The sequence below is a fragment of the Poromitra crassiceps genome (genome assembly GCF_964638095.1).
Source record: "Poromitra crassiceps genome assembly, chromosome: 2".
NCBI lineage: Eukaryota > Metazoa > Chordata > Actinopteri > Beryciformes > Melamphaidae > Poromitra > Poromitra crassiceps.
Genome location: NC_139624.1, coordinates 24118369 through 24190457, shown reverse-complemented (window position 1 = coordinate 24190457; position 72089 = coordinate 24118369). Strand labels below are relative to the sequence as shown.

The window sequence follows — 72089 nt, the reverse complement described above, 5'->3', positions numbered from 1 at the left end:
TATATACTGTATATATATATATATATGTTAGTATGTTGGTATTATATGTTAGTATGTTGGTATCATATGTTAGTATGTTGGTATTATACGCTTCTGCAAACGAGGGTTACGTTGAATGTCAACGTTTGTGAACCAAAAGTATGTTTCATCAGCATCAGTGTTATCAGCGTTTTGTGAGTCATTAAGGGTGATGTGGTCTGGGTGGATGGAGGGCGTAAACACGTCGGACGGCCCCAGAATGTTCAAGATCTACATTTCCACCATCATTTGATGGTCTGTGGACAGACTATGTCAAAAGGCTGTAGCTTGAACCAGATTGTTAATAAACCCACACAGGGAAACAATATCCTGACCTAGACCTTTTGATCACTAACATATTAGCCCCTCTTTAAGCTTAGCACGTACTCCAGGAAGGCAGCACGAGGCGGAGCTACACAGACCAGGCACGCACTCCGCGCTGGGGCCGAGGTGTTCATGCTCAGAGTGCTGTTCAGAGCACCGCTGTTTACATAGTATAGTGAACGGCCCATGAAAAGAGAAGGGGCTGGGATCTAAGCGCAGAGACAGGTGTAGGCATGGCCCAGGCGTCTCCGTGGGTTATAGTGGGACTTTCCATGCCTACCCCATTCACTTCAATACATTCAGGTGGCGTCTTGTCATAGATGCATGTTCAATGGGCCAGCGTGGGGTAAATCATCTCCGTACTTTGCAGGCAGCAGAGTTAGCATTTAGCTGCTAGCCCAGCCCAGGCAGACAGGATTGGGGATTCATCGTGCATTCCTTTATAACTGGGACTGGTAATCTTACGGTTCAAAGGTCATGAGCTGGGATGGTGACGTCACCAGAGCTGGTATTTCACATTCCAGCCTCAGCAGCCCCTCAAATATCCAAGATGGCTGCGACAACAGTAGTTATAATCGTAGTAAATGTTGTTTATTACCACTTGTGTCTCATTAAATCAGCTGTACACACATCACTGCCTAACTTCTATCTGTGTGGACATGAGGCTGCAGTGTTTGTATGCGCAAAATGCAGCGAAATGCCTTGTTATCAACTGATATTGCTAACAATGGCTAGCTTGGCTAGTAGGGCATTCACAGACTAGTCGACTAGTAAAACCACTAGTCGACACTGTGCTTACTGTAGTAGTCGACTAGTCGTTTTTTTTTTTTTTTTTTTTATCTTTAAGAAAGAACATGAGGTATTTACACGACATGCATGGACTATCATATCCCATATCCCATATCCCCCACAAAGAACATCAAAACACAACAAAACAAAACAAGAAAACTGCATAAGATACACAATAATCCAAGAACAAACAAGACTATTGGACAAACAACCAAACAAAAACAATGCTTCTACAACAGCATGAGTGAATACTGGATTCTGATTGGCTAGCAACAGTGGTAAATAGGTCAACAATCTACAGTTCGGCTCCAACCGCAGTATCACTCCGCTCCCTGTTGAATGAAGAACACCTGTGCTGACTCCGCCCACTGTTAGCCTGTCAGTCTACAAATCTCTAACAAGGAAATGTCCGATTTCGTAGTAACATTTGATTTACTGGGTGGATTGACTTTTGAGCAGTGGTTAGATGAAGATGAAGGTGAAGTGAACAAAGAACGACATGGTGAAATTGGGGAGAGAGAACTGGCTGAGCTTGAGTTGTCACGGAGTGAACCTGGGACTATCAAACAAACAAATTGGGCAATACGATGTTTCCAGACCTGGTGTGCTGAAAAGAATCTGGCACCTGACTTCAAAAACATCTGCAAGGAAGAATTCAACCTGGCACTCAGGAATTTCTACGCCACTGTTAGAACTGTAAAAGGTGAGCCGTACAGTATCAGTGGATATGCTGGTCTGCGAGCGGGTCTTAACCATTTCATTAATGACCCCCCCTTTTCCCGTTCGTGGAGCTTAATCGGTGACAGTGAATTCAGCAGCAGCAATGGTGTTTTCACTGCGATGATGAAGAAACTGCGAAGGGAAGGAAGAGACACCTCCACCCACCACCCATCGATAACAGAGGAAGACTTCCGTATAATTAAGACTTCCATGGCGCTTTCTCCCGATACACCGCAGGGATTAGTCAACAAAGTGTGGTTTGACATACAGCTGCACATGGGGCGCCGCGCAAACGAGGGAAACCGTGGGCTGAAACCCGAGTCATTTGCTGTACGCACAGACGACAACGGTGCGAAGTTCGCAACTCTAACGTTCAACGAACCAACCAAGAACCACAAAGATGTAAACGAGATCAACAAGGAAAGGCTGCGGGGATTTATGTATGAAGAACCCGGAAACCCAATGTGTCCTGTGGCTTCCCTCGAGAAGTACCTGTCGCTGCTGCCACCTAATTTACCTGCATTCTATCTCCATCCATATAAGGATTACACCAACGATAAGTGGTGAGTTCATTGCCTAGTCCACAATTTGTCACCAGTGTTACCAATGTAACGTTAGTAGCGCTTTTGTAGCATTTGATGGCTTATGTTACATTGCATTAACGCAAATATTTATTTTCCCTAGGTATGCAAAAAGACCTATGGGGATCAATCACCTCGCAAACATGCTTCCTTCCATCTGTAAATTGGCTGGAACAAAAGTCTCCTACACCAACCACTGTTTAAGAGCGACTACAATCCAAAAGCTTTCTGACGCGGGACTGGAATCAAAAGAGATCATGTCGGTGATCGGAGATCTCTCTATGTTCCCTGGATACATGACTGAATGAAAACCACACAGAGATCTCTCAAGGTTCCCTGGATACATGACTGAATGAAAACTACATAGAGATCTATCAAGGTTCCCTGGATATATGACTGAATGAAAACTACATGGAGATCTCTCAAGGTTCCCTGGATACATGACTGAATGAAAACTACAGAGATCTATCAAGGTTCCATGGATACATGACTGAATGAAAACTACAGAGATCTATCAAGGTTCCATGGATACATGACTGAATGAAAACCACATAGAGATCTTTCAAGGTTCCCTGGATACATGACTGAATGAAAACCACATAGAGATCTTTCAAGGTTCCCTGGATATATGACTGAATGAAAATTACATGGAGATCTCTTGAGGTTCCCTGGATACATGACTGAATGAAAACCACATGAAGATCTATCAAGGTTCCCTGGATACATGACTGAATGAAAACCACATAGAGATCTCTCAAGGTTCCCTGGATACATTACTGAATGAAAACCACATAGATATCTCTCAAGGTTCCCTGGATACATGACTGAATGAAAACCACATAGATATCTCTCAAGGTTCCCTGGATACATGACTGAATGAAAACCACATAGAGATCTCTCAAGGTTCCTTGGATACATGACTGAATGAAAACCACATAGAGATCTCTCAAAGTTCCCTGGATACATGACTGTATTTAGTTTCTTCATTTGACATGTTTTAAATATAGACGGTTTTCACAGAATTGTCAGTCCTGTCAGTCCTCTCCAATTGTATTAGCAAACACTGCAACAGGAAGTGAGCTGGGGTTCAATTTAGAATGTTTATGTTGTCAAGTTAAAACCGGCTATATGTATTTTAAAGGAGATAGGGGTGGGGAGGGTATCTGGGGGGTGAGACAGCAGTTTGGGGTGTGTTTTTGGGGGTGGGACAGGGGGTGAGACAGGGGTGGGGAGGGAGGGATTTAAGATGGTTCATTTAGCTCCTCCGGCTATATTCCCTCCCCTGGGTCTATTTTACATACTTTTCTCTCAGACACCATAAACAAACAAGAAGCATAATTGGTGATGTGTGTGTGTGTGTGTGTGTGTGTGTGTGTGTGTGTGTGTGTGTGTGTGTGTGTGTGTGTGTGTGTGTGTGTGTGCATGCGTGCACGTGCGGCTACAGTATGTATGTATGTGCGGCTACATGTATTAAAGTGTGGTAGTGTGCGTGTGCGCCTGTACACACATTTACTTGCATTTGTAAAAACTGGCAAGCTGGGTGGACACACACACACACACACACACACACACACACACACACACACACACGCACGCACACACTAAACATAATTTCTCATAACATTCTAATATGGTTCATTTTCAGCTATCAAAACACACATGAAAAGAGTGTTAACGCTGTCAACAAGCGAGCATGGGATGTGGAACCGCCGTTTTCATTCTCAATATGTCAAGGTTGGGGTGTATTCCAGCAGAAAGAGGGAGAGAGAGAGAGGGAAAGAGCGAGAGAGAGAGGGAGAGAGAGAGAGAGAGGGAGAGGGAGAGAGAGAGGGAGAGAGCGGGAGAGAGAGAGAGGGAGAGAGAGAGAGAGAGAGGGAGAGAGCGGGGGAGAGAGAGAGAGAGGCAGGGTTAGAGGGAGAAGGAGTGTGGTTCTCCATCCTCTGCTCTCCAGAGAATCCCATCATGAAACGGCGGAGGCACAAAGAGCTCAGAGCCTTCCACCGAAACCCAGGGACCTTTTTATCCCAAAGCCGGAGCATCGCTGGGGCAACAGCGCCACCCAGCAGGCTGGCACAGGTACTGCAGCTGCGGCTGCGCCAACAGCCAGCCTGTGACCTGGCCTGTTTCTCCCTCGCACACACACACACACGCACACACACTCACACACACACAAAACACAAGGGGGGACATTCAATGATCAAAATATCAAAATGAGCAAAAACAATTCAAGTCAAATCCGTGTGTGTGGGTTTAAGACGACCCCCCCAAAATTCCATCTCCCACCAGAAGCCACCGCACCAGAGAGGTACACTGTAATCAAAGGCCTCCACAAAAAGACTCTTCTGTGTGGGAATCTTATTGGGCGACACCAACCTCCCAGCACAGCACACACACACACACACATGCACACACACACGCACGCACACACCAACACACACACACACACACATGCACAAACACAATCAAACTAATTACAATGTGTCCTTTCGCTTTTGTCCTTTTCACACTGCCTCCTTTTTAATTCCCACCAAGAAGACATCAAAAAGGGGTGTGGGGGGATAGGGTGGGTGGGGTGGGGGGTATGAGGGGGGTATGGGGGTACTGAGGGATTCCCCCCTCCCCAAAGAGACACACAGCAGTGAAATAACACGGCGGCGTGCGCGCGCGCGCGCGTGTATCGCTGTCGACTCTCCGTCCTCATTTAAATAAGCGCCAATGCTGATTTTCTAACAGAAATATTGGTACTAGTGTGTAATAACAATGAAATAAGAGCCTGTGAAAACTCGCAGCCTGCAGCAAGTATTTAAAATATCATTTAAAAAGGGCTGATCTGTCATTCAGAGCGGATATGGTATCAGACAGCATGCTTGTCATTCCCCGGCTATAATCTCCACGCCACGCCGAGAGAAACACACTGTGTGTCTGCTGGCAGCGACGCAGAGAGCCAGGAAGAATAGGAAGGGGGGGGGGGGGGGGGGGGGTGGAACAGGGGGGTTTGGATGGGGGGGGGATTTGACTACTTATTTTTCTTCTTCTCCTCTACGTACAGTTGGTTTTCGTCTGCTATCGGGCGGCAAGATCTACGGCCTATTTTAAGGAATATCACGGATTGAGGAGAGAGAGAGAGAGAGGAGTTTCAGACCGTGGAATGTGGAATGTGGGGAGGAGGGAGAATAAGAAGAACCAGAAAAAAAATCCAAAGCTATGAAATGATCAGATGGAGAGGGAGACGATGGAGCAGCTCGTCCTCACAAGGAAAACAACATCCTTGGGTCGGTTTTCAAGGTGGTGGTTTATTAAAACGGCGATGTTTACGAATGCGACCTCTTGTGGTTGTATGAGTAAGTGCATGCGTGCAGTGTATACAGGAGCTGTAGCCAGGAAGTGGCGGTGACCTCTGGCGGTCTTTAACGTAACGACACAGTGTGACAGTGAAACCGCTCGCTGACGCCGACACGTACTTATTCTGACATTTCAGTATGAGGACGTGTTGGACGTGTTGGCGAGGAGACGGTGACTTCTACAGAGAGGAGAGGAAGATGAAAGAGAGGGAGTTGTGAAATGAAGGAGGGTCTCCTGGACCTGGACACACACACACGCACGCACACGCACACACACACAGACACACACACACACAGACACGTTTGCAACATACACACATTAGGTTTTGGTTAGTGGTGTGGTCTGGACAGGAAAGGGCTGGGGCCGACGCACTCAGCAGGACACGGACCTAGGTCACCACACACGCACACAAGCGCACACACACACACACACACACACACACACACACACACAGTGCCAGGCCATCCTTACCCACCTATCCTGTTGCAGTGGGGGGTCGGAACCAGCCTGGAACCAGCCACACACACGAGCACGAGCACGCGCACGCATGCACACACACACATGTATGTGTATGTTCTCCAGAAGCACACACACTCGTACACTCTGGGCGGAAACTGGCTGTGACATGGCGTCCCGCAGCTCGGGCCGGGGGCTCTGAGGTTGGCCTGAGCCATCTATCATACAGCCAGGACACCGTAACCCAAGACATGAGTGGCAGGGATCACACACACACAAACACACACACACACACACACATGCACAGACACACAGAGACACACAGACATAATGCACACATACACACACACACGCACACACACACACACACACGCACAGAAACACACACAGAAACACACGCACACACACAGACACACACACACACACACACACACACACACGCACAGAAACACACACAGACACACACACACACACACACGCACACACACAGACACACGCACACACACACACACACCGAAGAAGAGATATAGGTTTTGTGACAAATGAAACACACATGGACACACTACAGCTGACCAGACAGCCTCAGTTAGAGCTACACAGTTACATCAATATATGGCAGCCTGGTGAGTCGCCAGAATAAAATGTCGGCATTGTACGTTTCTGCAATCCACGGATTCGTATAATATCATGTTCCCAAACCAAAAATATGTTGATCACGTTTCTACACAGGCCTACTGTACGTGTAGGTCAACGTTATATGCTTCATTGTTGTCTTATTGACCTGTAAGGGGTTGAACCGGGCACATTTCAGAAAACTTAGTAGTTTCGATTTTTCCCCCCCGTTTTTTGTTCTCCCTCAAGATTATCTGGAAGACTTTTTGGCTTGGTTTGAGCCTTAAACGTTATATTTGTATTTATCGAAATGTCTACAGAGAAAATGGATGCGGAACTTAGATAGATAGATAGATAGATAGATAGATTTATTTGATGATCCATTTAAAAAAAAAAAGCCATACATTAAATGTACATGCAATTCTAAAAAAAGGCATCAGGATAACACAAAAAGTAAATAAAAAACTTAACTCCGTTGTGGTCCTTGCTCTTAGACATACAGTACATTCAATATACAGACATAGCACCACACATACTGTAGTTTCATAATACAATCTGGCTATCTAGTACTACAACTAAAATTACTCTATTACAGCATAACAAAAGAAGACTAATTAAAAGTAAACAACACCCCATTTCTGCCTAGTCCCTTACTCAGGAACCCTATCTAGCAGCCACCTCTTAAAGGACGGCTTTACCGTGGGGAATATGAATATATATCAATCTCACGCCCCTAAGGTTTTAGAATCCGTTGAAATTTTTTGAAATTGGAGCTTCACTGCCTGACCTATCAGGCATCTCTCACATTTTTAGGGAAGCCGGATGACGCGTTACGCGTCACCCGGCTTCCCTCCCCGCTTGCGGAACTCGAGCGCCTATGAACTACAAGTCTTGTGAGCCATGGTCCCGCCTCTAGAGGTCCTCCACGCCCCTTCAGAGCTCTCGACGAAAAGCAAAAGGCAGCCATCTTGTTCACCCGCATAGCATACTGTAGCTAGGTTAGCTTTCCATAGGTCCTTGCCAAGAGACCATATCTCTGGAACGGAAGCACCAAAAGACACGGGACTGGCGGCATTGGAAAGCTCGTCAAATTTTACATCTAGTAGTAGGTGAGTTGAAGTAACGAAATCAACGCTGAGCAATGTACCCATTTTTACACATTTTTACAGAAAATAGTTACAACATCAGATGCGCGTAACTCCTACGAAAATGCCTTAAAATGCATGAAAAAAAATTTATGAAGACATCTCCCGACATATATACTACCGTTTACATTTGGTGCAATTTGGAGGCAATTTTATTTTCGATTTATTTCTTCTTCTTTGTATCTTTTATTGTCGAAGCCTTCTTCTTCTTCTTCTTCTTTGAGTTTTATGGCGGTTGGCAAACATATATAGTGCATTACCGCCACCTACTGGAGTTTGATATCAGCCAAATGCCTGAGGGGTGGGCATGAAAACGAAGGCCACGCGAGCCCAGTGCATTGTGGGAAATGTAGTATTTCGGGTCCCCGCACCCGCCCCTCCCCTCCACCACCCCCCCCCCCCTCCACACAGAGTGGATTTCTGGTGATATCTCTGGCGGGAAACAACCAATTTCAAAAATTTCAACGGATTCGAAAACCTTAGGGGCGTGAGATTTAATATATATTCATATTCCCCACGGTAAAGCCGGCCTTTAAGTTGAACTTTAAAGGTGCTTTGACTTGAGGCCTCCTTAATATCCAGTGGGAGCAGATCATTCACTGGGCCCCTGGAAAGCAAAGGAACATTGGCCAATTTTCCGTTTGCACCTAACTGACTGTACAGTAGGTTGGCTGGGCTAGCTCTGGTGCTATGGCTGTGTGCTTCTCCTACTCTGGTGAGGTAGTTTGTGAGGTATATCCATGACTATCTTATGGACCATTGTAACTTACTTCCCGGGAAAATTACGTCACGAAAAGTCATGTGCCTGTTGAGCTCTATAATGACTGGTGTATCGCTGCTGCTCTGTGGGAATAAAGCCCTGGTTCTCATGCCGTCTCCAGCCAGCTGTGAACCTAGCCAAACCAGACGCTTCAAAATGGTTCACAAACCAATAGAGAGGAACGAGTCCGGAAATCATCGATGCTAACACTCCTGGTTCTTCACTGTTTTCGCCTATGGGATTTTTGAATGGGTTTTTGGCGCAATGCTTCTAATAAGGTCTCTGGGCAACGCAAGCTTAATCAAACGCGAACCAGTGTTTAGTAATATCATCTTCACACATGAGGACCACTTTTATGAGTTTTGAAGCTTTTACGTGTCGTTAAAAGGGCGGCTAGCTAGCAAACGGCTGAATGAGACTACACTGTTGAGTCGACGGGGATATTATACGTCAATAACGTCATCACTTCAAAGGACGAACATGGAAATTCTCTTTCCCTCACCTGGTTCAGCCCGTTCGGCCCGGGGTAATCAGTGCACAGCAGCGCACACATCAACAACAGTCCAGGTTGAGTGCTGACGTGACGGGGAAGCCTATGCGACACTGTGTGTAGTTCTGGATTAGCTTAGCACGAGCTTTTTACTTCTAGGGCTCGCATTTATGCTTCAAAACTCATGAAAGTGGTCCTCATGTGTGAAGATTATCTGGCTGAACACTGGTTCGCGTTTGATTAAGCTTGCGTTGCCCAGAGACCTTATTTGAACCATCGCGCCAAAAACCCATTCAAAAATCCCATAGACAGAAACAGTGAAGAACCAGGAAGTCCGGGACTTCCGCGTTCTGACTACAAAAATACGTCATCCCTCCGGCTCTCTATGGGTGATGTCACACTCACTCCATCCATCTGTTTTTACAGTATATGGTCTAAATGCTGTTTCAATGCTTTTTCCACCCTGACAAGAACATCAATACTTGACATTTTCACATACTATACATAAAATACTTCAATCAATTTATCACTGACTAATATAAGACAATAGTGATCCAACCTATATCCAGTTCACGAAAGCTTTGACATTTGTTGTTCTAAACACTTTAGTGTTCAGTACAGTACACTAACCCTTTCCTGGGAAAAATCCTCTGGCACACAGGAAGTGATTTAAATGTGTCAGGAATAATGATCAGAAGAAGTGGGCAGTGTGAGCGGTGATGCCACCATAGAGACACTGCATGAAATAGGCCACGCCCATCACGGGGGAAAAGCTCAGTTCATTTCCACACACCAGCGTCATTTTCCTTGAATTGAACATAGCTAAAAGCTGTTGTGTGGTGGGGCTGCGCAGACAACAAATGTAAAAAATCGCCAGTTAAAGTTTTTTTGTACTCCTCGGCACAGGTGCAAGCAAAACACTAATGAGGGTTTCAAACTTCCATGATTGGAATTTGGAAACCCTCATTAGTGTTTTGATCGCACCTGTGTTTATTCTGCCTTCTCGACACAAAGTGGCCCCCCGGGAAAAGGGTCTATTGCTCAAAAGTGTGTTAAGGTGCGTTCACACCGACCTATTAAAGTTAGTCGCTGGCGTCGAGTTTACATACAAAGTCAATGCAAACGAGCGATTGAGCGTATATTCGCCTGGGAGAATAATCGCTGGGCGTCCGAGCGGCAGAGACAGAGCGATAGGGAGAAAATACGCTCGTCGCTCAAGATGAAATATTCCAACTCGAGCGAAAATACGCTGGCATCAGTCGCTCGCTGTTCAATGCTGATTGGCTGCCGTGTGAGAGCGAGTCAAGGATCACTCTGGCTTGGAACAAACCGCTGGTTTATTGTGTGGCAACAAACCGCATTGACAGCTCATTGACAGGCTGACAGCTGACATGAAGTGAAGTCTGTACTACCGGTATGCCAACCCGATCTCCAAAAAAAACGTAAAATAGGAACGTTTGTGGACAAACGTTGCTATTTTACGATGTCGGCTAAGAAATTGTAAAATGGGAACGTATGCGTCTACAGCGGTGGGCGGGGTTTGGGCATGTTTTATGGAGATTTTCTGTTTCTAACCCCTCCCCCTACTCTAATCCTCACCCTAACCACTCGGAACGTTAATATTTTACGTTTTTCGAGCCGAAATTGTAAAATAGCAACGTTGGTCCACATCGTTGGTATTATACGTTTTTCTAAGAGACTGTGTTGGGTATGCAGCTCGCATTAGGAGCACGCTGATAGGCTTAGCTTGTAAACAATGACGGTGGCTCGTAGTGGACAAACAGCATGACATTGCGTAACGTTATATCCCCCACATGTCCGTCATTTCGTGTGCCTGTTGATGAGCGATTTAAACAGAGCGACAGAGCGATTCCAAAGGGTTGAATCAAGCGACAGAGCGAAAAATAAATATCTCGGTGTGAACACAGCTTTAGCATGCTAATGAGCACGCTAGAAATGAGGGCGGGGAGCGCACGATATTTCTAGTTGCCATAAAACACCAGCTACTGGCAGCTTCACTCCCATATCGGCGTGACTAGTTAGCGGGCCGCTTCACAGCCAGCCGGTCCACCATCAAGCCTTCAGCTTGAGTAAGTGTCCCACTTCATTTGTAAAACACCACCTCTCTCTCTCTCTCTCTCTCTACCTTGAATGATACTGAACGTTACTTCTACCAGCTAAATCTCTTCTCTCTCTCTCTCTCTTTCCACCATTCACGGCTATCTGAAACTCCAGCCTGGCCCCCAGATTGATGGAACGGGTGCCCTCTCATTTGGGGCCCGTGGTGAAAAGTGGCCAGTTTAAGGGCCCACTACTGTATTTTAAACGCTCCAGAGTGTTCAAGAGACTGATGGGCCCCCTAGCTAAAACCCCCATTGGGGGGGAGAGAGAGAGAGAGAGAGGGGGGGGGTATAAATCTGCGTGGCGGCAGGAATCGATGGTTTCTCTCTCCCTCCTCGCTGCTATCTCATCTGCAGAGGGCTGAGGAGAGGCCGGCCGCTTTAAACGATCCTGACCTTGTCCGACATAAATAGTCAGAAAAGTCCGGCGAGCAGATAGCTTTGTGTAGGGCTCGGGGAGGGGGGGGGGGGGGAGGGGGGTGCATTGAGATAAGGGGGGTGGGGGGAGATAATGCCCTGGCATTACTATATCAGAGTCCGTGTCACTGTCTCTCTCTCACACACACACACACACACACACACACACACACACACACACGGACGTAGCCATGGGAAACATCCTCGCTCTCCCTTCCTTCCATCCGTCCTTCCTTGCGGTATCTCTCCCTCTTCTTCTCTCTGATCACAGAGGAAGAAGAAGCAAGCAGATGAGGAGGTATAAACGCCATAGCAGCACACTAGAGGCCATTTTCACAGCAACCGTTTTGAGGTGGTACAGGAGGAAGTAAAACAGGTGTAACCAATGACATTAACGAGGGCCCCCCTGGCACTGGAACACCTAAATGGAATGGTGACGTTCATGAATGGTATTGGTTACACCTGCTTTACCGCCTCAAAATGGACATTGTGGTCGGGGTGGATGGAGGACGTAAACACAAGTCCCCAGTCATGGTCACAGCATTTTCATGTGTACATTTCAACGCTGAGTCACATTTTGTGTTTTTTTTGTTATGTAATTAAGCCTAAAGCAAACCATAACCTAACCTTAATTAACCAAGTTGTTTTATCTGCCTAAACACAACCAAAGTTGTTTTATTCGTGTTTAACGTCAGTGCTGTGAGATCTATTGGTTGTCACAGGCTACCGTAGCCTACCGCTCTTGGCTAACTCATAAAGTAACTAAGAAGTAGACTATTAAAACTGCGTCTTCACTCATCGTCATGACAGTTGGACAGGCAGCAAGGTTTTCAAATGAACTGCTGTATTGTTTCAAATTAACATTGAGGTGTCAATGTGTTATCATTACTACTGTAATTTGCTACTGGTGTGTCAGCTAGAATTAGCTAGACATATTCTCTGTGAAGCCCTCTGGGACATGCTTGTGAATTAGGGCTATACAAATAAACTTGACTTGACTTGACATTGAGGTTGTAGAGTTTGATTGTAGGAGAGGTGTGATGGCGTCCCGGCGTGTTAAGTCTACATTGAAACCCCGAGTCCCATTTAAGGAAAGGGAGGGGAGGCCAGGAGTCAATTGGCTCCGACGAAACCCCCCAATCTCCTCCGCTGTGTGAAGAAGACGTGAATGTTTCAGAGTTCAGAACGAGAGGTCTTTTATACGGCGCCCTCTTCTTCTTTTGAGTGTAATGCGGCTGTACCTGACAGCAGCGCTGCCCGGGGTAAAGGCACCAATCTCTGCCTCCATTGTCACCTGCTGCTCTAATCATTTTCCGCCCGTCATGCCACAATGGAGGAGGGCGATAACGATAACGAGGGGAAGCTAATACAGAGCGGCGGCGCGGGGCCCCCCGAACACAATGTTCGGATGTCTTCACTCGTTCACACACACGCGCACACACACACACACACACACCTTCATACACACACACCTTCGTACTTAATGCAAAAACACACACGCTCGCACACACACACCGGCTTCTTTTTTCCTTACAGTCACTCACACGCACACCAAGATGTGACAGCCATTTCATTGCATGCTGCCAACTGTCAGATCAGCCTTGTGTTTCACAGTGTGTTTCACCTTTACAGGTTCATCATAAGTCATGATAATAGGAGAATAACAGCGTGTGTCTGTGTTATTTCTCCGCTTCATTGAAAGTAGCAGCTTTTCATCATGAGTCTAGTGTTTTTAATTAGAAAGTCGCCGGTTCAAATCCTGGGGGAAACTATTGCCAAATTGTCCTTAAAGACGACCTGAACCCAATGTGACGCGAGGCTGGGAGGCGTATCAGACTGAAACAAATCTTGTCTGAGATGACAGAGGTTTGAGAGCCAGGCCATAGCGTGTCGATGATTTGATTTGACAATTCTGGGGACTGGATTTGGCGTTGGCCAATCCTGGCTTGTTCCGCCCCCAAATCGAGTGGGATTCAGCGTGTTGTGGCGCTACCTGAGTGGGATCCGCAGAGAACCAGGCAGCCAGCTGCTTCCCTGTGGCCCGGAGCGGAGAATCCGATGCATGAGTGCTGCCTGCCCGCCTGGAATCTCCGAGGGGCCTAGGTAAGACCCGCGGACGTTAACGTTATTCCTGCAATGCAAGTTTACATTACATTACATTACATTACGTCATTTGGCAGACGCTTTTATCCAAAGCGACTTACAATAACACATTTTTGTCAGCAATAGAGCAATCAACTATGCAACACAGTCTATGACAACTACAACATCTGAAGGAATAGTGGTAAAGTTAAGTTAGTATTTTTTTTTTAGAGAGAGAAAGAAGTTAGTTCAAGAAGGGCCCAGATGGAGCATGAAAAGGTGTGTCTTTAGTCTTTTCCGAAATATCGGCAGTGATTCAGCCGTCCTGACTGAAGGTGGAAGCTCATTCCACCATTGAGGTGCCAGGGACGAGAAGAGTCGCGATCGGGATGAGTGACTTTTTAGCCCCCGTAGCGAAGGAGGGGCGAGGCGTCCTGCACTAGTGGAGGAGCGAAGGGAGCGGTGAGAGGTTTGGAACCTGACCATAGATTGCAGAGGGTTTAAGGAGGGTTTAACGAGCCAGATTATGTCTTTGCATTCTACATCAAATGAAGACATTACAGTTTGTTTTATTTTGTATGTTACATACGTATTGGCCAAGTTATTAGTTAGTTTATGGGCTAGAAATTCTGCCAGATTACAAGCACTAGGCGGCCATCTTGCCTGCAGAATTTTCTCCTCGAAATGAAGATTGACAGCTGCCATGTCGTGATATGATTGGTTGAAATTGGGTAGAAACTTGATAGTGCATCATTACATCACCATACTGTACATTACAGTTATGAATGAAATGCTGAAAAATTAACTTTTGATGTGAAGAACTAAATAAATTGGATTTTTGTGAATTGTTTTGCATACATTATTAAATAGGTGCACTGAATGGTATGTGGTATGTGAACAAAAAAAACTAAACCCCAAAGCCAAATGTGCATAAAAACCTTGGCCCAGTTGCACAAAGCACCTTACGTTAAGATTTCCCTTAGAGTCTGAGTTAAGGTGTCCATAAAATAGAATCGGCTGCACAAAACATCATTAAATCTTCTCCATAAGGTTAAACATTTGAAGGAAAACATAAGCACAAGATTTAAGGGTGTTGTGTGCAGCCGGTTCTATTTTATGGACACCTTAACTCTGACTCTAAGGGAAAGTCAAGTCAGTTTATTTGTATAGCACATTTCATACACAGAGGCAATTCAAAGTGCTTCACATAAAATGGTTGACAGGAAAAGAAAAGAAAAGAAGAGAATAAAATGGACATTTAAAAGCATCACAACAAAACTTAAAAAAAAAGAGTATAAAAAGTGCATTAAGCAACTTCATTAAGCAGCAGCTTCACATAAAATGGTTGACAGGAAAAGAAAAGAAAAGAAGAGAATGAAATGGACATTTAACACATTCACTGCCAGCCATTTTTTTTTACTGTAGGTAGCTTCTGCCAGAGGGTTTTTCTGAGGATTCTGGCTCATCTTTCAAGACCCGAGGATTCTTTTCTGCTAAGATTTTGTGAACACAAAATATCTCAAAAGAACTAATAGAATGTGTGCTTTCTCTGTCTAAAAGAGTTAGTTTGTAGAGTTAGTAGTTATGTAGGCATTAGCACTTGAATACAGCATGGTTTCAGCGTCTGAAAATTTAAGCTGAGATAAATAGCTTTTTGTGAAATTCGATAGAACAGTCACTTTAACCATTCATTTTTGGCATCAGTAAGACGTCAGACATCTAAACAATAGTTTTGAACAGTAATTTCCTCCATAACAGCAGGAAACCCCCCTCTACTTCAAACTCCTCCCTCCGTGTGTGTTCTTCTTGGCTGCAGCGGGCGTGTCACAAGCGAGTTGCTGCTGCTGCTGCTCCTGTCTGCTGGCGGCCGCTGGGCAAGTCTGGATGGGCTCGCTCGTTTCTTGGGGTTTCGGTTGAGAAACCCCAAGAAACGGGGTTTCTTTTGCGATTCTGGTCTTATTTATGCTGCGTGTTTCAAAGTGTGTTGCACCCATAATCTATTATGCAAATTTGCAATCCCCCACCGCCAGCAATCAGCGCAAAAGCGAAAGCGTTTTCGCCAATCCATTTTACAGTAGAGAATGGTTTCATCGCGCGTTCCCCTGCAGTTTTGGCTCGGCTTTTTCTAGAATGGAGAGCACTGTCGCCACTTAGTGGGTCGGTGGAATGGGTTGTACACGTTCGGTGGCTTCAATATTTATATAAGAGATGTATTTTTGACGTATTAACACGTCATTGGCAGTCAACCGTTGGATTTTTTTTGACGTATCAACACGTCATTGGCAGTGAACGTGTTAAAAGCATCACAACAAAACTTAAAAAAAAAAAAAAGAGTATAGAGTATAGAGTATTAGCTTAACCTAAGGTGCTTTGTGCAACTGGGCCCTGGCATCTAATGGTAAAAGGCATGCTGCAGAAATGGCTATCTGCTATTGATAGTATTCTGTTACATCACCACATGGCCATCTTGGTAGGAAAACAACAGGTGATTGTGATCAATTAACAGGTGATTACAATCAAGTGACACTTGAGCCAATGAGCTGTGTGTATTGTAGCGCCATATTGGTAGGAAAAAGGCTTGTGACATCATCAGAATACTATGAATTGGCTACTCTTTGGTGCTAAGCGATCTTCTCACCCTCTAGAGTACAACTGGGAGGTGACATCACCCTCTAGACTACAACTGGGTGGTGACATCACCCTCTAGACTACAACTGGGTGGTGACATCACCCTCTAGAGTACAACTGGGTGGTGACATCACCCTCTAGAGTACAACTGGGTGGTGACATCACCCTCTAGACCAGTGGTTCCCAACCTGCGGTACGCGTACCGTAGGTGGTACTTGCGACCCCTGCTGGTGGTACTTGGAAGGCTCTGTGAAAAAAAAAAAAAAAAAAGTTTTTGTGCAAAATCCATGGTGGTCATTAGTAGTAGTTTTCAAACATGTGAAAGTGAAATAATAATAATTATTATTAATATTATTGGCAGTGTTTCTCAAGGTAGGTGGTACTTGCGCCCCCCCTGCTGGTGGTACTTGATCCCTGGAATCCCAATGTTTAAATTATGAAGTGGATCAAAACGGGAGGGAATCGTAAAAGAGCTGTAGTAGAGGAGAGCAGCAACGATGAAGCACAAGGAGGTGAAGACAGCAGTCAACCCAGCACAAGTGCAGCTGCTGCAGGTTGCACATAGGCTGCAGGTTGGAATAAATTTGCCTCCTGCGTGAACTGTGCATAGCTGAATACAGGCCCGTAGCTACCATTGAGGACACCGAGGTCATGACCTCGGTCCCCAGATCTATTAATCTGTCATTGATGTTTTAATGCGACAGTTGATCGGAAATGCAACAATTTGCTTCCTCTCTGTGTGCTATAGAAGAGAGATAACTCACAACATTCCGATTTTGCATTGAGGCTAGATTGGGGCTAGACTTTGGGGACAGTTCTATTGAAGTGAATGGGTAAGTAACTCCCCTGTAAGTGATGTTTGTGTAGATGGGCCATTGTATTTAATTGAGCAGTATTCTGCCATGTGACCTGTATGCAGAATATAAATTATATCATATGGGGAGACATTTATTTTTTGTATCATTTTAAAGCAACAGCACAGTAAAGAGGATATTAATCTAACATGATGTATGTAGTTCTTTATAGATCTAGCCTCTTCATTTTGCTCTCAAAGTGCACCAGATTGAAGCATTTTACTTTAAAATGGACAAAATTTTCTATCCGGGGGTGCACAGCCCCCCCTGGTCCCCCCACGCCGCGCTAAAATGACCTCGGTATTTCTCAAACCCTGGCTACGGGCCTGGCTGAATAGACTGTATTTTAACGTCGGTCATATGGTGGTACTTGGAGAGCCAACTACTTTCTCAGGTGGTACTTGGTGTAAAAAGGTTGGGAACCACTGCTCTAGACTACAACTGGGTGGTGACATCACCCTCTAGAGTACAACTGGGTGGTGACATCAGCTCCCCCCCCCCCCCCCCCGCATTTTCTTTTGTTTTTGCTCCAAGTGAAATGTTGGTTGAAATTGGGTAGAAATTTGATAGTACTACCTGACGTTAGCAAACTGCAGATGACTGTTATGAATGAACTCTTGATGAATGAACTTTTGATATGAAAAACTTTGGAAAAACTACAGAAATTGAATTTCTGTGTGTGTTTTTTGGCATACATTCTTAAATAGCTGCCTTGTATAACCAGGGATGTGATCCAAAATAGGGAAAAATAAGAAAAAAGAAAGAAAAGAAAATAATTTCAGCTCGACTTAAAGGTCAACACTTGACACCTGACTTACTTACTTTGTGGCTCTCAGGTGTGAAGACACAACTGTATGGATGTGAAGGGGAGTTACTGGACAGTCAACGTTGCCTTGATTAAAAAAAAAAAAAAGCATTAATAAAAGACAGAAAATTCACACCTCCCCCAAAAAGACTACAGAATTCCCAAATGTACAGAGCCCCCCGGCCCCGCCATCCGTGTGATCCAGGATCATTGGGCCTTGCCTGCCTGCCTGCCTGCCTGCCTGCGAGGGGGAGATGAGAGGCTGCTGCTTTCTGAGTGCGTTTATCAGAGTCTGGCATCGCTGTAATTTCAGTGTTCAGATGCAATCGCTCCCCGCTCCCCTCAGGAGTAAACAATAACAAGCACAAATACAATAAACAAACAAGGCCTGCAGGACATGTACGCACACGCACGCACGCGCAAGCACACACGCACGTGCACACACACACACACACAGATTCACACATGCGCAAAAACAAAGGCTGCACACGTGCAAACACAATCTCAACTCACACTCGTAAACAATAACGCAAATGCAAACTGCAAGCACCTTGTACCACCAATCTTTTTTTCTTCAGTTTTCAGGTTTCAGTTTTAAATCCTAGGATGAGAGGAAGCCTAAACCTCTAATTCTATTTCTGTCTGCCCATGGACTGTCAGAAGAAACAGTTGTATCTATATAGCAAAAGAAGCTGGACTCAGATCAGATAGTAGATTTTGTTATATAAGTGGAGAAATTAACCAGAACTAAACGTTTCCTCACACAAAACCAACACAATACTATGTTATCTTGCTACAGTATTATACTGCTGATTCCTTTGCATCTCGCTTATTTGCAGGCGGCTTCTTGAGGAGTTGAAAGACACCTCATTTGTTATCAAACAGCACCGCCTGGTGGACTTTCAGTGAATGGAGAAGTGTGTGGAGGGTGGAGGAGGAAGGGAAGAAGGCACCCAGCTGAGCTCTGGCTCCAGGACCACTTACTGACCCAACTATCATCACACATCACACACACATCACACATCACACACACACACACACACACACACACACACACACACACACACACACACACACACACACACACACACACACACACACACACACACACACACACACACACACACACACACACACACACACACACACACACACACACACACACACACACACACACTGCTGCCATGCTGGTCCAGTTCTACACAGCCATTGTTGAGTCCATCCACACCTCATCGATCACCATCTGGTTCACCGCCTCCACTGCTAAGGACAGAGGCAGACTGCAGTAGATCAAACATATTGTAGGTGAGAAATACAAGTTCTTCCTTATTGATGCCTGTCTGGAAACTCCCTTTTGTCCTGCCTCCCCCCCTCCACAGGAGGGTGAGAGGTCAGATCTGCTCCCCTCCACAGGGAGGTCAGAGGTCAAGCTCAGCTTCCTTTACAGTTGGAAGGATGTCTCCTCTAACCACTAGTTTATTTCCTGTGGCAGTGTTTCCTAATACAATAGCTGAGAGGAAATAGATTACGCTCCAGGTTTGGACTCCAAACTGTTCCCTAGCAACAGACTTTCCCATGAAACCATCTATAAACTTTTCTCAAGAGGCAGAAATAATGTCATTGGTTGAGTTAAACCTCTGTGGGCGGGGCAAAACAACCATACATTAGACTGAAGCCAAGTGAAAATGGTAAAGGCTATAAGAGAGTACGAAGCAATATTCTAAAACTCTAGTGCTCTTGATACCTGAATCGGAAATGCCAATAAGCCATTACTATTTAAAGTTTTGATTTAGATCTTGACCAGAGTTCCTTATCGTTATTCTCATTTGCCATTTTACTAATCTTCCTTGGCAATCAAGCTTGTCATTTTTGATTTAACAGAGCCGTCCTTATATAGAAAAGTCTACTGTAAATTAACCTATATAAATGGTCAGTCCCGATCTTGGTGCTATTTCACACAAATACATTGGAAACTCAGGTTAAACTGGTATATTGGTTTTCCACTATTGTCTTTTATTAAAAATCAGCTATCTGCCAGTTGATGTCACCCACCTGACATAATGGAGGTTCCTTTGTTCATCAACAGTTGTCAAGAGCGTCACCCTGTAACACCTGTAGTGAAACCTGCACACCTAGAATTTCATTACTATGATTTTCAACATTTGGCTTTCAAGTTTGTGCAGTGTCCCATGATGGTCTGAACGCACTTTCAGAGGCTTTCGGGAGGAGACACTGTACACTTGTAATATTTGAAATTAAATATGAAAACTGTCCAATTTAAAGACTGAATATCAGCACAAATTATCGGTTGATATCAATTGATTCCTACTGAAAACCATGTTGACTATTAAAATTGCTACCAAGAAGTTAACGGTTATTACAAATAAATATAAAGTAGGGATGCACCGATATGAAAATTTTGGCCGATGCCGATAACCGATATTAACATTGCTGTTATGGCCGATAACCGATATTTACCGATGTCGATATGATCTGTATAAAACCTAATTTTTATGATCATCACATTTTGTACATACTGAAAAACACATGTTAACACTGAATTTGAAAAAGTAATGCATTTCTTTATTTCCAAAACTTTTGGAAAAGCCCATAAATCATAGATTTACTGCATTATTTCATCTCAATGTGAAGAATTTGGCTGATAATGATAACCGATATTAACATTGCAACATCGGACCGATACCGATATGTTAAAAAATTACTAACATCGGCCGATACGGATACGATTGCCGATATATCGTGCATCCCTAAGATAAAGAAAACCTGAATCCCATCAGCAAATCTACACATGGTAAAAAAAAGTAAAGCCAATCTACATGGCTGCCATTAATCCTGATAACATTCATTTCATGTCTTATGTGTATCTAAAAACTCTATCCCCTGAATGCTGTAAAAAACAACAACACTGACAATAACATGTCAAGGCGATGACCCTTTGAAAGCAGTTTTATTTCTCCTTTAGCATCAAGCATCACCTGAGGAGGATGAGCTCTGTATGGGTCAAGCATCACCTGAGGAGGATGAGCTCTGTATGGGTCAAGCATCAACATTCATCTGTCATGGTCACAAGAATTGATTGTGAGGCAAAACACATACAAGGGACTTTATGAGAGGGTATAACGTTTCTCTGTAAGAGCTTTATTTTTTCCATATATTTTACAAATAGAACTAGAAGCACAAATCATAAACTCGACGACAGCTGTCTGAAAGTACTTTGAAGAAGTATACCGGAGCTATGGACGATGGAGACGACGATCTGGCCCGTTTATCTGCAGAGGCAAAGAAAAAGCATAGTAAGAAAAACGAAGAAAAAAAAACAGCCACTTCAGACATGAGGACGGCGTCTAACGGGGGGTGAAGACTCAAAGAGATTCTGAAAAGCTAAAGGGTATCAAGTCTATTATTATATCAGAGGATTTAATGGTACACACATCTAGACCCAAACTAGCCCAGAAGGGATCTTAGCGCTGAGGCGACAGTCTACTCTAAAGACGTTACCTCCTCTGTCAAGAAAGACAAGCCTCAGTGCCTGGGTTCACCAGAGGGTGAAAGAGAGGGAGCAGATGAGGTCAGAGGGGAGAATTAGTCATGAAAGAAAAGCTTTTGGAAATTAAAAAAGACATGCATAGGAAAGAGTCTTTCTTTTTCTTTGGGGGGGGGGAGGTGTCTCAAAGATCACAAAAGTTAGCGGAGTGAAGAAAGAATGAAAGACGGGGAGAGGCGTTTAGGAAAATCCACAAAATGAACTACGGAAAACGGGAGGAATGGCAGAATGAAAGAAGAGGTAGAATGAAAGAGGGAGAAAGATGGGAGGAATGGCAGAATGAAAGAAGAGGTAGAATGAAAGAGGGGGAGGAAGACGGGAGGAACGGCAGAATGAAAGAAGAGGTGGAATGGAAAGAGAGAGAGGGAAAGACATTCAAAATGCTTACAGAGCGGCGGCTCCGGAGATGATCTCGATGAGCTCCTTGGTGATGACGGCCTGTCTGGTACGGTTGAATTTGAGGGTCAGCTTGTCGATCATCTCAGCTGGAGGGAAGGGAGAGCAATCCAGTGTGAATCGGTGTTAAATGGAAGGGTGAGAAAAAGGCAAAGAAGTGAATGGGGAAGTGTGTGTGAGACAGGACGTCCTGAGTCTCACAGCCCCTTTATATTGGACAAAAAAAAACCTTGCACTAACATCTTTGTGAAAATCAGCATTCACTCCCAGGTTCAAAGACTCTCCAAAGGTGGAAAGCTGTGAAGGCGACACCTGGGTGGACGCACTCATTTTCCCCTCTTTTCCGGCGCGATGCTGCATCGGTACCCCCGAAAATGGACGACTTAGTGTTTCCCACAGGCTGAAAATTTACTTTCTTTACGGTTAATTTAATTACTTATAAATTGTCTTTACATTGTGTCCAATGGAACCCAACTGGTGGAATATGCAATGAAGTCTCTGCACTGCACTCGTGTGAACTTTGTGATTGTTGAGGAGCATTAGAAGTGTCTGATTGAAAAGTATGCTATTAAAACAAGGATGTAGCTTAGTTGAAATAGACAACACATAGTGTCGCGTAGCCAATGATACTGTGGTGGAGTGAAGACTACATAGGCGGCTACATACAGTAGGCTAATTATATTTGTCTACAGGTGCGTATAGAGCGCTGTCCGGAAGTAGCACTTGGGTTCATCAGAGGAAAAGTCTATGTGGATTTAACATGGGGATTTCGCTTAAATGCATAAAATAAGGTCTGTGGTTAACAAAAGTTTATGAAACTGCTGCCTTTGTTGGGATGCATGCAGAACAGGTGCGCTTCCTCAATTGCCTGCTTGGCTGTGGGTGCTCAGCTACAGAAGATACTTGGAGAAAACAATCACTCCATGAGTGGAAATAGCAGCACTCAAACGAGGAGCACTTTTATGACTTGTGAAACGTAAATGCGTTTTCTTAACGAGATTTTTAGAAAATGCGTCAAAAAGCATAAAAGTGATTGACGTTTGTGAAGATCATCGTGCTGACACAAAGTCCGTACGCAGTATCATAAACTTTTGTTAACCACATACCTTATTTAATGCATTCAAGTGAAATCCCCAGTCTCAAACCTCATAGCCTTTTCCCCCTTAGAACCAACATGATTTCTGGTTAAGCCTACAAAAATACATCATCCCTGCGCCTGCGGTACTCTATGGGTAACCATAGGTGAAATCAATAATGTCTCGATTATGAACTTACACCAAGTGATTCACTCTTCAGTAGGGCTGTCACTTTTTCCAAAAAATAAAGTTTGAACAAACTTTAATTCGTCCGATTATATTAAAAGTTAATTGCCGCTGCCCACAAGGTGCGCTTGTTTAACATCGTCCACGCGTCCCGATTGAGTGGAGTTTTCCTTTTTTATTATTGATTTTTTTTTTTTATTCCAACAGATAATTAACTGCTCAATTTTTTTTGACATGTTCGAAGTAACTTTCAAATTTCTAAGAAAAAGTGACAGCCCTGCTCTTCAGTTATAGAACACTATGTTGTATGCTCAGCTTGCCAAATGCGCTGGCAATGTGTTCAAAATGGACTTATTTCAGTTATTACTTTGGACATTATTTTACCTCAGACATACGGCTAGCTTCTGCTTTGGGTCAACTGGCTCTCCAAAGTTCTTCCTCCTCTTCTTCAGGTGTGATGCTCTGTTCCAGTAGGGACTCAAAAATGTGCCACAGACATCCTGAAGTACAGTAAGTCCGATAGCGGCCGCGGTACAACTTCAGCTCTTATAATAATGATTAACAACTTATATTATTTTACGATGGGTTTCAGAACGGGAGACGGACTGTCAGGTTGAGTACAGAGCTACTGCATCACCAAATGACAGACAGGAGGCATTACAGAGTTTTACATCAATTTCTATCCATTGATTAACCGTTGATGTTGTGCCGGCCATGCAGATATTGTGGCACTGCCACAGTTGATGTATTGGAAACAATGGCAACCTACTGGTTTATTTTTTAAGAATAACAACGTATCTAGGCTACGTGCTCATGGATGAGTGCAGTGCGCAACCTGGTGACAGCCGCTGAAAACAGCTGGAGAACAGCTGCCCAGGGTCGGGAGGCAATGTATAACGAGTCAATAGACCCCTTTCACGGGGTTTCCAACTTCCAATGATTGGAATTGGGAAACCCTCATTAGTGTGTTGCTTGCACCTGTGTTTACCCTGCCTTTTCGGCAGAAAATGGTCCCAGTGAAATAGGTCTATCGCCTACTTTAGCGGCTTTACCCGCATTTAAAGAAAAACTGCATAGGGTTCATTTCGATGTAAAAAGGGTCTTACAGGCGTTCTTGCTGGCGCTGTCCATGGCGGTCATCCTGGCGCTCTGCTCACTGGTGGTAGACTCCTTCATGCCAAAGTAGATGATGTTGACCAGGGCGAACTCCTGGTAGTTCCTCAGCACATCGGCGTCAATGTCGTCGTAGATGCCCATGGTCTCTGTGGGGGGGGGGGGGGGGGGGGCAAACATGCATAATCACTGGCTGGGACGTTCAAGACTCGAAATGTAAATCCCGCTCTCCAAGTCCCACACCTTACCTGAATTGGCGACAATATCGTTGGAGAATACAGGCTGCTTGGTCATCTTGTAGGAGATAACGGATCTGTGTGAGGAGAAAGGGAGGATGTACAGCTGCTGTACCATTTTAAAATCATGTGAAACTGATGACACGAGAAGCAGAGGAAGGCCTTCCACACCTGAATTTGTTGAAGAAGACCTGGCCCTGGTCAAACTCGTAGCCGGAGTTCAGCAGCTCACTGGCGACGATGGAGGCATCAGTGAAGGTGGGGGGCTTGCGGCCGACTTCCTTGCAGTTCAGCATGATGTGCTTTGAGTGGGTCCTGATGAGGAAGAGGCACTCATATTCAGCACTCACACAGGTTCTGCCATTTTGCTTGAATAAAAACATCTTACAGGTTTGCGGCATTGGAACATGTGTGACATCATAAATATTAGTGGCAGATTTCTGTAATCTATACTAGGATGGTCCTTACTTCCAAGACTGGCCATCTATTTCTGAAATTACATTTTTGTCAGTTGGATGCATTCGTAATTTCGTTTCTGCTGTGCCTTGTGTATAGCTTGCATGACAATAAAGTTGAACTTGAACTTAAATGAAAACAGTATATGTTTGTTCAAATTAGGGACGCACAGAATTTGGGCAGATACCGATAACCGATATTAATATTGCCGTTGTGGCTGATAACTGATATTTAGTGATGTCGATATGATCTTTGGTGCATACTGAAAAAACACATGTAAACATTGTGAATTGTAAAAATGTATGTCTTTCTTCATTTCCAAAACATTTAGAAAAGCCCATAAATCATAGATTTACTACAATGTTTCCTCTCAATATGACATTTTTGGCCAATACTGTTATTAACATTGCTGTTATTTTGCTCATCGGACTGACACCGATATATTAAAAAATGTATAACATTGACAGATACCGATATGATGGCCGAAATATTGTGCATCCCTAGCTCAAATGGATTTAAAATCTTCATCGTCTTCCCCCTTTGAATGACTGGGAGGCTGTCTGTGCTTCCGTACCTCTGCAGGATGCCCCTCAGCTTGTCTCCCACATTGACCACCATCACCTCCTTGCCAGCGCTGCTCAGGTTGGCGATCTCAGCTTTGATGGCCTTGGCCACGCCGGAGTGGATGGCGCCGCAGAGACCGCGGTCCGACGACACACCAATGATCAGGTGCTTGGCTTGCTTGTCCTCCGGGGCTTTGATGTCAGCCTTCTCGTACAGGGCTAGACCACAAGGAGACGAGAACGTTTACTGATCCACTGAACCCGGCTGATTCAAACGGAAAAACGCGCTACAACGCCAAAGCCCTCGCCGTATGCGCCGTTTGAGGCAACTCAATAAACTCCATAAATAGCTGAGGCTACACGACCATTAGTGCAGCTCATCAGCAGATTCAAGAAGACGAGAATTTATTCCGGGGCCCATACCACGAATGGAGGATAAACAGATCCAGGATCTGTCCCATTGATCTGGTTCGACTTGAGCAGACAATCGCAATCGAGCTAAACGATACCACGGAGGTGGTTATCAGCTGGGTCTGTCAATTTAGGATTTCCCTATCCAGCTCTGAGCTGACATTAGTAAGCAGATATGCTTGGTTGGGGTGGCTTTTGGTGTTTTGTGGTAAAGGCGGCTCTCCTATTGACTTTGTCCTGCCAGGAAAAAATACTGAGGATCACTCTCCGAGTGAAATCACAAAATGTATTCATTTTTCTGGGGACTCCTCTGCGACCCCCTTGTCAAGCAGACATCAAGTATATACTGTAGGTCTAGCGGCGGTCGGCAATGCTCTAAGTCGAGGCTGACGTTGTAGGATGTTTCCAGCTTCAGGAAAAGCCCCTCTGTCCATCCGCAGATTGACACTGCACCATGACAGTAAAACTGTACTACCTGAGAAGTTCCTCTGACAGCTGTCAAGTTACATGGAGGCAGGCTGTACATACCAGGCCACAAGGTCAGGGTTTGGCAGAGGAAGCCGTGTTGCAGTTTGATTTGGTTCGACATCATAGAAGACACAACTGACACGGTCACGGAATCGTCATAGATGATGACCAAACTATCCCTGATTGCTACTACCTGTGAGCTCCTGAGATTCAGCTAGAGACTGACAGAGCCAGGCTGACCACCTGTGCCTCAATTTGTTCCAACTCCCCTTTCCCCTTGATTTTAGAAACGTGTTTTTTCTTGTTTTTTTCTTTTCTTTTTTAAGACAAGGAAACATTATGGTTCATGTATATTTATAATAGCTGGATGGAGGGCTGTAAAGGATAGTGGGACTATTTGCAGAACTACAGAGAATTACAGAACAGAAGGTAGGAGTAAGACAGGACGAGACAGAGGAGTTTAAAAGATGATTGAGATATATCCAAGGAACAATTTGAGGGTGGATGATAAGGGGATGACATCCCACTTGTTAACAACAGAATCAAAGGTTTGACTCAGGACAGCATGAAAAAGCAGCGTATAATGCACACTGGCAGATATCTATAGCACATAGGAAATGACAACATTAGACAGCTGAAACATGCAGTTGTTTCTTCCAGTCTTATTTGTCCATAGTACATATTTATCCCCAGTGTCCACAGTGTGAGGAGGTGGGGCCCATGAACTACAGTCACTGTGGCAGCCATTTTGGCCAGTGAGGTCCACTGAACAGAACACACTGAATTTGACAAGGCTGCGGAGGAAATGTATTTTTAATAGGAAATAAATACATAATACATACCCACAGCACCGGCGCCATAGACTCTGGCGGGCTTCAGCTGCCTCTCAGCGCGAGCGTACTTGGCAGCAGCCACCATCTTCATGGACTTTGTGATTTTCTGGATGTTCTTGATGGACTTCAACCGAATGGTTACTAGAGGAAGAGACGACATCACAAACATGAACATTGTTGACACCTCGCTTATTAGCAAACATGCACTCCTTGTAAAACAAGTTTAAAGATCATGTATGACTCAGTAGGATACTCTCCAATTCAGCATGCATGCAATACGTCACCAACCAACACTTATTTCAATAACTTTTTATATATGTAGGGGCGGCTGTAGCTCAGGAGGTAGAGCGGGTCGTCCATCAATCACTTTGGATAAGAGAGGTCGGTGGTTTGATACCCGCCTCCTCCAGTCTGCATGTCGAAGTGTCCTTGGGCACTGGGACACTTAACCCCAAATTGCTCCCGATGGTTGTGCCAGCACCCTGTGTGGTAGCTTGCTGCCATCTGTGTATGAATGTGTGTGAATGGGTGAATTCAATGTACTACTCACTGTAAAGCGCTATATAAATGCAGGCCATTTACGATTTAGGAGTTCTTCTGCAGTTATTTCCAATTGTATCTAACCAAAATACACTGTGTTGACCAGTGTGAACCAATTCCCCTAGTTAGTTGAGATTCATTGAAATGATTTTTTTGTATGCCCACTTTTATAGTGGTTCCTAGAAACAAAGTCTTAAGCCATGTTATACAAGGTATGTTAAGCTGTCAACTAGCTAGCCCCATAATGTGACGCCGCTTTATACTGTACTTACTGTACAGTAAAGCGGCGCCACACAGCGTTAGAATCCTCAAATAGGTGGACAAGGCTGTTCAAAAAGCTCTCCTACCCGTACAGCCTGCGCTGAATTTACAGCAGGGTGTGTTTGATCTTACTAACATGGTGCACCGCTGCACGCGGCGAGCAAACAACACATGCAGTCACACGGAGATGGCGGCTGTCAGTGATCAACGCAAATCCAGCGCACCTGGGAAGTAAAACATGTCATGAAATACTCAAACTCCCAAGGTTCCCGTCGGCACTTCTCCTGTCCTCAATATGGCACAGGCTGTGCAAAGACTGCTTCTAAACGGTTGTTTCACGCAAGCAGTATCATTTTAACAGCGCCGGTGTTCCGGCTAAATTACTGGCTTCACTAGGCGGACGATCATATCTTCGGATCTGCAATCGGAGGTCGGATACGGGTAGGAGAGCTTTTTGAACAGCCTTGTCCACCTATTTATTGAGGATTCTAACGCTGTGTGGCGCCGCTTTACTGTACGAGAATATTTCGGAGTACAGTAAGCGGCGTCACGTTATGGGGCTATCAACTAGCAAGACCACATACTTAAGTGTTTTCTTGGGTTTTTGTGATAGTGGTGTGATGGTAGGGTATTGGTGTGATTGTAATTAACCGTGTCGACTAGCTGCACAAAGGTTTCCATTTCATGCATAATAAACTATCTTGATTATTGATTAAACTGACAAAGTCATGAATCTGACTTACGAATAGAGTTTAGTCTACTGATCATAGATGTTGTATGTTGTGTTATTATCTTTTGGCTATCATATTGTGAGACTAAGGAATATCAGTGTGATGGTAAAGGTCAACAAGATGCTGTTATAGAATGTGTAGTGTACAGAAAAGTACTTACTGTCCTTCAAGGTGACCATGTTCCTGACCTGCCCACTGCGAACACAAACAATGCATTTAACTTGGAGCTTTTGCTGCTAGCATTGTCATCGCTGCAAAACAGTTATCGCATATAGAAATATAAGGCTTTATGTTGAAATGCCATTTTACCTCACTACTACGCTGCATGCTTAGCAAACGTCAGCTAGCCACACACACAGAGTAGTGACAGACAGAAAAGGCTTTTTGGTCATTAGTAATTCTACTGGCTGTGTGTTAGATTATGTGGTGAACGGATTTGATCTCGCATTGAAAACACGTTAAACCGGTGCCAGTTCATCACTAACACAATGTCATAACGTTTTTAGGCAAGTTAAATGTCAGTTTAGCTAGCGTTAGCTTTAAGCTAATAGCTTAGCTTAGCTGACTGAACTTGGACATTCCCTCTGCAGCACACTGCTGTCATTCATTAGCCGTGGCCTGCAGGTTAGCATGTCCTTGTAGTCAATAACTGGGTTTACCAGCGACTACAACTAGCAGACTCAATCTAATGGTGTACCTGAACTATAAATACAAAAGACGCAATAACGTTGGCTACATTTAAAATCAACTTTACCATTGTGGGGCAAATACCAGCGCGCTGGTCCTGGCGAACATGGTTACTTCTATGAAGGTCAGACACGCAGGACTGCGCATGCGCAAGTGTCAGCAGCAAAATGGAGGAATGCTGCCTTCCAGTACTACCAGAAATGTCGTATAAACCCATTGCTTTCACATGAACAAACAACAAAAAGTATCATTTCTCACGAACTGAGTGGTAAAAGCACATTTCGTCCCGTTTTTATTCATATAGCTAACCCCAGCATCTGCGGAGGGGTATTATCATACACATGATAATAAATAATAACCATCATCATCATCATTATGTATCTCTCCATACTATAATTAAACAATTAAAAAATTTTATCTGTGCAATGTTTTATTATACAGCAGTTTACTAGTTACCTAACATTACAGACCCAAGTACAGATCAAATGAAAATGCTGTTCTTTCAAAAGACCCCCCCACATGCAGGTCGGGCAGTGGAGTGACACTGTGGACAGAGAGCTCATGGGTAGTGAGGAGGGTGAGGACCGTGCCTCCTGGCATCACTGTGGCAAACCACTCAGCTGACCATCAGGGTGATAGTCTATTAATCTGTGGCCACTTCTAAACCTCATGTCCATGTGAAAAGAAACAGCCTTTTTCTAACAATTTGTTGAATCATATCGTTTTTTTTACATAGAATTTTGTATAGCTCATATAAAAGGCTCTATTTGAATTTCACCTAAAGCAAACCACCATCGGTCATTTACCATGGTTGCTTAATTGTCTGTTTATACAATGTGGGTGATCTGGGGTGGGCAAACCGTTTCCCCCTCTTCCTTTCAGGCAGAGGGAAAAAGGTGAGAAGACGACAGCCAGGCAAGTTATGACCCCTCTCATCTTTCAATCACAGCCTCCACGCAGAGGTACAGAGGTACAGAGGGCACAGCCTCCACGCAGAGGTACAGAGGGCACAGCCTCCACGCAGAGGTACAGAGGGCACAGCCTCCACGCAGAGGTACAGATGGCAAACAGATGAGTCTTTAGGGTTTTTTTTGCGATCCAATTTTTTTTATTAATAGATTCAACAAAACAATTTCCATAACAAAAAATAGAAGAGAAAAATAATAATAACAAATCACAAAGTCAGACATTTTGAACACGTCAACAAAACGAAAGAGCCAAAAAGAAAAGAAAAACAGACAAAACATGAAATGCACCACCCCCCACCCACATCCCAAACACAACACGCATACTCACACATACTAGCATATCCTCAATAATAAACCTCTACAATCTCACACACACACACACACACACACACACACACACACACACACACACACACACACACACACATACACACACACACGGGGAACATCATATCAGGGAATGTTACAGATCAAAAGAATCTGGTAGAGAGAGGATCATTCTAAGAGCTCTTTGAGTGAATTAGCAACATTCTGCCAATTGATCGAGGTGGATTCACTTGCACTGTTAATTCTGGCAGTTGACAACTCCAAGTACACAACATCCAGAAAGGAGAAGACCCAATGTCTGATGGTGAGAGAGTGAGGAGGCTTCCAACGTAACGCAACCATCTTTTTAGCAGCTGTAATACCAGCTAGTACACTACACCTTACAGCCTTCGACAAGACTTGCAGCCAGACAAGTCATTCAACAGTAAAGCAGGTAACAGATGAGTCTTTAGTAAAGACTCATCAAATGCGTGACATCACGCTGCCTCTGTCCATAGTAAAGACTCATCTGGATGTAAAGAACATCCAGAACGCAGTCACATAGCACTTCCTGGATGGCTTGGCTCAGTGGAGTCATCACCAACGTCCATACACCTGGTGGCCCTTCACCCCGTAACCTCTCCTCCCAGTTCCCTCTCCAGAACACAGAGCTCTCATGGTGGGGGGGTCAATCTTCCAGCAGATCTCTGTCCAGATCCATGAAGGGCCCGTCAATATAGGTGGCTATGGCACACAGAGAAGTCCCGTCTGCGCCCAGCAGCACCGATACCGTCTCCTTCCAGTAGCTGAATGGGATACAGGAGCTATTCTCCAGACAGGTGCTCTCTTTATCCTTGTTGAGATAGTAGCACTGCCAGAAGTGCAGCAGGTGGTGGAAGTTATTGAGCAGGCAGCCGGGGAACTTCTCAGCATACTCCTTCTCCCGCAGAGCATTGAGGTAGAAGGGCAGCTTTGCCCTCCTTCTGGCCAGCATCAGGATGACCAGGCTGGTGTTGAGACAGCTCACGTTCTCATGTGTGAGTGTCTGTACGTTGATACTGTTGACCAGTCTGAAGAGGAAGGACAGCCTGTTTTCCACTCTGGCCATGTAGGACAGCAGGCAGCACTCAGACAGCACCTCCACCACTTTGACATCCTCAGTCTGGTGCTCAAAGCAGTGCAGGGAGAGCACGATGGAGCGCATCAGCATGTTCGAGTCCACCGGAGAACTGTTGATCTGCGTCAGGAAGGTCTGAAACTTCTCCTCAGTGTTGACATATTTGTTGAATCTCTTGAAAGCGTCAATGTTGAACTTCATGAGCTCTCCAAGCAAGTCAAAGTAGCTCTGCAAGACATCTCGGGACGGACAGCCACTAACTATGATGCAGAACAGGATGTGCTCTAGCAGTCCCCTTTTCAGGAGGAACATCTGGTCTGCATAGGAGGTGGCTCCTCTGAGGAAACTCTCCACAGCCCTCGCCTGCCAGAATCTGATGGAGGAGTCTGGAGGCTCACTCTTTATCACAGTGAGGAGGCGGGTGAGGAGGCCCTTCTTGCCATCACACACAAGGTTCCTGTCTGTGTTGACCAGAGCCTCCACCTCTGGGATGTTGGCCTTCATGGAAATGGCACTCAGTTCACTCAGCTCCTGGCTATTCAAAAGCAGGTACTTGTTCTCATGGTGATCGCTGAAGCTTTCGAGTAGCTGCAGAAATTGGATTTTGAAGGATCTTTCTGGACAGCAGTCGCAGTTCTCATTCTCGCCATGCACCACACGATTGGAAGCAGTATTCTTCCTCCAGATCAGCTTGTCAAACAGGTTATTGAGCCCTGGGATGAGACGGAACTCAGCCAGCATCTTATGGACCTGGTTGCTCTGTTGGCCCATGAGGAGGACACATAGCACATAGAGCACCTCCTTTGTACATTGTACATGTACTTTATACATGATCTCATTGATGATCTTCATGGACTGGGGCAGTCGGTGTCTGAGAGGACTGGTGGCCAGAGAGCTCTCATCTGATGACTCTGTACTATTTTGTTCAGTCTCCTCCTCAATAGCCTCAAGTACCAGAGTGTTGTCCAGCCACGTGTACCAGTCTTCCAGCTCCTGAAAGAAGTTTGATGCCACTGTGGCCTCTGACACCTTTCTAGTGGCCAGTTTACATAGCCGTTCAATGAAGCCAGGGATGTTCAGCAGGGTCACCTGGTTGACCTCTGCCCTTAAGGGGCTTGCATTACATTTTTGCTGGGCGTTTTTGGACAAAAGGGTGTGCTTGTCGTCGTTGCCTACATCAGGCTCCGAGATGGTGAAGGACAGGATGCAACAAAAGTTGGCCAGCTGTTGCTCGTCGAAACTCTGGACCAGGCCTGACAGGTTGGGGATTCCCTCTAAGTGGATCCTCTCCTTTTTGACTCCCAAAATACCTTCAATCAAGGTAGCAGTCTGTAGGAAGGTCTTCTTGTTCGTCATCAGGGTGAAGAGAAACAGAACAAAGTCATCCCTGGCTGCCAGGCTCTTTGTGACCCCTTCTGTACATATACAGCAGTTGTAAAGAACACCAAGGCAGTCCTTGACCAAGTCATCGTTCATCTTGGGTTGTTTCTTCTGCATAGTGAGTGTGGGTCTCATCAAGATCTCCACAAGCAGATCGACTCCACCAAAGAGGTCAAAGGTGTATGTGTTCGGGAAGGTCGATTCCTGAACCGTCTTCCTGTCCTCAATGACAAAAGACATGGCCTCCATGGAGAGCTGGGATGATAATACCTTAAGAAGGCTGTGAGCATGGGAGAGGTCACTGTTGGGATGGCTGCTCTCGTGGAGCTTCTGCAACAGAGCAGGGATGCCATTCCACTTAGCCCGTTTATCTCTCTCCTGGAGCACGCTTCGTGGGAGCTGTGTGCCTCGACTGAAACCCTTGCCTGTAATCTGACTGGATGTGGTTTTTGCGATGATATTGCCATTGCAATTTCTCCGTTTTCCACCAGTCCAAGGGGACTCGGACCCCAGAAGCGTTGCCATTAAATGAAATCTCATAAGTGATGTTACTCGAGCAGTTGTGTTCAGTTGTGATGTCATCAGTGATGTCACTCGAGCAACTGTGATGTCATTAGTGATGTCATAAATTATGTCACTCGAGCTACTGATGTCATAAAGTGATGTCACTCGAGCTACTGATGTCATAAAGTGATGTCACTCGAGCAGTTGTGATGTCATTACTGATGTCATAAATTCTTCTTCTTTTTGGTGTTTCGTGGCAGTTGGCATCCTTAATGTTGCATTACCGCCCTCTTCTGGATTCATCTATCTTCTTCTTTGGATGTCAAAAAATTATTCCAGGCTGATGTTATAAATAGGACCATCATACAGAAATTTACACTGTTATCATCAGACTTTTTAAGTCCAAGATTGCCCAACTACTGCATATGCTCACAATGGGAGAGAGAGGGAGCGGGAGAGTCAGTTGTGATGTCACTCAGGCAGTTATGATATCATTAGTGATGTTACTCGAGCCACTAAATGCACAGTTGGGGTGATGCCATGCAGCGGCTGAGCCGCATCTGCGAGCCCGCAGCGCGGGCGATTTCCATAACTGCATGTGCATCATCTCCAGAATCTCCACCCAAGGAATTGAGCGCGCAAGATTAGATTAGATTAGATTAGATTAGATTAGATCAAGATTTCTAATAATAATGGTGGATGTTTTTATGCATGTGCATGTTTTTATGCAAATGTTATTGTTTAGCATGACAGTACTGTATGTCATTGTTTACGTCATCAATATTTTTACATTGTAATAGACTCTAGGCTGGAGACTCTGGAGAGTGCCCGTGACATGCCCCCCCACAGTTGCACAATTGTGCACCATCGGCCCTGCAATCACAGTTGCTCGAGTGACATTAATGATGACATCACAACTGCTCAAGTGACATCACAGTTGTACAACTGTGCGCCTGTGCAACTGCGCCATCGTGCAACTACAACTGTGTCCCATCGGCTCTCCAATTATAGTATTCAGAGTGACATCACTCATGACATCACAACTGCCTGAGTGACATCACAGTTAAGCAATTGTGCGCCGCGCCCAAACACCATCCACACCCAAACACCATCCACACCCAAACACCATCCACTTAGCTTATTGTATATTCGATTTTAGTTTCTATTATTTTCACTATGACATCACTGATGATGTCACAGTGGGATTTCATCAGTGAGATTTAAGAGGGATTTATGACATCACTGATGATGTCACAGTGGGATTTATGACATCACTGATGATGTCACAGTGGGATTTATGACATCACTTGGATTTATGACATCACTGATGATGTGACAGTGGGATTGATGACATCACTGATGATGTCACAGTGGGATGATGTCACAGTGGGATTTATGACATCACAGTGGGACAATCAGTGGGACAGAGAAACAGACAGACAGAGCCCTAGCTCCCATTTATATACTGATGATGATGATGATGATGATGATGAGGAGGAGGATGATGAGGATGTATGATGACGAGCATTTATCCCCCAACCAATAGTCCAGGCATTTTACGCAAATATGTGGGTCAACCTCACACTAATTGCAACAAAACCAAACTCAACTGATATTGTATCCTCAACATGTCCTCAATGAAGGAAAAAAGTGTTAAGGAAATGTATGAAGGGAAAGTTTTGAAAATGACCTAAATATGATGGTAGCCTATGGAAGCCTATGGAAGCCTTTTTTTTTTTTTTTATGTGCCATAAATCTCATCACTTATATCCTGTATGTGTTTTTTGCTTCAAGGAGAAAATAAAAAAAATAAAAAAATAAAAAAATAAACGTTTTTGGTAGCATCATATAGGTCATTTTCAAAAATTTCCCTTCATACATTTCCTTAACACTTTTTTTCCTTCATTGAGGACATATTGAGGATACAAAATCAGTTGAGTTTGGTTTTGTTGCAATTAGTGTGAGGTCAAGTGACATTTTTACTGGACTACAAATAGTCAGGGATCCAGTCACCCAAAATTTGAGAGGACCTGACATGGCATGCTATACTTTTTGTTTGTGTTTTATCTATTCATTTGGACATTAAGGTCCACTGAATGAGAGGTCTGCTCTGCCGGAAACCTCGCGAAGAAAAGTTGTGGCCATTTTTGTATATGAAGCCTTTATTTTTTGACCGAAAAATGTGAAAGTTTTTTTTCCTCAAAGTCCTCAGTGGGTTGCGTAGGCTGTCAATAAATTCATCCCAGGTACACAGAACATGTGTGTTGACAACACCAAGTTAAGAAATACACTTACAAAACCTTTCCAAATGATTTATAGCCATTTTCTATTACAAAAAAGCACTCGTTTTTTGAATTTTCTCCATTATTTTCATCTTTACTTTGTTAGTAAGCAATTATATCCTGAAATATGACATCAGCCAATGTGTCATTCTTTTCAGCAGATATTATAGTCATTCCACACTAAAGATGATTAAAATCAACTCAAAATCAATGGATCTGTGGTGATTTTATTATACCTTTATGCTCGAAATTCCTCGAGACATGTTTTTAGTTTTAACAAAACCCTGTACGCCAAAGACAATACTTGTAACACAAGAAATTCAAAACAACAAAATGATTTTAATCACAAAATGTACACTGGATGACAGGCCAACAAAACAAGTATTGTTATACAGCTTAATTTGGATAGATTGTGACCAGTATCTAGAAAACATTAAATTAAACATTAGCTGAACAAAATTATTGAACACAACACATTAAAAAAAGAAAGAAAAAAGACTGGCAACCAGGTCTATAATATAACAAAATTAACTTTGCAATGAACAAAATAACTAAATCACTGTCACTGTCTTCAAGTGTGAGTTCAATCCTTGAACATTTGTTTGGGTCCCCAGTGCAGAGACATGCGATGACACACTTGACATTGGCTCTCACACAAGAGCATCCTCGGGCACACATGCTTTTCTTGCAGTGACAGTATTTCCTGTGTTTGAATTCTGCAGGTTTTGCCTCCTTCAGCATCATGGTTGCCATCAGCTTACCACTGACAAGCTCTCTGCCGAAGTCAATGGCAACAGGGTAGGTTGGTTGAGACATGTGTGCTCGCTTGCATACAGCCAACTGATGCAGGGCTCGGCGAAGGGGTAACTGGAACGAAGGCATCTTCGGTAGGTGGAAGGCAACGCATGTCTCCTTTGATATTGCCAAAGAGATGGGCTCGCAGTGCATCCAAATTACCACTGAAGTCACTCCTCTCATACAGTGACACCATGTACCGCCTAGCCGCTGTCACAACATCTTCTTTAACATCCAGGCTTTCCCCAGGGTTACCGTATCTGCACAGGGGCAGAAGGTCTTCCAGGTGATCAACGGCAGTTTTGTAGGCGTGCTTTTTTCCTCTTCTGTAGAGCTAGCTGTAGAGATAGCTCACTGTGTCACAGCACAAGCTCAAGGTCCTGGGACTAAACACAGCAATGTGTGACTGGATCCTGGACTTTCTGACAGACCGCCGCCAGGTGGTGAGAGTGGGCAACCTCACCTCCTCCCCACTGACCATCAGCATAGGAGTGCCCCAGGGATGCGTCTCCAGCCCCTTCTGGTACGACCTCTACACCCACGACTGCGTGGCGACTCAAACCTCGAGCACCATCGTGAAGTTTGCAGACTATACAGCAGTCGTGGGGCTGATCTCCAGGAGCGACGAGATGGCCTACAGAAAGGAGGTGGAGGCCCTGGAACAATGGTGCCAGGACAACCACCTCTCTCTAAATGTCTCCAAGACCAAGGAGATCATTGTAGACTACAGGAGGGGGGGGGGGGGGGGGGCGCACACCCCCCAATCACCATCAATGGCACAGTGGTGGAAAAGGTGGACAGCTTCAAGTACCTGGGCGTCAACATCCACCAGGACCTGACATGGGCCAGCCACACCGACACTGTTGTCAAAAAGGCCCAACAGCGACTACACGGACTCAGACGCCTTAAGAAATTTGGGCTAAGGCCAAAAATCCTCAGGGACTTCTACAGAGGCATCATTGAAAGCCTGCTGACTGGCTGCTTCACCACCTGGTACGGGAACTGTACCACCATGGACCGCAGGGCACTAAGAAGAGTGAGGCGCGCGGCCCAGCACGTAACAGGATGTGAGCTACCAGAACTGCAGTAACTGTACAATCAGCGGTGCCTCAGGAGGTCCCTGAAGATCATCAAGGACACATACCACCCCCACAACAGCCTGTTCTCCCTGTTACCCTCAGGGAGGAGATACAGGGTCCCAAAAGCAGGAACAAATCACCTGAGGGACAGTTTCTTCCCGCAGGCCACGAGACTCCTTAACACACACAAATAAACAATCATGTAGCAGCTGCTACCATTACATATGATAATTATGCCTATGTTATTTGCACCTGTGCAAACAGAATGTTTATTTATGTTTTAAGGTGTCTACGCTAGAAAAGAAAAGGAAAAGTTTACTGTTATTGCTTGCATCTATATGCCCTGTTTTTGCACTGTTATACTGCACTATGTTGTAACGGAGCCTACAGCACAAGAATTTCACACGTGATACTTGTACTACGGAGTGACAATAAGAATCTTGAATCTTGACTCTTGAATCCAGTCACTATGTAGGTGCTGAGGAGCATGGAGGAAAGATCTGCAGCTTGAACATCATAGTTCACTGCCAGGGCGTCTGCGATTGCATCTTCTTTACCCACAGCTCCTGCAGGCCATCCATGTAATTTTCCGTGATCCTGGTCGCACTGTTCTGTTAAAAGCAGATTGTCAGGTTGAGCTTCCAGAACTATCCTGTGAGAAGCATGAGGAGGCAGATACCAGGATGTTTGCCCACATTGCATACTCATTACAACATCTGCACCACAAACGGGCTGTAGTGGTGGCTACTGACACAGACGTGATCATGATGTGCATATACTACATTGCACACATGGATGGCCTGCAGGAGCTGTGGGTAAAGAAGATGGATATCTACCTGCTCATGCAATCGCAGACGCCCTGGCAGTGAACAATGATGTTCAAGCTGCAGATCTTTCCTCCATGCTCCTCAGCACCTACTGACTGGATGTGACACAGTGAGCTATCTCTACAGAAGAGGAAAAAAGCACGCCTACAAAACTGCCGTTGATCACCTGGAAGACCTTCTGCCCCTGTGCAGATACGGTAACCCTGGGGAAAGCCTGGATGTTAAAGAAGATGTTGTGACAGCGGCTAGGCGGTACATGGTGTCACTGTATGAGAGGAGTGACTTCAGTGGTAATTTGGATGCACTGCGAGCCCATCTCTTTGGCAATATCAAAGGAGACATGCGTTGCCTTCCACCTACCGAAGATGCCTTCGTTCCAGTTACCCCTTCGCCGAGCCCTGCATCAGTTGGCTGTATGCAAGCGAGCACACATGTCTCAACCAACCTACCCTGTTGCCACTGACTTTGGCAGAGAGCTTGTCAGTGGTAAGCTGATGGCAACCATGATGCTGAAGGAGGCAAAACCTGCAGAATTCAAACACACCAAATACTGTCACTGCAAGAAAAGCATGTGTGCCCGAGGATGCTCTTGTGTGAGAGCCAATGTCAAGTGTGTCATCGCATGTCTCTGCACTGGGGACCCCAACAAATGTTCAAGGACTGAACTCACACTTGAAGACAGTGACAGTGATTGAGTTATTTCTCACACTTGAAGACAGTGACAGTGATTGAGTTATTTTGTTCATTGCAAAGTTAATTTTGTTATATTATAGACCTTGTTGCCAGTCTTTTTTTTTTCTTTTTTTAATGTGTTGTGTTCAATAATTTTGTTCAGCTAATGTTTAATTTAATGTTTTCTAGATACTGGTCACAATCTATCCAAAGCTGTATAACAATAATTGTTTTCTTGGCTTGTCATGCAGTGTACATTTTGTGATTAAAATCATTTTGTTGTTTTGAATTTCTTGTGTTACAAGTATTGTCTTTGGGGTACAGGGTTTTGTTAAAACTAAAAACATGTCTCGAGGAATTTCGAGCATAAAGGTAATAAAATCACCACAGATCCATTGATTTTGGGTTGATTTTAATCATCTTTAGTGTGGAATGACTATAATATCTGCTGAAAAGAATGACACATTGGCTGATGTCATATTTCAGGATATAATTGCTTACTAACAAAGTAAAGATGAAAATAATGGAGAAAATTCAAAAAACGAGTGATTTTTTGTAATAGAAAATGGCTATAAATCATTTGGAAAGGTTTTGTAAGTGTATTTCTTAACTTGGTGTTGTCAACACACATGTTCTGTGTACCTGGGATGAATTTATTGACAGCTTACGCAACCCACTGAGGACTTTGAGGAAAAAAAACTCTTTCACATTTTTCGGTAAAAAAATAAAGGCTTCATATCCAAAAATGGTCACAACTTTTTTTCGCGAAGTTTCCGGCAGAGCAGACCTCTCATTCAGTGGACCTTAATGTCCAAATGAATAGATAAAACACAAAAAAAAAGTATAGCATGCCATGTCAGGTTCAACCCATTTTCTTGAGCTTTTGGGCCTGTGGATCCCTGACTAAAAGGCACTTCACTTGAATATGCGACAAGTTGCATTAGGTAGCGTGGATCGCGGAGCATACGAGGATCCCTGAAGGCAGCAGAAGCTATCGCGTGTTTTTAAAGCACACGCAAGTTATGACGCGCTATACACGCGGAAGTTGTTTATCTCAGCAGATCGAGGAGCCGACCGACATTGAGTCGCGTTACATTTCTTTCAATTTACTTATATTAAAAACGTTTATCTAATCTTTGTATGTTTATTATAGCTGGTCGGAATGGGGAAAGCCGATTTTCTCAGTCCGAAGGCAATAAGCAACAGGATAAAATCCAAAGGTCTTCAAAAGTTGAGATGGTATTGTCAGATGTGTCAAAAACAATGCCGAGATGAGGTACGTTCGTTAAGCTCATTTTTATCCGTTAAAGTTCTGTTGTTTTATATTTTAATTCGTTTAGTTATTGTTTTGAACACTTTTCTCCTTCCCGTTTGTTCACAGAATGGATTCAAATGTCACTGCATGTCTGAGTCCCACCAGAGACAGCTGTTGCTGGCCTCGGAAGACCCAAACCAGTTCATGGACTATTTCTCGGAGTGAGTGCCGTCCGTTATAACGTTAGGCTAATATGAAAACAAAGGCACGTTATTACACATAGTACATTTATTGTTATTTCCTCTTTCCTAGGGAGTTCAAAAGTGACTTTCTGGAGCTGATCAGAAGACGCTTCGGTGAGATTGGACGTTGTTACAACAGTTTTCTGTATTAGTTCACCCTAAAACAGCCTACATATTTTCCCTCTTACCTGTAGTGCTATTGTTTTGGGGTGAGTTGCAGAGTTTTTGAGTTATCAGCCATAGATGTCTGCCTTAATTCTCTTGAGTACAATAGGACTGGATGACACTCAACTTGTGGTGCTCGAAGCACACACAAAAATACATTTGATTCAACAACAAAACTATGTATGTATGTAAATGTATCTCTTTGCCGCTTGGAGCACCACAAGCCGTGTGCCTTCCAGTTCCATTGTATTTAGTTCCATTGTATTTGAGAGGAGGCAGACATCTCTACAGCTGAATGGCCGATATCTCCAAAATTGGGCAACTCACACCAAAACGACCTAAATTGATAGATAGCACTACAGGTAAGAGAGCAAAAATATATCTTTTTGATTTGGAGGTGAATTTCATTCTTCAGTCTTCATTCTTCATTCTGAGTCTCAAAGTAGCGCGCCAATATGGCGTTGCAGGCTCCGCTAAAAATGGCCCTCCATCTTCATACACGTAGCAATCACAATAAAACAGTACTTGTCTGACACACAAGGGTGTTGTCCCATTGGTTTTCCTAAATATTGTGTAGTTTCCAATACAGAGCCAGTAATCATGCCAGAGCCTGTAATGTCTTTTCTGTTGAAAATGGCCGTTGATGTTCTCCCGCTTCCCAGCGGGTGAAACGGCACCATCTCTGCTGTGTCTAACGGGTGGAAACCCGTGTTACACATCCAGAAGAACAGAAAGTGGAGTAACACTCACAAACTAATATTACACATCCAGAAGAACAGAAAGTGGAGTAACACTCACACACATCCAGAAGAACAGAAAGTGGAGTAACACTCACACACATCCAGAAGAACACAAAGTGGAGTAACACTCACACACATCCAGAAGAACAGAAAGTGGAGTAACACTCACACACATCCAGAAGAACAGAAAGTGGAGTAACACTCACACACATCCAGAAGAACAGAAAGTGGAGTAACACTCACACATCCAGAAGAACAGAAAGTGGAGTAACACTCACACACATCCAGAAGAACACAAAGTGGAGTAACACTCACACACATCCAGAAGAACAGAAAGTGGAGTAACACTCACACACATCCAGAAGAACAGAAAGTGGAGTAACACTCACACACATCCAGAAGAACACAAAGTGGAGTAACACTCACACACATCCAGAAGAACAGAAAGTGGAGTAACACTCACACACATCCAGAAGAACACAAAGTGGAGTAACACTCACACACATCCAGAAGAACACAAAGTGGAGTAACACTCACACACATCCAGAAGAACAGGAAGTGGAGTAACACTCACACACATCCAGAAGAACACAAAGTGGAGTAACACTCACACACATCCAGAAGAACAGAAAGTGGAGTAACACTCACACACATCCAGAAGAACAGGAAGTGGAGTAACACTCACACACATCCAGAAGAACACAAAGTGGAGTAACACTCACACACATCCAGAAGAACACAAAGTGGAGTAACACTCACACACATCCAGAAGAACAGAAAGTGGAGTAACACTCACACACATCCAGAAGAACAGAAAGTGGAGTAACACTCACACACATCCAGAAGAACAGGAAGTGGAGTAACACTCACACACATCCAGAAGAACAGAAAGTGGAGTAACACTCACACACATCCAGAAGAACAGGAAGTGGAGTAACACTCACACACATCCAGAAGAACACAAAGTGGAGTAACACTCACACACATCCAGAAGAACAGGAAGTGGAGTAACACTCACACACATCCAGAAGAACACAAAGTGGAGTAACACTCACACACATCCAGAAGAACAGGAAGTGGAGTAACACTCACAAACTAATCCTCCCGTTTGCTCCTCCTTCATCCGCAGGGACCAAGCGTGTGCACAACAACATCGTCTACAATGAGTACATCAGCGACCGGGAGCACGTCCACATGAACTCCACACAGTGGGAGACGCTCACAGACTTCACCAAGTGGCTGGGCAAAGAAGGTGAGTTGACTCCAGGGTTTCCATGGGTGTTTCCCAGATTCCCACCACTAATATAAGATTACACGCTGCATTTTTGCCATTCTTCACCACAACATCGAGTCTGGAAACACATGATATAGAAATAAAAATGGGGGGGGGGGGCATGGTGGTGCAGTGGTAAGCGCTGCCGCCTCACAGCTAGAAGGTCCGGGGTTCGATTCCCACCTGGGACGCTGTGAGCGCCGAAGGAATGCGTGCCCGTCCGCATGTCCTCGAGTGCCCACCGCCCCGGGTGGGGTCGTAAAAAAGGCCTTTCTGTGTGGAGTTTGCATGTTCTCCCCGTGCCCCCTGGGGGTTTCCTTCATATAGGAACCAAAAACACCAAAAACATGCAATATCCTGGTTGCTGATGTGGTGCCTCCTCTGGTCGTTAGGGGCGCTTGTTCGGAAGGAGGGGAACTCGTTGGAATAGCATGATCCTCCCACATGCTATGTCCTACCGGTGAAGCTTCCCCTGTCAGGTGAAAAGAAGCGGCTGGCTGCCCATGTCTCGGAGGAACCATGGAGCCAGTTTCGGCTCTCCCCAGATCGGCAGAGGGTGGAGTAGCAACCAGGATAAATAAATTAAAATTAGCACTAATGGGGGAGAAAAACGAGAGAAAAAAATTGTGTACGGTAAATAAAAGGTACTGCAAACATCTGTAAGCAGGGATGTAAAAATCTATCTGTGGAATAGAAACACCTTTCTTGACTGACATACAACTTTATCATGTGTGTATCATGCATTTATCAACTAAAACATAAAATATATATATATATATTTTAAAGACTAAACAAATGCCCTTTTGAAAATATTGTGCATTTCATTCTGCCGTAAAAACTAAAGCTTCTCCCATCATCCAAGCACAATCAGCCCACATACCTTTATAGCTGATTGTGTGAAACATTACCAATGTGTACAGACTGCCTTTGTTGTTTTAGTATGATGTATAGCAATAGCAGGCAGTGTGAAGTTTTCAGCTGGAAGAGGCGATTTTTAACGTGTAGCATCTGTTACCGCTAGGTTTGTGTAAGGTTGACGAGACCCCTAAAGGCTGGTACGTCCAGTACATCGACCGCGACCCCGAGACCATTCGCCGTCAGGAGGAGCTGGATAAGAAGAAGAAGCAGGACCTGGACGACCAGGAGAGGAGCGCCAAGTTCATAGAGGAGCAGGTCCGCAGGGGCCGCGGGAGCAAGGAGCCCGACGTGAGTACACACACACCTCAGGCACCTCAACCTCACAGCATACACAGTTTAGCACCATGAAACAATGTTTTGCTGTATTATGTTCCCAGTTCCCTTAACCTCACAGCATAGAGACAGTCTGCATGTCTGGGAACGCCCATACAGGCTCTAGGAACGCCCACAATAGACGCTGGGCTGGGTTAGCTGGCTCAGCCTTGCTGGGGGCGGGGTCAGGGTGGGTAAATTCCCTTGTTCTATCCATTCAGCAAAGTTAGAATTTAGCTGATAGCCCAGCCCAGGCAGACACGATCGGGGATTTAACCACCGCAGTAAACGCACATCTGAGCAGACGTCTTGTGTTCTGCTCTAGAACCCCCAAACATGTAGTTTAGAGCAGCAGCACCGTCTTTTGGTGAGTCAGCCCATGAGATATATCGGCGGTTTTACCCCACTCACGCGCCAGCCGTTTAACATTTTGTGGGCGTTCCCAGACATGCGGACTGTCTCTATACAGTTTAGCACCATTAAACAATGTTTTGCTGTATTATGTTCCCAGTTCCCTTAACTCATTCTCTGCCAGGGTCATTTCGGTCTGTGTGCTCCCAGTGCCAGGATTTTGAGCATATTTCCTGATCTTCCAGGACCCACAGAATATTCTGTGCTAGGAATAAAATTACACAACATATCTCACAATAAAGCAGAGACTCTCTTCTTACCCCTTGTAAAAAACTGAAAAACTACCATGTTTCCTTGTTTAGTTACAAGCAGTGGAAGTTAGCTTGTTTTCACTAAAAATGCCCTCCTTGGAACAGAAACAGGAGAAAAAGAGGTTTTTAGTGAAGGACACCGTTTCAAGCAGAACTCTCTTTTGAGCCTTTTATTTTTTGCCTCAGTGACACATCAGACACATTATACAGTATTTGTTTTCCCAAATAAATAAATAAAAAATAAAAAATAAGAGAATGTATTTGAGGGAGCTGTGTCGGTCCATCCCGCCCAGTGAGCGGCTACAGAGAGAGAGAGAGAGAGAGAGAGTCTGGCCCCTGGGGTTTCTTGACAGATGAGGCTTGGCCGCAGTATTTATCAAAGTATGATAAATATGTGCACAAAATCAAATAAATAATTTACTTTTACAGTTGCCATGTGGATTTTTAGCTTAGCTTGATAAAAGCATAAACAAATGGAACGAACCCTTATGTGGTCACACTCACACACTCTCTCTCTCTCTCTCACACACACACACACACACACACACACACACACACACACAGGAATAACGAGTGCTGTAACGTTACCTGCTGTCACGTTACCTCTCATAACTAACGTTAGCACAGAAGATCACACAATAGCTACGTTAGTGCTGTAAACGTTGAAATGTTTATGTGACACATGTTTCGCCTTGGTTGCTGGGGACGGGTGTGTGACGCAGTTTGACGCGTTTGACGTATCCATGTGATTCCCCCTCCCTTGAGTGTGACAGAGCTCTCCCTTGAGAGGGAGAGCTGGCAAGAGGAAACGTGAAGCGAGTCATGCCGGCGGCATAAGTTATAAACAATGCGTGACAATTATACTCGAATGTTGTGTGTGTGATCATTTCATCTCAAACGCGATACAAAAAATAGGCTACTTTTTACCATCGTCATCGCTCTCTCCAAGTGGCACCCATTTCTCCTCCTCCGATTCATCTGTGTCAGACGGATCAGAACGCTGTGAAGGGGAGCCTTCGTCGCCATGGCGCTCCGTCGTGGAGCAACAACAAAAACGCCGGCGTCTTCCTCGCCATCGCCGCCATCCGAGAACTCTGGGTCGGACTCTGTTTCGACCACAGGCTCCACCCATAAATACTAAACTAGCGGGTTCCTTTTATCAGTTTGACCTGAAACAATGTCACAGGCTGGGAAAGTGTCTGATGTAATGTAAACAGCCAAAACATGAAAGTACGTCCGGGTACGTCTTTGGCAGAGAATGAGTTAACCTCACAGCATACAGTTTAGCACCATTAAACAATGTTTTGCTGTATTATGTTCCCAGTTCCCTTAACCTCACAGCATACAGTTTAGCACCATTAAACAATGTTTTGCTGTATTATGTTCCCAGTTCCCTTAACCTCACAGCATACAGTTTAGCACCATTAAACAATGTTTTGCTGTATTATGTTCCCAGTTCCCTTAACCTCACAGCATACAGTTTAGCACCATTAAACAATGTTTTGCTGTATTATGTTCCCAGTTCCCTTAACCTCACAGCATACAGTTTAGCACCATTAAACAATGTTTTGCTGTATTATGTTCCCTAGGAAGCTCCAGTTTTCACAGAGCTCAAGCGAGAGAGCGAAGAAGAAAAAGGTTTGTTTGTTTTTTGGAGCAATGGCTCTAAAAAATGTCACATTGTCATTTGTTCTCATATATATATATATATTATATATATATAGTATTTCAGAATTACATTTCTTTCGTGGTCTCTGACCTTTAAAAGTTGGCTGTGAAAGTTTTGTTCAACAAATTAAATTGCAACACATTTGGAAGATGCCCAGATTGTGGTTTTATTCACCCTCATAATGTATGTGTTTTTTTCCCTTTCAGTTGCCTTCAACATGGGCGCCTGTTCATCTGTAGCTGGCCCGTCAAAACCAAGGTAGTTTATTTGTTTATTAAAAGGATCCCCATTAGCTGCTGCCTAGACGACAGCTAGTCTTCCTGCGGTCCAAGACAAAATACACATTACATGACATGCAATAATTAAAATACAAAAACACAAAGGAAAAGAACAGAAGAAAGAATAAAAAGCCAGTCTAAGCTAAGACAGACAATAGCATGGTCAGCTAGCCCTCTTGCTGGCCAATAGCCCAAATATTAATATATGGTCCGTACAACGCTCTGTACTTTAGAAAACAAACATAGAAGGAAAAGTGATGTGACAAACATCATTGTGTGTGTGAAAGTGTGTGTGTGCGTAGATGGAATCTGAGCATCCTTTTAACACATTCACTGCCAGCCGTTTTTTCAATACTGTAGGTAGGTTCTGCCAAGTTTTTTTTTTGAGGATTCTGGCTCCTCTTTCAAGAGCCGAGGATTCTTTTCTGCTAAGATTTTGTGAACACAAATGATCTCAAAATAACTAATAGAATGTGTGCTTTCTCTGTCTAAAAGAGTTAGTTTGTAGAGTTAGTAGTTATGTAGGCATTAGCAGTAGAATACAGCATGGTTTCAGCGTCTGAAAATTTATTCTGAGATAAATGGCTTTTTGTGAAATTCGATAGAACAGTCACTTTAACCATTTATTTTTGGCGTAAGACGTCAGACATCTAAACAATAGTTTTGAACAGTAATTTCCTCCATAGCAGCAGGAAACCCCCCTCTCCTTCAAACTCCTCCCTCCGTGGGTGTGTCTCTGGTGGCTTTGCAGCGTTTGTCACAAGCGAGGCTCTGCCTGTCTGTGCTGCCTGGCTGCTGGCGGCTGCTCTTTGGGCGAGTCTGCATGAGTCGTTTTGGTTGTGAGCTCAGCTGCAATGAAGCTGCGTGCGATTGTGGGCTTTTTGCCGGTGTTTCAAAGTGTGTTGCACGCATAATCTATTATGCAAATTTGCAATCCCCCACCACCAGCTCCCAGCGCGATAATGCGCGAAAGCGAAAGCGTTTTCGCCAATCCATTTTACAGTATGAGAGAATGGTTTCCTCGCGCGTTCCCCTGCAGTTTTGGCTCGACTTTTTCTAGTCTGGAGAGCACTGTCGCCACTTAGTGGGTCGGTGGAATGGGTTGTACATGTTCGGTGGCTCCAATATTTTTATAGGAGACGTGGGGGGCGTTGATCCACGTCCCACCGTCAATTTTTTTTTTTTTTTTTTTTTAAGACGAGATATCTCGTCATTGGCAGTCAACCGTTGGATTTTTTAAGACGAGATATCTCGTCAATGGCAGTGAACGTGTTAAAACCAACCCTCCCTTTGATGGAAAAAATATTGCATGGTAGACAATTCCAAGCGGCTCTGGACCTGTATATGACAGTTTTCTTCATGTAGTTGGTTTTGGTCCGGGTAAAGTCATCTGATCACCACTCGCCCATCTGGTGGAGTGTGTATGAATACTTGAACTATAAATGATGTTGAAAATAAATGTAGGAGTTTGAGTTTGAATAACTCTGAAAATCAAAAGTAGCTTGGCTGTTAGTCTTTTCTCAACACGAAGCCATGTAGACCTAGGGGACCCAGAACCAGCCTAGCTGCCTTATTTTGTGCTCCTTCCCTAGTAGACCTTTAGACGCAGATGACCATACCACAGAGCAATAATCTAAATGTCACAGAACTAATGAACAAACAATTTGGCGAAGTAATAATGGTGTAACAAATGATGCACATTTTCTAGTAATGGCAACAGCTCTACCCATTTAGGCAACCACCCTGTTGATGTGCTCGGACCACGACAATGAACTGTCAAGCCAAAGTCCAAGAAGCTTCACAGTTTTTACTTGCCGTATAGCATATATCAGTAAACTCATTTTAGGATTGTGTGACAAATTACAATCTATGATTAGAACCAAAAATTATACACATAGTTTTAGATATGTTAAGTATGAGTTTATTAAAAAACTATAACAAAAAAACACACACACAAAACACTTTACCACTATTCCTTCAGAAGTTGTAGCTGTCATAGACTGTTGTTGCATAGTTGATTTCTCTATTGCTGACTAAAATGTGTTATCGTAAGTCGCTTTGGATAAAAGCGTCTGCCTAATGATGTAATGTAATGTAATATAATTTGCATTGATCCAGTTGTATATAATGCCAAGCTCTTCATACAGAACCTGGTTGAGCTCTGCACATGTAGGTGCCGCAAAATAAAGAGTTGAATCATCGGCGTACATTGTCAGATTAGCCTTACTAAGTGCATAAGGCATGTCGTCGCAACCATTAAAATATACTCCCTGTGACCTGGCAGACAGAGAAATCATAAGCTACAGAATCACAGTAGTGAGGCTCCTATGCTGTTAATTGATCATCAGGCAGGTATAATGATGCTATTTGTCTGTGGCTCCCTTTAGCACTTCGCTGGGTCCCAGCGCCCTGAAAGCAGCAGCGGCCTCCTCCAAAAGGAAAGACGCGTCTGGCGCCTCCGAGTCTGACAAGAAGAAGAAGAAATCAGCGCTGGATGAGATCATGGAGGTGGGCGGTGTTTCTTCTGCATCCTGTGTCTGAAGATGGCTTGTGATTCTGTATGCGTCTGGGTTAGGGATGCACCATGATATCGACACATCGGTATCGACCGATAAAGGCTTTCAAATGAAATATCGGCATCGGCCCGAAATGAACATTTCTGCCAATACAATCGGGGCACCTAGAATCTATTAGTCTGAGACTCTGGGACAGACGGCCGATGTTTTGGGGTTCCCGGTGTAGAGCGGACGTCCGCACCAAGATTTCTGCTTCCGTCCTCGTTTACAGTCCGACGACGTCGACTCTTATATGCAGTTATTTGTATATAGAGATGAGTCAAAATGTCGTGGACCTAAAACACCTACAGAACGTATCGATCAATCAACTCCAACTCCTTTTTTTCACAGAAGCGCAGGTCTTGGCACAGACATCCGCTCTACACTGGAAACCCCCGAAAAATCGCCCGTCTGTCCCAGAGTCTTAATCGTTGTCAGACCGATCAGACTCTGGGTTCCCAGATTGCTGCCAATATGACAGGCCGATTCAAATATGCACAAATGCTCGATGCTTACATAAATAAATACAAATATGGCATGTTTTACATAACCTAAGTTCAAGTAGTTTTCTTATTTTTCCTAGTGAATGTGTACATTTTGAAAAGCATTGTACTTATGTCTGCATCTGCCAGTGGGCGATCACGATAAGAGTAGGTATAATAATATGTTAATTCCACTACAGGAGAGTTGATGTTCTCTGAAATTAGGTGGGAAAAAAGGTGCGCGTATATTGGCATATGGGATATCAGCAAAATTCCAATATTGTGCATCCTTAGTCTGGGTGCGTATCTGTGTTAGCTGCAGCTTGCCGTGCTGAACCGTTGTATCTGTGTTAGCTGTAGCTTAATGTACTGAGCCGTCGGTAGGGGTGGGGGGGAAAATCGATACACCATAGTATCGCGATATTTTGCCTGACGATATTGTATCGATATTTGGATGCCAAGTATCGATATTGCAAAAAAAAAATAAGTGCAGGCCATGCCATGCCAGGCCACCGGGCATCTGTCCGAAGCGCCCGATGGTGCAGTCCGCGCCTGCAGTGGTGTATTGAGTCCAGAGAAGCCTAATAATGTAGCCTACGTGTGGGGCAAAAACAAAACAAAACAAAAAAACACTGCATGTTTTACTTCTGGTGAGGTCAAGGAAAAGGTAGGAAAAGGAGTTAGGAGTGACAATATATCGAAATATCACAATATTCAATATATCGCAATACTAGCATATCGCAATACTATCGTATCGTGACTCAAGTATCGTTTTAGTATCGTATCGTGGGCATCTGGTGATTCCCACCCCTAACCGTCGGTGATGTGTTTGTGTTCAGATGGAGGAGAGGAAGAGGCAGCAGCAGCAGAAGCAGTCGGCCAGGACAGAGTATTGGCTGCAGCCCAACATCGTGGTCAAAGTCGTCACCAAGAAGCTGGGAGAGAGGTACCACAAGCAGAAGGCCGTCATCAAGGTAAAAGGCTTCTTAAACCCTATTTGCATGGGACTAGTATTACCTGGAGACCTCGTGATTTAGAAATGAAACCCCCCCCCCCCCCAACGTCTGTGTTTCTGGCGGTGCATTCGCACACGATAAGCAAAGTCTGTGTTGATTTCATTATTTATTATCCCAGTGGTTTAAGTTGCAGCCTCCAGCTGGCTGGATAAGTGAACAGCAGAATCATTTGCACTTCCAATCAGAATTTTTCAAAATAAAAGCTTTCGTTCAAACTCGATAAAATACACAAATTGAACTGATGTCACACAAATGTAATATACATGCCCTTGGAGAAAGTTATATTGCATTTAGATACATTGGATACTTTGATATTGTAGTGCTGAAGAATTATTGTAGCCTCTTCCCGTAGCCTACTCACACTATCTTAAGCTTGCTCCGATCACTCAGAAGTCCATTAACCCATTGATACCTGATGCAGCATTTGTGTGTGTATCCCTTTAAGACCGCGAACCGCGTGACGCGGTTCGCGGTCTTAAAGGGATACACACACAAATGAGGGATATACACGCAAATGCTGCATCAGGTATCAATGGGTTAAACAGGCCAATTTCAAAAATTGTGTTAAAAGAAAAAAAAAAAACACGTTTACTTTATTTTTAATGGTACATCATTGATAATATCATCAGTGACATCATCAGTGAACTCGGAATTCTGACTTTAATCTCAGAATTCTGACTTTATTCTCAGAATCCTGATTTAAATTTATAATCTCAAAGATTTTCATCTAAATATTTTTTTTAATTAGGGGGCCCTTTACACGAGGACAGTTTCTGGAAGAAACAACACAATAGCGTTTCCTTCACACCTTTTCCTTCACACCTTCTCCCTGTTTACATGAGCGCTGTTGAATTTTTAAAACGCCATAATGTACATGCCAGGTCGCTAGGTGGCAGTGTGATCACCTTATTCTTTGCCCATACAAGGACGCTTCTGCATGACGTAATTTCGTAATCGTCTTTCCGGTTTTAAACACGGAAGTAGAGTACGCCTTCCGCAGTCATTTAGACTTGCCAAAAAGCTTTTTTCAAGCTAAAAAAAAACCCAAACTATTTTAAAGTTTTAATATTTGTCGGGTGAGAATGTAACATATATGTGACCAGTTTATCAGAATAACGCCTATTGTAAATCTTTAACGAGCAGCGAGGACCGGGAGCGCTGAGTGTGCTATCTGTCAAACCCTACTGTAGGCTACTGGCAGTGAGAAAACATTGTCGACGTGCTTTGGTAACTAACGTTAAATGCCGACCTGGTAGGGCTGGGCGATATGACGATATATTTCGTCTGGACGATAGAAAATGTATTTCGTCTGATATGATGCTCTATCGTTTATATTGCTCTTTACGGCAATATTGTCCGTCATTTGGATGACGCTGTGCACCAGACTCTGTGTCAACAAGCCCGTTGCGTCCCTTTATAAGTGGCACAAATCAGCCGTGAGTAGGCTAAAGAGAAGGGAGATATTACCTCCACTCCGTCTGCCTTGTCTACCCAGGCATTTGCGCTGTGTTAAGTCCGCGTTTGATGCATATTTGCGTGTGTCCTCCTAACGTTAAACCTGGCAAAACATCTCCTCTCATCATCCCAAGGAAATCCCTTGAGGGCTGACAACAAAACGTCTATCGTTAGCTTTAGCTTTTAGCTTTTCCTGGGTGAGTTGCGTTGGTTATCGTGCGTTCCCTTATCGCAAAATAACTGGGATGTGGAGGCTAAATGACGTCACATCCGTTTTGTTAGCATTCCATTTGCAGAAAAGTTGAGCTGGGAAGTTCACTGTTCACTGGTCAGATCCACTAGCTAGCCAGGCTAGCCATTGTTAGCAATAACAGTTGATAACAAGGCATTTCGTGGCATTTTGCGCATACAAACACTGCAGCCTCATGTCCACACAGATAGAAGTAGGCTGTGCTGTGTGTACAGCTGATTTAATGAGACACAAACAAGACAGAAGTGCTAAATAGCATTTATACGATTATAATTACTGTTGTTGCGTGGCGCAGCCATCTTGGATTTTTTACGTCGGGGCTGCTGAGGCTCCTACGAGTTTGGAATGGGAAATACCAGCTCTAGTGATGTCACGTCCCAGCTCATGAACTTTGAACCGGTAAGATTACCAGTTCCCTGTTATAAAGGAATGCACGACTAACGTTGTTCTTCTTCTTCTACTGTTTTATTCTTCTTCTACTGAACATGTAGGTATTTTGACGTTGACTAAAGAAATACTGCCGCCTAGTGGCCGCTTTTAGATATGATTCCAAATTAGTGCTTAAATCAAACACATCAAATGCTAGTGTCCTCTTTGAAAATCGAACTGGTGGCGTGGTTCAGTTTGTGTTTCATTCTACTGCCCTGCAACTAATTATTATTATCTGTGTTGTAAAGAATAGCCATGCTTATCTGTATTCTGAATGCATGTATCCTTTGTGAGGTTTGACAACATTTTAACGGGTTTAACTGCTACATAAATAAATGGCCATGTGGTCATTTTATATAAACTATAAATAGAATTTACAGAAAATATGCTATATCGTGATATATATCGGTATCGGGATATGAAATGACTTATATCGGGATATGAGATTTTGGTCATATCGCCCAGCCCTACGACCTGGTACAGCCATCGGCTCCTCGCAGCAGTAACGTTATGAACATGTAACTGAAGTTGGCCGCAGTGTAGCTTAATTCTGAATGTTGCCAAACTTCATTCATACTAACGTTTTATATTGAAAATGGTTGCCAACTCGCGCACGGCTATGGCGTAATCGCGTGTGTCGCGTGTGTTTCTGAAATGTGCCGTCTCAAAGCGATTACATGGAACGATCAGCGGGGGGGGCGTCTCAAAGAATTTCACTCTGGAAGGTGGTTTCAAAATGTGTCATTTCCTAAGCCCAAATTCGCCGTCGCCGTCAAAGGGAGGCACTAACGATACAATAATTCCCTGTCACCATAGGAAACCGTCCTCGTGTAAAGTGCCCCTAAGAGTCACTCACAAAGTTGATTGAGGCTATGTAATGGTCCATTGATGTAAGTCTTTGCAGTATATAATGACATGTGACATTAGTAATGTCACATAATGCAACACTGTTTGGACGTCACCTGCAATTACCACTCAGGGCCATAGGTGTCACCCAAGAGAACAAAACGGAAATCTTAGAGATTATCACTTTAAACTCAGAATTAAAAACAAACACAAAAACGCAAGTGACCCTAATCATCTTTGGTAGTATTAAATTGTGTGTAGTGTATTATTATTGTTTTTTGTAGAAACTTCAGGCGACCCTATTTGAATTCCAGGCGACCCCACGGTTGGGAACCACTGCTTTAGCTAATTGCTCCCTGCCAACGTGAGTTCCTGTTGCCAAATCTCGTGAGGGTGTTGCTGAGACAGAGACAGGTCTTGAACAAATACAATTTTCTCCTGATCTGTCTGTCTGAAAAATGGCATTTTAGTGTCCGAATGTTCAGATATGTGGCTTCGGAAAATGGGCCGGATATTTACTTTGATGACTATGGGGTGAAATAATCTGTCATAATCTGAGATCACGTTCACTCCTCCCATTGACTCCAATAGACTCAGGACCTGCCGCAAGTCTCGTAAGTGGGCGTGGGCATGGAAAACCATGGGCAAAACCCACGTGACACAAATGCAGGAAGTGACTTGAAGATGAAGTGTCTTGCTTATATCCCACTGTCTTTGGTAATACTAGTCCCGTGCTAAATGCAAATAGGACTTTACTCTATATATTGATAGGGGTGGGTGGACTTGTGTGCATGTGGAGAAGACTGATCATGTGAATAGCTGTGCGTCTTTTCACCGTAGGAAGTGCGAGACAAATACACAGCCATGGTAAGCATGATCAACTCCGGAGACAAACTGAAGCTGGACCAGAGTCATGTAGAGACCGTCATTCCCGCACCAGGTAAACTGTGAGACTATTAATAATCTCTCTGTATCCAGTGATCTGTATCCACCTCTGTAACCTATGACCTAAAACCACCTTCTGCCCCCTGCAGGTAAACGGGTGTTGGTTCTGAACGGGCCGTACAGAGACACCGAGGCTCTTTTGGACGGCATAGACGAGAAGAACTTCTGCGCCACGCTGACACTGGACTCTGTAAGTAATAAACAGCAGCAGCAGCCAGATCTACAGTGTGTTTCTACACTTCTGTCTTCTGCTATCTGATGGATAAATGGTGCCTGTTGTTTATTGTTCGTTATTAAAGGAAGGCTTTGCAGATTTCAACCCACTTTGTATCATTACAATGTCAGTAATATTATGCAGATGGAAAGCCTTCACCATGTGTTCCTGCGCTGAAAGCTCTGCAGTTTATTCCAGGCACTTCCGTCCATATCAACATTCTGGAGGCGGCTGTTATTTTTTCTGTATGCGCACATCCACGGAGAGCCTTAACACATTGAGTGCCACAGCGCTTCAGTAAAATTGTCTGGAGCCTGTGCCAGATTCACTTCCATTCAGTTGAAAACAGCTATAGAATTTTTTCTATTAGAGCTATATTGAGAGGGCTGGACTCTACTGAAACATTGAACACTCCTGCTTCTTCCAAAGAAGAAATTTTGTTTCTAGACAGTTCCATTATGAAATGACAGCCTCTGTAATAAGTGCACTTTCAAGGGTTTTCTGCCGTTTTTTTTTACTTTTCAAGATATAGTGACTTTTATGAATACTTTTTGCACTCTAATTTCGAGCACATTCACTGACTCTGGCTGGTGTTTTCTGATGTGGTGGCGTAGTGTGGTTTCTGTGCAGCCTGCTCCCCACACCCCCTCCACCCCCCCCTCCACCCCCGAGCTGCGGGCTCCTCCCCACACGCACAGAGTACAGACTCGTTTTTGCCCCGGACAGATCCCAGCGCGCAACAAGGAAGTGCCAAACGCGACTGAACGAAAAGGGCTTGGCCGTTCGGCTTCGGGTGCTGGCTTTCTGGCAGGGAATCATTTGGAGAAACAGATAGATAGAAGATAGATATAAGCAGAAGAGCTCAGTTGTGGGCACGGATGCAGCCGAGCCAACTGTCCGCTCCGCTGCAGACAGAGCAATCAATACGGCTCTGGCTGAAGTATGCATCGGTTTCCACTTTGATCACGGCTTTCTCCGCTGTCTCCTGTACAAAGTAAAGGATCTGAGGTGGGTGGAGCAGCTCCTGTGACGATGTTTAAGGTGGCGCCGTGTGATCCCTTGAAGGGATTCATGCTCACTGGCTAGGTACGACCTTAAACAGCAGAATTATGGAATAATATGAATTATGATTTTAGGACGTCCACAGACGTCCTTGGCACTCCTCGTTACTTTTTTTTAGGACGTCCACAGACGTCCTTGGCACTCAATGTGTTAACAAGCCTTAATGACTCATACCAGCTGGTGGGGGCAGAGTTTCTGCAGGCATGAAAAAAGGATATTTCCCCCGTGTGGAAAACGTATAGAGAAGGTAAGCACTGTCGATCTGCTTATATTACCGAGATTATAATGATACAAAGTGGGTTGAAAATCAGCAAAGCCTCCCTTTAATAGATTTGTTCTCTACATTACATGTAACTTGAATATAAGATGAATGAATGAATGAATGAAGGAATGGATGAATTAATGGGTTAGTCCAGTCCAGAGCTTTTCAAAGTGGGAGGCGGGCCTCTCCAGGAGGGCTCCATACAGTTTCATTGGAGGCTCAGTGAATGGAAGTGGGAACAATATGACATTAGTTATCAAAAGGAGACAACGGAATAACCTAAATGTGTGTGACGCGCAGCGTAAGAAACAGACCTTTATGCATCTGCAGTCTGAAGATGCAGTCTGAAGTCAAACAGCAATATCAGGTTAAATTATTGAGTGTCTACACCAGGGGTCACCAACCTTTTTGAGGTCGAGGGCTACCTGAAGGGTAGAGAGTCATGTGGGGGGCTACCTGTTGAAATTTGCTCGATTTACCTTTAAATAATGAGTACGGTATTATGCGTTTAATCGAGACATACACTCTTTTCTTTCACTGTTGTGAAGAAGAACTCTTCCTCCCACTCCTCTTGAAATTGGTAATGTTTTTTCTTCAGCTGGCAGTCGCACTGTTGCAGAGTGAATGACGTAGTGACGTAACGTAAAACTAAACTTTGACCCCAGCCCAGGTGGATCAAAATAGTTAATCAATAATTAATTATACACAGAAAATAAATTATACACAGACAATAAACGTTTTTAAAACGTATGCATTGTTAAACCAATTATTTTCTACATTTGTGTGTTATTGTGGGAAGGGAGGAGAAAAACAAATACAAAATAATTTTTCTGATTATATTTTTTTGTTTTGTTTTTTTGTTTTCCCTTTCTTTCCCCTGTGTCTGAGCCTGTTTGTCTGTTTTGTCTTGTTTGTGTAAAAAAAAAAAAAAAAAATTTTTTTTTTTTACATCTTTCTGAACGTGGCCTGCGGGCGCCACAGCGCCACCCCGCGGGCACCTGGTCGCCCGCGGGCGCCGTGTTGGCTACCACTGGTCTACACTATATGGGATGAAATAACATAATCACGATCTCATAGGCATCTAGGAATTGAGCAAAACTAAGCAAGTAAAACTCCGTCTAGTCGGCACCGTGGCGCCGTAGCTAAGCAGGTCTGACTGTGGCTACTAGTCTTTGGATGGGAGACCATGGTGCTGGAAGTGGTGTTTGAGGACCAGTAGGAGGTGCTCTTCCCTCTGGTCTCATGAATAATACCCCCAGTGCCCCAGGGCAGAGACAGGGACTCTGTCCTGTGAGTGAGCCCCGTCCTTCAGATGGTCCTGACTCTCTCTGGTCAAAAAAGATCCCATCTGCACTCATTGCAAGAGTAGGGCTGTAACCTACTGCTGGTGCCCTGGCTCAATTCCCACACAGGCCTTTCTTCCATCATGGCCACCTAATCATCACTCGTTTAGGGTTAGGCCGCATTCAGATTCAATCCGACGAGACGTCTTGTAGTCTGGCTGTAGTATGTCGGGGTGGGCAGATCTCACTTCACCCCCCCCCCCCCCCCCCCTTTCTGCTTTCTCCCCTTCAAAACGAGCAATGCGAGCGTCGGATTGTATCTGAATGGGCCCTTAGGGTTGAGGACTGAATATGCCAATTAGATAAGATCATTATTTAATTGGCACATTCAGTGGATGCTATATATACTGTACATATACATCGGTGGTGGAGAGTCCCCCCTCCCACACACACACACACACACACCCTGATAAAGCTCTTTGGGTGCCTTGAAACACACTATATAAATCTAATCTATTATTATTATTATTATTATTATTATTATTATTATTATTATTATTATTATTAGACACTTTCTGTACATATGTATAGCCTTCTGTAGACCTGGGGCCTGGTCGAGTGGTTAAGTCAAACCAGATCAAGGGAACAGATCCTGGATCTGTTTATCTCCATTCGTAGTACAGGCCCCTGTAATGTGAATACGTGACCAGATCCACTCACCAGATCTCTATGTACATCTTGCACATGATATGCTGTACTGTATATAAGAAGTTCTTGACTTGGTGAACATGCATGCATTGGGTTTCTTCCCCCATTTGCTGTATTCTTATTCATAATTGTGTTTTTTGTTTTTCTCTCATCTCGTCTTCAGGGTCGAATGAAGGGGAAGAGAGTTGAGGGCGTGGCCTATGAGGATTTCTCAAAGATAGCTTGACCCAGAAAGCCTTCCTGTTGACATGTCAGCAGCCTGCTGGCTGAGGGACTCTACTGTGTCAGAGTTACTTCCCCTTGGCTCCCTGTATACCTGTACTGTACATACATAACCCACAATGCATTTCCTATGGCGTTATCACAGTTGACCTTAGTACAAGTTACGATTTGTTTAATGTTTTTTTTTATTCTGTATTAGTATTCAAGTCGATCAACAATTCAGGTGTATTATTTCTCTTGAATAAAATACAACAAAAGAAACCTCTGGTGTTCTTTGCAAAATACAGTCGGGCTAAATGATTTTTCGAGAACAAACAAAAATCAAAAAATGTAGTTGCACATGACTTTTCAGTGGCACATCGTATACATTGCTCAATGTTACATCTTTCAGTTACACATCTTTGACCTCAATAGGATTATTTTCTTCTCTTTCTCGTGGCCCCTGGTGATATTGAGAACGTTGCCACTCACTCTTTCAAATAGTTAACATTTCATGAAGGCTTTTCCCCACCCAGAACCTAATAGCAGCACACGGCGCTGGTTAACTTGTGTCTTGCTCCTCCCCCGCTCCCGCTCCCGCCTCCTCGAATCCCATGCGCGCTCAGAGCGTCGTCGGGAGGAAGCTGTTGAGGTCCGGGACAACGTAGTCGGTGTAGCGGCCGTCGATGAAGCCTTTCCCGCTGTTGTGTATGAACCAGCAGTAGACGTCCGAGCCGCGCTTCTTATCGCGCCTGTAGTCCTTTTGCCAGCCCCTTGATGCACAAGCAATTTACACCGGTTTTAGCATCCAATTGTGTTGTTCCGTGATACTGTGTGTGTGTGTGTGTGTGTTTCTGTTTCTGTGTGTGTGTTTTATTATTTTTTTATTATTTCAACTTACCGGGTGACAACCAGTGTATTGCCCTTCACCTCCATAGTGGCCTCCTTCTTCAGAGGGTCAGCTCCTTCGTGAATGTTATACACACTCACCTCGGGCTCCATAGAAAACTGCCCTGCAAGGACACACACACACACATATTGAATGTATGTTCCGGTGACTTGGGCCTTGAATCTGACTTGTACTTTGATGACTTGAAAAAGATTCTAAAGTCTTGACTTGAGATCTCGTGTTTGTGTAAATGACTCGGATTGAAAGTGATGAGATTTGTTCCAGCAGACGACTGAATTTAAATTCTGTTTTCTGAATTTGTATTGCATGATTGAATTTGTTGAAGCTAAAACCGATTAGGGAAATCCAACTCATGATGCTATTGCTAAGTTTTTATGCTTGAAAAGTCCTAGATATTTCTTTTTCTTTAAGATATTAAAGCGATACTAGACTGTTGATTTGTTCTGACTTGACTTGCTGTTCTCATTTAGACTTGAGGCTTGACATTAATGACATGGACTTGACTTGGAACGCCCTTCCCTTGGGTCTCATTCAAGTTGTTGCCTCTTGGAGTGACCACATAGGGTTTTACCAGACAAAGACCTTAATTAGACCATACCTATGAGTCCGTGGACCAGGGAGGAGTACTTGTTGTCATTGGGGATGTAGATGCCAAGGAAGTCGACGTTGACAGGATGCTTCTTCCACACGCGGTGAAGCAACACCATCACCCTGATATTCTGGTTTATTGTGATGGTGACATGAGAGTCCTTCACGATGGCAATCTTCACCCTGAAACACAGACGTCACAAAGTGACCCAATGTGCCAACAATACATCCCACTGACACTTGGAACGTTCATTAATGCACTATTAAAGGCATAGTATGCAGGAATTGTGGCTTGCTGTGTGTAAACAGCATTCAAACTTGGCCCCTCCTCCTCAGCTCAACAACGGCAGAAGTGTACGCCCCTGCCCCTAACCGCAGTTGCTAATAATAATACAGTAATAATAAATGGAATATCAAACTTATAGCGCATATTTATGATATTTGGGTGCTAGCTTTTTATAGAGTCCCGACCACACCTGCACGCTGTTATTGGCTGGGGGCTGCACACCCACTGCCCAAAGGTTACAGCACAGAAAAGTCCCTCGACCACCAAAATAATAAAATACAGGCAGAGGGCAGGATCTCTGCACATAACTACACTGCCACAAACTTCTAGTGGGTCATAAGCAGTGTTAATTGGGCAGTAAAGTAACACGTTACTGTCATTGTATTACTTTCCCAGTAACTAGTAATGTAAGGGATTACAATTTCCAGTCATTATTACAGTTACTAATCTCCCAAGTAACTTCAAGGGACTGCATTACTTTCTCCAGCGCTAAACCAAAGTGTGGAGATAGGTCTGGCTATGCGAGACTACTGATGATTATTTATTTATTATGTCACATTGTTGTTGTTTTTTGGAAAATGCTGCATAGTATGCCTTCAATAATATATCGTTAAATCTTTGCTGACATTTACAGTATATTAATTTATGATCTCCATTGTTGAAAATCTCCCAAATCTTTTCAGGAAAGGGTTTATTAAGGGATTATTAGACTTTTCACAACCATGTAATCCCTCATTTGAAGTGAAAACATGAAAACCTCGTGACTCCATAATCCACTTCTCAGAAAAGCACCAATATATTCCCCTTATTACCAGGGTAAATACATCTCTTATTACCAGGGTAAATACACCTTATTACCAGGGTAAATACACCTCTTATTACCAGGGTAAATACACCTCTTATTACCAGGGTAAATGCACCTTATTACCAGGGTAGATACACCTTATTACCAGGGTAAATACACCTTATTACCAGGGTAAATACACCTCTTATTACCAGGGTAAATACACCTTATTACCAGGGTAAATACACCTCTTATTACCAGGGTAAATACACCTTATTACCAGGGTAAATACACCTTATTACCAGGGTAAATACACCTTATTACCAGGGTAAATACACCTCAACTGAGTTGACCCACCTTTCTAGGCTGAATTCATAATGCACATTATCAGAAAGAAAGAAAAACCTACAAAATACAAAATACACTTGTCTGCTTCAATAACAAACAGAGAAAATTGTCCCAATGGTTTTTTCATGCATTTTTTTAACCCCTACATCACATCACTGCTTATAATGTAGCCTCATAATTGATGGTGTGGTTAAGGGTGTGATGGTTACCCGTCCTGTGTGATGTCAGCCGTGGCCCCCCAGGTGAAGGTATGGTTGTGAGTGCCGTCGGTCATGGCGATGCTGTGGGTGCTGATGGCCAGGCTGAGCCCCTCTGGCTGGTAGTAGACTGAGATGGTGCCGAAGTAGGTGTTCAGTTTGTTCCCCGGCACCTGCTTGTTGCTGACCAACTGACCGTTCACCACCACACCTTCAGGACGAGAGAGAAGGGTTGGTCAGAAGAATAGAGAGTAGCCGATCCCAACCTTTTCCCACTCGTGGCCCACTTGAAAATCTCTAAAACGTAAAGCTGCAAATATATTGGAAGTGATGTTTTATCGCCATCGACTTTTCAATCGTTGCACCAACTGTCATTACCAGGAACTCCGAAAGCTTTCGCTGTTTGCTCTGGAAGAACAGCGCCCTCTTCCTGTTTTGTGCCATAAAGCAATCCAGCAGATTTCCCCCCAAAATACTTTTTGTGGGTTTTTCAAAAGACTTTGAACATTTTGTGCAGTGCGCCACCTGTTCCACGGTCGGACACCAGGTTGAGGATATGACCAGGTTCAGAGTCGATGTTGAAGCAGACGTCCATGTTGCTTCTGGGCAGGTGGACGATGAAGTGGGGGTCGTTGTCCACTGGGTGAGAAACAATCGGCTTGTTACACATTGAGTACTGGTTACATTTAATAGTTTTCATTATGTTGTGGTAGTCATCAAAAGGTGTGTGTGTGTGTGTGTGTGTGCGTGCGTGCGTGCGTGCGTGCGTGCGCGTGCGTGCGTGTGTGTGTGTGTGTGTGTGTGTGTGTGTGTGTGTGTGCGCATGTGTGCGCGCGCATGCATGTGTGTTACCTAAGATGATGTGGTGTTCAGTCACGGCCCCCTTAGCCGGGCTTGGTGTGGCCGTGGTCATTTGGACCCAGGGTGGCTGGTGGTACACAACCGGATTAACAGGTGGCAAGCCTCCTGATACTCCTGATCCTGTGCAAGGTATTGATCAAATGAAGTAGGGTTGGATTATGCAGTTTCGGCTTTCAAAACCCATATCGGTCAAGCCCTCCAATCTGACTATGAAGTATGTCTGTTTCAGCACCTGAACAGCAGCCGTGCTTGGGGTCCTTGGGGGAATCGACCAGCAGCCTCTCCTTGGCCCCCTCACTCTCCACCAGCAGAGCGGTGAGCGGGGTGACAAACTGGTGCTCCACAGCCAGGGTGAGGATCCTCTGGGTGATCTTCCTCTTCTTCACAGCTGTTGGGGCCAGAGACCTGCAGGAGAGCCACACTGCAGCGCTCAAACACTGACAATACCACAATAGACGGCGCTTCAGACTGCTGGTATACACTACCTCCCAGTGTTGTAGCACTCAAGTCTGGACTTGGACTGAACTCATTTTCGGGACTCGAGTCGTGACTTGACTTGGACTTGGAGTGTGTGTGTGTGTGTGTGTGTGTGTGTGCACATGTTCTTTGGTGACTCGGACTCGAGATATAGTGAGTGACTTGACTAGAACACTGCCTCTCTATGTTTGAGCTATGTACTGTACGTATGCGGTGCTCTCTGACATCCTCTCTCACCTCTCTGCAATCAGTTGGTTGACGGTGATGTAGGCCCACAGCTGCCTGGCGAAGCCCGTGAAGGAGTGCTGCTGCTTGGCCAGCTCCACGTCCAGCTCCCCCATGTCCGTCTCTGTCTCCAATGTTAGATCCAGACGAGCCTGCAGGACGAGGTGGGAGTATGCGTGTGTGTGTGTGTGTGTGTGTGTGTGTGTGTGTGTGTGTGTGTGTGTTAGTGTACTTCTATCCTTATGAGGAACAAATGTCCTCATAAGGATAGAAAGATGAGAAAAGTAATGCCATTTTTGCCAGTCCTCACTTCTACCAGGGACTATACAGTTGTTAGCACTTGAGTAAGGGCATGGCTTAAAGGAGAATTTGGGGGCGTCCAGGTAGTGTAGCGGTAGATTCCCTGCCTACCAACGCAAGGGGTGCAGGTTCGCATCCTCGTGTTACCTCCGGCTTGGTCAGGCGTCCATACAGGCACGATTGGCTGGTGTCTGTGGGAGGGAAGCCAGATTGAGGGTATTTGTCCTGGTCGCTGCACCAGCGCCTCCTCTGGTCGGTCGGGGCGCCTGTTCGGTGCGGAAGGGAACTGGCGGGAATAGCGTGATCCTCCCACGTGCTATGTTCTATTGGTGAAGCTCCCACTGTGAGGTGAAAAAGAAGTGGCTGGCTACTGCGCATGACTCGGAGGAAGCATGGTGCTAGTCTTGGCTCTCCCCAGATCGGCAGAGGGTGGAACAGCAACCAGGGCAGGTGAGGGAAAGATTGGCCAAGTACAATTGGGGAGAAAATGGGGGGGAAATCGGAAAAACATAATGAAAAAATAAAATACTAATAATAATGAAAAAAGAAGAATTCCGGTATTTTTCAACCTGGACCCTATTTTCATATTTATTTATGTATAACTAAAATGTGAACAGAAATCTTGGTGCAGTATTGACCAAGATCGCTCCAGTTGGCAGCTGCTTTTCCCACATGTATATTATGGGATAGTCTGGCAAGCAAGACTAAAGCAGGACTTGACTCGGACTCGACTTGGACTCTTCGTTGGTGAATTGGACTTGGCTTCGGACTCAAGACTCAACACTGGGGACTGGACTTGGACTGAAGATATAGTGACTTGACTACAACACAACACTACGTGTGGGTGTGAGTGCACGTTACTCACGGCAGACGCTGTGGTGAAGCTGGTCAGGGTGTTGCTGTCGGAGGTCAGCACCTTGCCAGCCACCACCAGCTCCGAGCCGCTGAAGTACTTATCGAAGCGGTTCTGGGTGATGTCCGACACCGAGTCCTCCGGGAACTGGATGGTGATCCTCCTCAGCAGGGGGGAGGAGACCTGGCTGTAAAACCTCTGGGGGGGGGGGGGGGGGGGGGGGGGAGAGGCGAGAGGGAGGAAAATGAGATGGTTATGGACATCAGGTGACGAAGATAAAGCTTCGGCCCCTCTGTGCTGTCATACCCGCAGCTGCTCCGCGGCGTCGTGGTTGGCGTAGATCCTCTGGGCCATGCCCCTGTTCTCCATGGCGATACGTTCCAGGAAGTCATAGTCCACATCAAAGCCAATGCCCAGTGAGAAGAGAGAGAACTCTTCCCTCATCACCCGCTTCACATTCTTCTGGATGGTACTGAGCTTGATCTCTCCTGCAGAGAGAGAGAGAGAGAGAGAGAGAGAGAGAGAGAGAGAGAGAGAGAGAGCAAGAGGGTGGAGACAGATATACATATATTATAGTGAGAACTTGACAACATGTTAATTACACTCTACACTAGCATGTTCATCATCATCAAATTAGGGCTGCTAGTCAAAACACGGGTCAAAACACAATTATTCAAAAATAAGATACTTTAAAAAAGCATCTAAAGTGATAGAGTGATTGAAGCAGTCCTCACCGACAGTGGGGTCTCCATCAGACACCAGGATGATCATGGAAACAGAGCGGGGGTCTATCAGCCCCTGATTGGACGCCTTCACCAGCATCTGCACCGCCCTCATTAGTGCCTCATTAATGTTGGTGCCTGGGGTCAAAGAGCAAGAACAGCCAGTCATGAAGAGAGATAGACAGACGTTTGATATCAGCTATTCCCTTTAGATCGTCTTCATCTGCTCATCATATTCCCTTTATATCTTCCATATCTGCTCATCATAGTATCCAAAACCGATCTTCTTTATCTGCTCATCATAGTATCCACGTTTTTTACATGCCCATAAAGGACATTATTTTCCTGTGGAATCCCCCCTTTTCTTCCCCTCTTTCTCACTCTCACCTCCGTTACGGGGTCTCACCTCCGTTACGGTGTCTCACCTCCGTTACGGGGTCTCACCTCCATTGGGTTTGATGGTCTGGATGTATCTCTTGGCATCTGCGACCTGGATGGAGGAGCCCTCGACCAGCTCTTCGCTCCAGCAGCGCACATTGTGGTTAAAGTCTATGATGCTGAAGTGGTCGTCGATGGTCAGGTCATCCAAAATAGCCTGCATGGCCTCCACTGTCTGTGAGGGGGGGGAGTCAGCAGTTTGGAATTTACGGTAGATGCATTCTGGAGAATTGCCACATGGAGGCAGTGTTTTACAATGGAGGGATGAGGAAGGAAAGGGTCAAAGTGTGCGGACCTCCATATTGACATAAACCTACTGGGACTACGAGCACTTACCTGCTTCATCTTGACCCCCCACATGGACCCGCTGACGTCGATGACAAACACAATGTTTTTGGGAAGGGGCGAGAGGTTGGACGGAGCGAAGAACTGGACAAAGTGGCCATCAGACACCTTGAGGAAACAATGCAAGCCTGAGCAACAATGATCTCCATTCTGCTTCTACCACAACAACTAAGCCCTATGCAATATGAAACGCCCGAAGAGTTTGTACTCGGATGGTTAAGTGTGTGTTATACCTGTAGTTCCCCTGCGTTGCTGTCTCTCTCGACATCGTATTTGACCGTGAAGAGGCCATCGATAGCACTGTCAGTGCAGTTCTCACACTTCTTCTGCTGCTGCAGATTGGGCTTGAAGACAATATGAGCCTATGGGTACGGACACACACACACATGCACACACGCACACACACGCGCACACACACACACACGCGCGCGCACACACACACGCACACACACACACACACACACACACACCATTTAGATGCTCCAATTGCCAGCGTACAATTAAGTAAGGAGCTACACACACAAAACGGAGTGTATTATGTTACCTTGTCTTTGGAGGAGGTCAGTTTGATCAGCGGTGCAAACTTGTCCCCGAGGGTGTTTGGTGTCTCTACCATGGTAATGCCCTTCGGCTCATAGATGTACACATCCACCTAGACAGACCGGGGCACGGGTTATTGCTGAGTGACACACGCACGCACGCATGTACGCACGCACGTACGCACACACACACACACACACGCACGCACGCACGCACGCACGCATGCACGCACTCACACACACACACACACATACACACACACACACACACACACACACACACACACACACATCATTAACCCCTTACCTGGAGCTGTGGCACCAGTCTTCCAGGCTGCAGGTGTAGCGAGTGCTCATAGAAACCCAGCTTTCTGTGCATCATCTCTTGGTAGTGGAGCTCAAACTCAATGTTGCTGCCAGGGGGAACGTGGACCTCTGTCTTAAAGGTCTCCATGTCCTGGGAGTTAGCCCTGTGAAGCCAAATCATTTCAGTATCGTTGCAGAATCATCAGGGGATGAAACCCTACTGAGCTCTACGTAGGATTCATAGTCCTAAACCAAGAGGCTGGTCCAGTACCTGATGATGCCCGCTGCCTTGCCTCTGGCCCTGGCTTGGGCGTACAAGTTCCTGGCCACCGTCTTCTCCTTCACCGAGCCCACAAACGTGATCCCGTTCACGTTCCTACACATAGGGTAACAGTTGGTGTGAGGAGAAGTGTACGCTCGCGCTCTGTAGAAGGAATCGCTTGAAACTGGGAACATGGCTCACATGGTGAAGTTGGTGATGAAGGCTCGTTTGGGGATCTGGACGTTGAAGCCGATGCTCTGGGCTTTGGAGCCTGAGTTGACCACGGAGCTCCTGACAGTGGTGTGGGCGAAGCGTGACGTGATGCGGCTCTCCACCTTGTAGCTCTTGACGGTGATGTCATCTCCGTGTATGGCCTGTGCAGGCCAAGGCAGAACATGTGAGGGACTGGCAGGGAGCAGAACTAGGGTGTCGACGTCTCAGACGTGACCCAGCAGTCTGCAGTTGGTACATTCCAGTGCTGTGGTACTTCAGTCCAGTCTCGAGTCTGGTCTCCAGTCTACTTTTCTGATGTCTTGGACTTGTCTCGTTCTCATGCCTATCTTGTCTCGTCTCGTCCACTACTGGATATTGACTAAACCTTTTCCCGCCTTCCTACAAATTTTCTTATGTTCTTCTCCACCTGGTCCGCCCTGATTTACTTTCTCCCCAGCACAAACAATTTCTGAGATTAAATCCGTGTGTGAAGTACTGTATGTAATGGTCTTCAAACTTCTATGCATTGATTCGTCAAAATTGAGTAGCTGAATTGAAGGGTATAATACAGAAGTCCTCAGCCATTCCCAACCCGTGGTGGGCTGCGAAGGTATTGTAAGTGGGCCACGGCAAAACACATTTCTTGTGTGAAAAACATTTTATTATTATATGAGAATGCATTTCTCCATTGTTGATGGATGATAATGATAATAATACCATTATTGGTAACACTTGGTAAGACATTGACATGACACTGTCGTTGGTTATGTCAAAGTATCATAACGAAGACATTGACTGGTTATGTTGTCTTGGTTAATGTCAAGTTGTCATAACAAAGACATCTCAAACAATGTCAACATTGCTTTAACAATGACACAATTTACCAAATGACACTTAATGACAATAGTCATAAACATTCATAACGCCTCTTCATGTTCATGACAGGTGGTTATGACAGTGTCATGTCAGTCATCATATGCACCCTCAAGTAAAGTGTTACCCCATTATTTAACTTCTAATCAAGTATTCATTAATTAGCCTATTGCAGACAGCCCCTCATTTTTATTTTTTTATTTTTGTGTGGTGCTGATGGACAGCTCCTTTTATCGTTAAAGAAAGTGCTCTCTGAGAGCGCATGATCTGGCCTCTGTATTGTTTACGTTCGGATGTGGGCGGTAAACAGTTTTGAGATTTTCAAGTGGGCCATGAGTTGCAAAAGGTTGGGAACTGCTGCTGTAGATAGATCTTACTTTGTTGACATGCACTAACATTTATTGCTTATTTTGGTCTTGGTCTTGAATAGGACTTGATTTGCTCTGGCCCCGGACTTGACTCTGTCTCGACCCCTTTTGGACCGCACCTTGGAACTCATCGGGACCTGGTCTTGGAATTGACTTGTACTTGACTAAGGCTTTGTAGGTGGTCCTCCATAGACTCTCTCTAGCAGCAGGCTTGCCAGGTTATATCTGGGACTAGATGCCATTAAGCCCCAGTCACCCTTGGCCACATGTGGGCAACTGAGGACATGACTGTGTCCTCAGTTGAGGACATGACTGTGTCCTCAGGACATGACTGTGTCCTCAGGTCATGACTGGGTCCTCAGCTGAGGACATGACTGTCTCCTCAACTGAGGACATGACTGTGTCCTCAGCTGAGGACATGACTGTCTCCTCAACTGAGGACATGACTGTGTCCTCAGTTGGACATGCCTGTGTCCTTAGTTGGACATGACTGTGTCCTCAGGACATGACTGTGTCCTCAGGACATGACTGTGTCCTCAGTTGGGTCCTTCCCACACATTTTCTTACATTTGCGAGCAGGAGATCAGCCCCGACTCTACCACAGTGATATTTGGGGCAGCCCCCCTGATGAGAGTTCACTAAGAAGTCATGGCTTTCCCCACATGCTTAGCCAGATGGATCATCTTTTTCAAGCAGAAATCCACAACTCAACCATCCCATAAACGCTCAGCGGTGGAGGTCATCATGGCACATTTAAATGTAGAGAAACTGAAGTACTGTTAAAATTTGGCATGACCCCACCCCCACCCACCACCAACTCCCAACCCCATTCCAAATCCAGTTACAGATCCTTTTATATTGTCCATTGGATTTTACTTGTTTTGTGTCTGTCTGTCTGTCTGTCTGTCTGAATGTCTGTCTTTTTTTTCTTTTCTTTTTTTTTTACATGGAAATGAGCACTGCGCATGTATCTGTTAATTTCATTTCAATCGTAATAATAATATAATGAACTGGCAGCACAGTGATGATGACATCACCCATAGAGAATAATAATAATAATAATAATTCAAAGCTATATTAAATTGATATTGTCATAGTTTACGCTGATACCGGAAAGTACTCGTAATAAAACAGTGCCCAATGACCTGAAAGAGCGGATTGAACTAAGCAACAGGCTTAAAGCGCTTCACATGACTCTGCCACTGATTTGAGTTCCTACCTAGAACATGACAGACTTGCGTTTAGGCAGTAAAGTCAATAACCTGTCAGTCAGTGGAATCTCTTCAAACAGCAGCACATTGATTATTAGATAAGGGTTCAACTCTGTGACAGTGGAGAGGGCTTGAACAACAAGCGGAGAGACGCACCTCAAAGTCTTCCTGCTCCTCGCTGGTCAATATCGCTCTCTGAAACACATGAGTCACAAAGCGCTGTTATTCACAAGGTGGAGATGAGGACGTAGGGACGTTGATCAGAGTCAGAGTGGGTTACTACTGGCCACATGGGGATGCTTAATGTTGACTTAATCGGTTTGCTCTGTGACACCATTATGACTGTGTGTGATCAGTGTGATGCAGTTAGTGGTGGTAGAAGTACTGAGGTCTTTTACTTACCATAAGTAAAAGTAGCAATATACCAATGTAAAGATACTCAATTAGAAATAAAAGTCCTGCATTACAAATTGTACTAAAAGTAAAAGTATTGGCATCATCTTTTTCAAGCAGAAATCCACAACTCAACCATCCCATAAACGCTCAGCGGTGGAGGTCATCATGGCACATTTAAATGTAGAGAAACTGAAGTACTGTTAAAATTTGGCATGAATTTGCTATGTATTATACGACATGCACATACGATTAAAAGCCATGTTTTGGAGTCAAACGAAGGAGAAAAATCTCACCCTGTGTCTTTCCCGATGATCCTGCAAACCTGACTGGTGGAAGAAAGAAAGTTATTTGTACTGCCGGTGATCATTAAAACCACTGAGAGCAATTTAAACCCTTACAAGGTAACTAAGACACATTTACAACATCAACCTGTGGGAATAATGTCATTAGGCTCACACACAGTCGGTCAGACGTGATTTAGAATATAAATCTAAATTATTATTATTATTATTATTATTTAAAGTTACCACTACATCACTGCTTATTATGAGATGTTGTTATATTTGCATTAAGTTGAAATCAGTTATATGTGACAACTTGACAACTTTTATCTCAGATAAAAAAGCAGTTGTCACGTATAACTGATGTCATATATAACTGATGCAAATATAACAATATTCCATAATAAGCAGTGATGTAGTGGTACATTTAAATAATAATAATAATAATAATACTGTAACACTTGAACTGCTAATTGGTGATCATCATAATGGAAACAACCTCCAATACAAACAAAAGATATGATAAAAAATAGATTTTTCAGAACAGCATTGATTTGTTTTTGTTGTCATATTCTTGTCCTGGTTTGATACCACTATGATGAATCAATTGAACTCAATAATAGTTATGCCAGCCTAAAAAAAAAGTGGTTCAACACTATTGTACAAGGCAAAAGATGCATAAACTGAGCTTTCCAGTGGGTTTACCCTCCACTCCATCCCTGCTAATACCCTCCAACTCACCGTCTCTCCCTCCCATTCTCCATCTATGATGAACTCGAAGCCGTGGCTTTGGTGGAAGAGCACCAGCCCCAGCAACAGTAGCAGATGCCTCATGTTTCCAGGCCTGGAAGCTCTCAGAGATACCAGCAGCACAGAGAGACCGTCCTTCTGCCTCCTGGGAACACAGCGGAGCCCGAGCTCAGGGTTAAAATCCACTCAACTGATCGACTCCTGGCCCCAGTCAATATTTGTTGTGTTCCAGAGAGGAGGAAACTTTGAAACTTGACCTGCAGTGTGGGCAGGGTAAATTTAGGCCATTCGGGTTGAGATTAAGCACAGTTTAAGATCCTGACTATGATATAAATGCAATGGGCTGCGTTCAATATACAGCCATATCCACATAGACATACCGCTTTTTAAAAGGTAATGTACCAAAGGTAACATATACTAGGCCTACAGCTTTTCAGTGTAAAAGATTATTTTATGACAAACACAGTTACCATCAGCTGTAATGTTGCATTATGTCCACAAGATAGCGCCAATGTAGGCCTAACTGTGGTTAAGTTCATGTTAGGCCCTATAGTAGCCTACTGTACAATGTTTTTTGTTTGTTTTACAAGCATTCAAATGGCGCTCTTTTCCAAACTGACTTACAATTAATGCAATAAGATCCTATTCCTGACAAAATCTAGATAGGAAATAAGGGGTTCAAAGGTCACCACCTTAGTGTCTATATGTAGGTATATGACCATAGAATAATCATGTACTA

General features: G+C 44.4%; 3 protein-coding genes and 1 pseudogene across 5 annotated transcripts; 1 reads left to right on the top strand and 3 right to left on the bottom strand.

Annotated features, from left to right (window-relative positions):
- Positions 1-21274: 21274 nt before the first annotated feature.
- On the bottom strand, positions 21275-29813 carry atp5f1c (ATP synthase F1 subunit gamma; the record flags this gene model as incomplete). Of its 2 annotated transcripts, XM_083650940.1 has the most annotated exons (9): positions 29733-29813; positions 29139-29173; positions 27456-27587; positions 25746-25953; positions 24887-25030; positions 24728-24792; positions 24473-24628; positions 22097-22193; positions 21275-21433 (listed from the first exon to the last, which is right to left on the bottom strand). In XM_083650940.1, exons 1-9 carry the CDS (start codon positions 29810-29812, stop codon positions 21430-21432), a joined length of 921 nt encoding a protein of 306 aa, XP_083507066.1. In that variant the 5' UTR covers position 29813. The 2 variants fall into 2 exon arrangements, with proteins under 2 accessions (XP_083507066.1, XP_083507067.1); XM_083650941.1 differs by lacking the exon at positions 21275-21433 and having other exon boundaries at positions 22093-22193.
- A 1814-nt stretch (positions 29814-31627) lies between these two features.
- LOC310771837 (short transient receptor potential channel 4-associated protein pseudogene) lies at positions 31628-33961 on the bottom strand (annotated as a pseudogene). Its single transcript has one exon. The product of its transcript is annotated as a short transient receptor potential channel 4-associated protein pseudogene (transcript).
- A 6696-nt stretch (positions 33962-40657) lies between these two features.
- kin (Kin17 DNA and RNA binding protein) lies at positions 40658-59059 on the top strand. Its single transcript, XM_083658424.1, has 12 exons — positions 40658-40871; positions 40977-41071; positions 41163-41206; positions 43127-43249; positions 44292-44476; positions 46752-46800; positions 47038-47089; positions 49497-49617; positions 50986-51120; positions 54983-55082; positions 55177-55277; positions 58780-59059. Exons 1-12 carry the CDS (start codon positions 40758-40760, stop codon positions 58840-58842), a joined length of 1182 nt encoding a protein of 393 aa, XP_083514550.1. The 5' UTR covers positions 40658-40757; the 3' UTR covers positions 58843-59059.
- Positions 59060-59439: 380 nt separating this feature from the next.
- On the bottom strand, positions 59440-71434 carry itih2 (inter-alpha-trypsin inhibitor heavy chain 2; the record flags this gene model as incomplete). The annotated part of the gene is made up of 21 exons (XM_083661664.1): positions 59440-59590; positions 59719-59830; positions 60326-60498; positions 61943-62141; positions 62456-62569; positions 62783-62911; positions 63024-63196; positions 63506-63645; positions 64659-64844; positions 64953-65134; positions 65381-65506; positions 65813-65981; positions 66143-66259; positions 66385-66513; positions 66696-66803; positions 66998-67160; positions 67268-67372; positions 67460-67632; positions 70080-70118; positions 70613-70645; positions 71342-71434. 21 exons carry the CDS (start codon positions 71432-71434, stop codon positions 59440-59442), a joined length of 2814 nt encoding a protein of 937 aa, XP_083517790.1.
- Between the last annotated feature and the right edge of the window lie 655 nt (positions 71435-72089).

Excerpts from the sequence above, each read along its gene's own strand:
- kin (XM_083658424.1), top strand. The coding sequence starts at position 40,758 with ATGGGGAAAGCCGATTTTCTCAGTCCGAAGGCAATAAGCAACAGGATA. Across the intron at positions 41,207-43,126 it reads GCTGATCAGAAGACGCTTCG|GGACCAAGCGTGTGCACAAC; the intron begins GTGAGATTGGAC and ends CTTCATCCGCAG. Across the intron at positions 44,477-46,751 it reads GCGGGAGCAAGGAGCCCGAC|GAAGCTCCAGTTTTCACAGA; the intron begins GTGAGTACACAC and ends TATGTTCCCTAG.